Here is a 72,089-nt window from a genome sequence, read left to right as displayed (position 1 = left end):
AACTTAATCTCTCTTCCAACATGCTGGGAGTTCCTTGTCTAGACACATTGAGCTGGATCTCTTCCCTGCCTGCTTACTCCAGGGACACAGAGACATTTGAGTTCTCAGGTTTCATCTTCCTGCTGACAGAGAAACCTGCTTAGGTTTCCATCCATGAGTCATCAATTAGCCTAAACCATCAAATGGAAACATACAACCTTTTCTGCCGCATTTGTTGAGTTAAACCTCCTGCCTGGTGCAAACTTCTTTCCATAGCAGTTTAAGTACAATGCATCCAAACACAGCATTTTATGCATATTAAACTAGTATCATTGACATGCACTACCTCCAGTGTCAGAAACATTTTTGCAGCTGTGAAGAGCGCTGTAGTGCTCAGGTTCTGCTTCTGAGCTTCCTGTAGGCCCTTGGTTGGCCTCTGTGAAAAGAGGATGCTGGACTAGATGGGCCTTTCATCTGATCCAGCAAAGCTCCTCTTCCAATCTTATGTTCAGTATTCCATCTTCAGAAGGCAATATTTCATCTTATCCTGTGCTATTGTATTTGCTACCTGCATCTGCTATGGATCATCATGCCACCATCTCTTGTGACCTTGACAGCCGAACAAAGGATAGGGGAAATCAGCTTGGATGAAAAGTAGGCTAAGTGAAATGAAGGAACTTCTGAATTCTGTTAAATGAAAACTAATGCACCAATTTTCTGAAGTGCTATTTTATAAATTATTCAGTTATTCTGTTTCAGTCAGATTGTTCATTCATTCAGACCCCCTGCCCAATGGATTAACGGGGGTTTAAAACTGTAGGCAATGGGTCTGCAAGGTGGCTTACATATCTAATTTCTCAGAATGAAAACAATAATGCAATGCAATGCATCAAATGAGCCGCAAAGTAATAGCCAAAACTCAAATAAGCTAATGTTGATGCAGCTAATGCTATTCTTGGCTGCATCAACAGGAATATAGTATCCCAATCAAGTGAAGTAATAGTACCACTCTATTCTACCTTGGTCAGGCCATATCTGTAATACTGTGTCCTATTCTGGGCAACACAGTTTTAAAAGGATTTTGACAAGCTGGAATATGTACAGAGGAGGGCAACCAACATGATCAAAGTCTGGAAAGCAAGCCTTATGAGGAATAGTCAAGGGACTTGGGTATTCTTAGTCTAGTAAGCAGGAGATTGAGAGGAGACATGATAGCTGTCTTCAAATATATTAAGGGCTGTCACATGAAAGATGGAGAAAGCTGGTTTTCTCTTGCTCTGGAGGGTAGGACCCAAACCAAGGCTTCAAGTTACAAGAAAGGAGATTCTGACTAAACATCAGGAAGAACCTTCTTTAACAACAACAACACCTTCTGACAGTAAGAGCTGTTCGCCAGTGGAACCAGCTCCCCCAAAAGGAGGTGGACTTTTTAAGCAGAGGTTGGATGGCCGTCTGTCATGGATGCTTTAGTTGAGATTCCTGCATTGCAAGGGGTTGGACCAGGTGACCACTTCAAGTCTACATTTTTATGAGTCTATAAGTTGTCTCCCAAGCAAGTGGAGTCTATGAAGAAGAAGAAGAAGAGTTTGGATTTGATATCCCGCTTTATCACTACCCGAAGGAGTCTCAAAGCGGCTAACATTCTCCTTTCCTTTCCTCCCCCACAACAAACACTCTGTGAGGTGAGCGGGGCTGAGAGACTTCAGAGAAGTGTGACTGGCCCAAGGTCACCCAGCAGCTGCATGTGGAGGAGCGGAGACGCGAACCCGGTTTCCCAGATTACGAGTCCACTGCTCTTAAGCACTACACCACACTGGCTCTGAAAGCACCTTCACAACCTAGTGTTTGGAACCAGGAGCAGAGTGGAAAGAGACAGATATTATAATTATATAATACTACAGTGGTACCTCGGGTTACAAATACCTCAGGTTACAAACACTTCAGGTTACAAACTCCGCTAACCCAGAAGTAGTACCTTGGGTTAAGAACTTTGCCCCAGGATGAGAACAGCGGGAGGCACCATTAGCTAAAGTGGTACCTTAGGTTAAGAACGGTTTCAGGTTAAGAACGGACCTCCAGAACGAATTAAGTTCGTAACCAGAGGTACCGTTGTACATGGTGTCTCTTTTTGGCCAGAGAGCCACATTCCCTTGTTGACAATTTTCACAGGCCCATCCCAGTCAAGGGTAATGTCAGATGCAAAAGGGGATAAAGCAATGTATGGTTCTACTGTTTTGTGGATAGGCTACATTTCAGCCATGCAAAAGCTAGGGAGTTCTTCTAATGATACCACAGTTCAGTGGCACATGCCAGCCATGCAAACAGACTGGAGGAGGATGCAGAGCAGGGCAGCAAAGCGCATGGCCTGGGAAGACAGGTCTTCCAGGGAGGTGGCATGCATAGAGTCCCAAGATCAAAAGGCCTAGAAGGTTGTATTTGGCCCTCAGGCTAGAGTGTCACACCCCCAGATGCTACAATCCCAAAGCAGGTGGAACCAAAATCCTGATGAATGGGGATGGGCTGAGGGGGCTGTGGTAAGGAATCACAGAAAATCATGTATATATATGAGTAGCTCAATGACTTGAGCTAGCAGTCTGCTAGGTTAAGGAAGGTAGGGGAGTAAACATTGGCATGCCGGTATAAAGAGTTACATATTCAAAATGCCACTTTCCTATCTCTCTCTGGAAATTGTTGTAAATAAATGTAGCAATCTGACAGTTGATTGACACGGACAATGGCTTAAACCAAGGTGTTCCGGTATGTCAAAACAGACACAGCAGGTGAGCAACAAAATGATGACTTCCAGTTTGACAACAGTGTATTATTTCAAGTCTCAAGGTGCTTTGGCTATAAAGCAGAACAATTTAACCGTGCAGTTTACCAAATATAGCCAGCCCTTGAAAGCAAAGGGGAATAAGAGATCAGTGAATTGGGATTTTAAGAAAGAAAACAAAATGCATACCTATCCCCGGTCAAAGTAATATTTATGTATTGTGGCACATCTGAGACTGGATTGTCAATGTTACCCCATCCATGTTGCATGGAGAATATGTTTGCTAAATGCATAGAAATATTGGGACACATCTTTTTTATAAAAAAAATATGACAGAGCTCTCATTTTAACTACAACAGAATTCATCCAGTATATATCAAACTTGAAAACCTTTTTCATTTTGAGGGAGCCTTCCCATGTACACCTGAATACAGATAGGTTCCCATGCAATCTAGAACCCTGAGCAATCAAGTTTTCAAATTGTGTGGAAGTCTTCACACTGGCAGTGGGTGCAGTGGCAGAGCCAATCCTATGCTTCCAACACTGTACCCAGACCATACTGACCTCCCTGCTATCTCCCTGCTCTCCCTCTCAGTAACCTGCAGTGATCCTTGCAGTGGGAAGTCAGCAAAACAATGCCAGACCATCCTGCTATGCTGGCCAGTACAATTTCACATGTGCACATGAAAATACCGGGAGGTGGGGTTAGTCAGGGGCATAGCTACTTGGTGTACCCTCACTCCTCACACAAATGTAGGGACAATGCTGGAATAAATAGGGCTTATTTCTGGATCTTAAACACACACACACACACACACACACACACACACACACACACACACACCTGCTTTGCTTAAGGGCCAAGCTGAAAGAATAATTTCCTCTCCCTATGTCTTTCAAAGCACTATCCAGTGTTAGAGTACTCAGTCAGAATAAGCTCACTGAATATGATGAACAGGGTTAACGTAGGCCAATTACTTTCAATAAGTCTACTCTGAGTAGAGCTTCATTGAAAACAACCCCCGTTCATGTCTCTCCCACATAATATCTAATCTCTGAGATCTTTATGAATCAATCATTTTTCAGATGATTTTCACTTGTGTAAAATCTAATAGTCTACAAAGTTTGAAAATGCTATTAAAAATAAGTATATTTTTAAATTATGTTGTGAAGTGGTAGCACTACCATTTATGTCAAAGATCTGATGAACTCTCAAGCCTTTCTTTCACCTGATATGGTAATCACCAGCTGCCACTGCATGCTGGGCATTTAATTAAACGACAAAGTGAAATGGAGTTGAGATAATTTTCGCACAGTGACAGTACTAGGTAGGTCACACATACATGTGTGTACATTTCTCAGTTTCTTATTCACTCAAACCATTATGATATGCAACAGTTGGGAATGACTTTAATGAAAAGCTCAAAAGAACCATAAACTGTGGGTCTAACGGATCCTTGTGTTTTTATGTCTCAAACGCCAGATTTCAGACCTGTATGGCAAACTGTCCATGTGCATTTCAGATATCAATGGTGATAGGCCTGAAATAGCTTACCCATATATGCAAGCCATTCCTTGTTGCTGAGGTTTTCATGTGATAAACATGCATGTATGAGCCAGACCAGAGTTTCACAAGTCGGTCCACTTCAGCTCAAGAACTGGGATGGTATTGTGCCATAGATGACCAACGTTGTATCTACAGAACCTGCATCTCGTAGTCAAAATGATTACTGAGTTAGTAATTGCTGCTGAGTAACGAGTTGACACTGAATTTCACACAATCAAATTAAAATGATATATCTGCACATGAAATAGCATGTGCCTTACTGCCTTGTGCAATATTCATCAACTTTTTAAAAAAATAAATAGATGATCGATAGATGATAGATAGATGACAGATAGATAGATAGATAGATAGATAGATAGATAGATGATAGATAGATAATACTATTGACCATCTGTTTATGATTGGATAAAGTTTCTTTGGCCCTGGGTATAGGGCGGTATACAAATTCAATAAATAATTATTATAATAATAACAACCTACACAATTAGGCTTTGAGTCCACTGGAAAAAGTGGTGTCAAATACCACTGAAACAGAGCTTCAAAGAGTTCTTTTTAAAATTCATTGTGATTAGGTTGTAGCAAAAAGGGATGTTGCATTCTTCTAACCTTTTGTACTCATCGCCCCTCCCATCCCAGTAGGTAAAATATTGTATGTAAATCCTCACGCTATTAGAAATCTGCCGCTCTGTAGGAAAAGTGGCATCCCTCCTCAAATTTGTCTACATTCAGTTTGTGTGTATTGAGGTTTGAATAGTTTTTGAAGATATGTCACATGCGATGTGTTATCTAGGCTGTACGGCTGATAAACATGTCCTACCATTTATAAATGTGACAGTGCAACATATAGGTGTTGTGCTCATAATCAGAGCTTGTTGCGACAAACCTTTGTATAGAATCATAGAATCATAGAGTTGGAAGAGACCACAAGGGCCATCGAGTCCAACCCCCTGCCAAGCAGGAAACACCATCAGAGCACTCCTGACATATGGTTGTCAAGCCTCTGCTTAAAGACCTCCAAAGAAGAAGACTCCACCACACTCCTTGGCAGCAAATTCCACTGTCGAACAGCTCTTACTGTCAGGAAGTTCTTCCTAATGTTTAGGTGGAATCTTCTTTCTTGTAGTTTGGATCCATTGCTTCGTGTCCGCTTCTCTGGAGCAACAGAAAACAACCTTTGTCCCTCCTCTATGTGACATCCTTTTATATATTTGAACATGGTTATCATATCACCCCTTAACCTCCTCTTCTCCAGGCTAAACATGCCCAGCTCCCTTAGCCATTCCTCATAAGGCATCGTTTCCAGGCCTTTGACCATTTTGGTTGCCCTCCTCTGGACACGTTCCAGTTTGTCAGTGTCCTTCTTGAACTGTGGTGCCCAGAACTGGACACAGTACTCCAGGTGAGGTCTGACCAGAGCAGAATACAGTGGCACTATTACTTCCCTTGATCTAGATGCTATACTCCTATTGATGCAGCCCAGAATTGCATTGGCTTTTTTAGCTGCCGCGTCACATTGTTGGCTCATGTCAAGTTTGTGGTCAACCAAGACTCCTAGATCCTTTTCACATGTACTGCTCTCAAGCCAGGTGTCACCCATCTTGTATTTGTGCCTCTCATTTTTTTTGCCCAAGTGCAATACTTTACATTTCTCCCTGTTAAAATTCATCTTGTTTGTTTTTGCCCAGTTGTCTAATCTGTCAAGGTTGTTTTGAAGTGTGATCCTGTCCTCTGGGGTGTTAGCCACCCCTCCCAGTTTGGTGTCATCTGTCCCAGTTTGGTGTCATTTGTAGCTGCATGGTCTTCCTGATCACACTCTGCTTTCTCTCAAGTGTTGGCACTTTTAGTTTGAGTTCCATGTTTCATGACCTTCATGACTACTGAAACATGTTTTCACCAGTGATACTTCGGGATACCCCCACAGATGGCAGAATTTAGATTGACATGAGGTTGTAGATGGAAGTGGCTTACAGAGTTTGTATTCCCACTGGATCAGGCATAGGCAAACTCGGCCCTCCAGATGTTTTGGGACTACAACTCCCATGATCCCTAGCTAACAGGACCAGTGGTCAGGGATGATGGGAATTGTAGTCCCAAAACATCTGGAGGGCTGAGTTTTCCTATGCTTGCACTGCATGGTCACTGCCCCTTTCAAATCTGTTATGTGGGTGTGCTGTGGGTGATGCTGATTAATGCAGATATGCATCTCTCACAAAGGCCACATTCACACAATACATTTAAAGCACTATGATACCACTTTAAGCAGTCATGGTCCATCATGCCCCCCCCCCAAAAAAAATTTATGGCAGCTGTAGTTTGTTAAGGGTGCAGAGAGGTGTTGGGGGACTACTATTTACCTCACAAAGCTGCAATTCCTACAGTCCTAGGAAGAGGGACTAAATGTTAAACCACATTGGAAACTGCAGCACTATGAGAGGAATGGGGTAGCCTATCAGCTCCTAGCTGACATTAAGTGTGGGCTGGAAAAGATGGAGGTCATATCAGACTAGCAATCACCTTGAGGTATCTAGAGGGTGAAGGATGCTCCCCAACCTACCTCTTTTTCCAGGCTGTCTTGAAGGGACGCCTTGTATTCCAATGATCCTACCCCACAAATTGCCAGGCAATGGAGGTGGAGTGCAATTCAAGTCTCCCTCAGCTCACTCTTGGTGGACAGGCAATGCAATAAATGGCTCAGCTATTTGGCTGGTCTGGCCTATTCCTTGAACTACCGTATGTAGTAGCTGGAGGTGACTTTTAACAACAGCTGGCTCTTTGACTTGGGACTGTCCAACCTATTCAGGTATTCTGTTATTTGCTCATTTTGCAAATTTAGATAACAAAGCTTTGGCCCTTTTAACCCAAAGAGGCTTTTTAAAGTTGACTTTAATGATTTTATGATTCATGTTAAACAGTTCTATCTTGATTGTATATTTTTGGCAACCTTATTGTATGCCGCTTAGAAACTATAGTGTTAAGTGCTATATAAATTGCTGAAATAAGTAAACGAACCTCATGTCTTCATTCCAGAGGGGTTGGCAATTGGTTATAGCATCCTTGTACACGGTGCTTCAAGAAGAATGAGAGGACCCTATCGCAAGAGTGGATAACAAGGGCAGAAATTGAGGTAGCCGCATTGAACTCAATGGGACTTACCTCTGAGGAGACAGGCACTGCCAGTGACTGGGTTGAAACAAAGGTCAGCACATAATGATAACTGCATGCAACCTTGCCTCTGAGAAACAAAAGTGAGTTGACCCATTCATACACGCTGTAGCACATAAGTTCTATAAATAAACATGTTACATTCCCAACTGTACACTCATAAAAGAAGCCGCTTGATGGATGGGGGCAGAGCTGCTACATCAGCTTACCAGAAAGAGGAGGGGCAGGGTGGCAGGAAGTCTGACATGGTGCAAACACATTGGCAGGAACCCAAGATTGACTGTATTGACCTCACCACCACCTTGCCCCACTTCCTCTTCCTGCTTTAGTAGAAAACTACATATTTTCAATTTGTTTTATCAGCAAGCTTGGAAATAAATGAAACATACCTAAGTGGTCTTCAGCCAGGAATATATTTCAGAATAAAAAGAACTCTGCTTGTGATGAGAGAGGTGTGAGGCTTGTGGGTGTGCATGGTTTTTTTCTTATGGGGAAAAAACAATGGAGAGAGTGAAATTGCAATCACCAAACTTCAGGGACCCAGAACTAGGAGAAGGACAAGGAAGACAATAATGATTACAGGAACCTCAGAGTGCTTGTACAGAGCAGTATAAAATGCACTTGAAAGAATTATACAGTAGGTAGCACCCTTGTTTGAAGTGCTGTTAGTCCTGGAGAAAGAGGGAGATAAAAGTGGTAAAAGGTGTTGACACTTTTATTGGATCAATATTTGATGTCAAGACCCTGTTTCCTGCATGAAGAATAATAACTCTGTGAAAAGTGAAACCACAGAGCCACAAACATCAACATCCTTCATTTGTCTTAGTTTCTAGGCTGTTCCAGTGCTAGGGTTGGGCTTCTCCAATTCTCATCTAAATAGGCAAGACTGTTTTCTACTACAAGTATTTGGTTAAATTCTCAGCTTCTCTTGTAACTAAACTTGCTCTTTATTGTAGAGCTGCTAGGGAGAAGCACAAAGCCTTAACTTGTGGCCACTTTTTCTCCTGATCCAACATATAGAACATATAGAAATCTAAAGACTGGGTAAGACCTGGCCAGGCAAGTTCTGGGCTGAATTTCAAACGTACCTGGATTAAGCCCTTGGACGTCTCTTGGTCATTTGCTGGGGTACCTGTGACTCTCCAGACATTGTTGGACTACAGGTTCCATAACCTTGGTCCTCAGATCTGAGGATCTTCCTCCTGGGAAGATAGTAAGGAGTGGAAAAGATAAAGTGCAGGACTATATGCCATCCTCTAAAAGCTGCTGGTACCACAGGGTACCACAGGATCCAAGGACAGAGCTAGAGGTGGAGAGCACAAAGGCTGTCACAGGATCCAAGGACAGAGCTAGAGGTGGAGAGCACAAAGGCTGTCACAAGTGCATCCTGCCCTGTCAAAGCAGCATAAGCAACATAAGTTGGGGCAACAGATACAACCCCAACTGTAAAAAATAACTTCCAGGGGAGGTGTACCGGTAACTTGAAGGACCTAAAGGAAATGCAAAGGAAATATGATGTTTACCTGGCCTAGCTTCCTGGACTGTTCATATATAATGAAATAATCCTGTAAATTGTTGAACCTTGCCTCATCCTTCTGCATGAATTATTTGGGAAGCCAAGGTGAAGGTTGTGGAGTACTTCACTATCAAACTGCCCTCTCCAGTCCCACAAGTCTAGAGGAAGGAAGAAAAAGAAGAGGGTTAAAGAAGGGTGAAAAGATGAACTATGAGGAATTGGCTAAATTGACATACAAACTGTGTGATAAGGACAATTGTGACTTTAAGGAAGAATGGGAACTTTTTACAAATTAAGGTACCTAAAAAGACAACAAAATGATCTGGACTCCTTGGCAGGTTTTGAATAAACATCCACCAATTTATTAGTTGAACACATGATAGACAAGGCAAGGATATGTACAATTTTATAACATGCAGAGAACAGTATGTGTAAATAATTGTAACATTTGCACATAAAAGATTGGTCTCATTGTTTCCTTGCCCAGAATCAATGGGCAATAAGAGTTTAGGTGTCTGAAATGCAATCTGAAATGCCTGATGTCTGAAATGCATACCAGCACAGAGTCTTGACACTATTTTGAAGTTAGGGGTGTTGTGATTACTGGCTATGACTGTAGGGAATGCGATCAAATTCTCTTTAACCACAGTACATGCACCATTGATCATAACCCAAAGATGAGATTTTGCAAAGCTTTGTTGGCATGATGATACTTTACCCCCTCTGTTCAATAAGATGCTGAAAAGCAATGGGCACTCGGAAAGGGAAATGCTGCAGATATAGATATAGATATATAGATACAGACACAGATACACACACAGAGAGAGAGAGGGTTTTAGGCCAGCTAGACTATAAGCTTCCAACCCAGAAATCCTCACATTCTATGGCAAAGTTTCCCATTCTTCTTTCATTGCCAAAAAGTCAGTGTTGTCAGTTCTGGGTCTCCTCATAAGGAAGCTATGCCTGGAGGAAGAACTGTGAGGGGAGAGACTCCATCAGGCAAGGCCTCCTTCCAGCTGCCTTGCTCCAGCCTCCAGTCTCTGCTTCTCATTTTGTATTGTATTATGTTGTGCACTGTGGTTTGCTGTTGTTTTATTGATTGGAGTTTAGAAATTACTTATTGTAACTGTTGAGTGGATTTCTGTTTAATTTTGAAATGCTGATATTTAATATTATTCTGCATTGTTTTAATGAATGTTGAATGTTATTTTATTTGCATATTGCATATTGTATTATGTATATTGTCTTATTTATATGATGTTAGCCGCTCTGAGCCTGGCTTTGGCTGGGGAGAGCGGGATACAAATAAAATTTATTTATTTATTTTATTTATTCTTATATTGCTGATCACTGTTGTGGGAATTAAGAAGAGGGTGCCTGAAACCTCCCCTTCTTCCCCAGAAAATCAAGCAATCAGCACTCTTAGACAGCTTGAAACACACATTTCACAGCATGTGGATTTGTTTATGCAACAACCCAAGATCCCTGGGAGACCATTGAACACCCAAGATCAGTGCAGAAGTGTGACTCCTGTGAATAAATAACGTTTGGCGCACACATGCTGACCTTGCAGGATTAGGTAGATAGAAATAGATAGCACCTCCATGTTCAGAAGCAATATTCTTCAATACCAGACCCTTGAGATAGGCAACGAGTAGGACTGCTGCCATCACAATCTGCTTGTGAGGTCCCCAGGTGCATGTGGATGACCCCCATTGAAAACAAGATTAACCTGATTCAACCCTCTTCCCTATTTTTGATTCCTAGTAACTGGTATTGGGAGGAACACTGCCTCCCAATACCAGTGGGGATAGAACATAACTACCATGGCTCACTGAGTGACCTCAGGCCAGTCACTCACTCTGTTTATCCTACTTCACAGGGTTGTAAGGTAAAGGGACCCCTGACCATTAGGTCCAGTCATGGCTGACTCTGGGGTTGCGGTGCTCATTTCGCTTTATTGGCCGAGGGAGCCGACGTACAGCTTCCGGGTCATGTGGCCAACTCTGGCGAACCAGAGCAGCACACGGAAACACCGTTTACCTTTCCGCTGGAGCGGTACCTGTTTATCTACTTGCACTTTGGTGTGCTTTCAGACTGCTAGGTTGGCAGGAGCAGGGACCGAGCAACGGGAGCTCACCCCGTCGCGGGGATTCGAACCGCCAACCTTCTGATCAGCAAGTCCTAGGCTCTGTGGTTTAACCCACAGCGCCACCCACGTCCCTTAACAGGGTTGTAGTTAGGATAAAATAGGGAGAGAGAGAACAACACACACCTCCTTGGAGAAAACTGGATATATAAATGTAATAAATAAATAAATCTTCTATGAATTTGTCTAATCATCTTTTTTCAGTCATGCGTGCCTCTGGCCACAGAGTCAACTTGAAAAAAAGTCAGGGTTTGGTTATGATTCAGCCTGCTTTTCTACTTGTGCCCTCTTCTTATTTTTGAAGATGCACAAGGTATCGATCTGATATCTTGAATCAGTACAATCAGATCCTGGCAAAGTAAGGTCTGTTCATTACTCTTTCCCAAGGTTCGTTTGGTCATTCGTCAAGTGAGCCTAGGCAACAAACAGGTGCTGGAAGCTATTGTGAAGCTATGTGATAGGAAATGCACACCCCTCCAATGTTCAAAAGGAGCTGTGGCGTTAAATAACATTGAGGTGAATGAGCTTACCTCCCCTCCCCTCAGAAAGAAACTGCATTTTATTTTGGGGGGAAGGCATTGGAAACAACTTTGGTTCACTTCAAGATTCTAAAATTAACCCCTCTTCCTGCATGCCATATACCCCATACACTCTCCTCCCTGGGACCCTTTTGTCCAGTGGCAGCAAGAAGAGGTAATGAGGGCCTCTACAGGCTGCATGACATACAGTGGTACCTTGGTTTACAAACTTAATCCGTTCCGGAAGTCTGTTCTTAAACCAAAGCATTCTTAGACCAAGGTGTGCTTTCCCATAGTAGCGGGGACTCGATTTACAAATGGAACACACTCAACAGGAAGTGAAACATGTTCTGCTTCCAAGGCAAAGTTCACAAACCAAAACACCTCCTTCTGGGTTTGCAGTGTTCTTAATCCAAGTTGTTCATAAACTAAGCTGTTCTTAAACCAAGATACCACTGTACAGTTATCTTTAGGACAGGAGTGGGGAATCTCAAGCCTGGGGGGAAATTGTGGCCTTCTAGGTCTCCCTTGGATTTCTTTCCAGGCCACACACCCTCTCTAGTCACACCCTTTCCCCACTTCCCAGGCCACACATCCTTCTGGCCTTGCTTCACACACGCCTGAAGTGTTTTAGACTGGTTGCAATGTGTCAAAGGGATACTGTAACAGTGGTACCTCGGGGTAAGAACTTAATTCGTTCTGGAGGTCCGTTCTTAACCTGAAACTGTTCTTAACCTGATGTACCACTTTAGCTAATGGGGCCTCCCACTGCCACCGCCACACAATTTCTGTTCTCATCCTGAAGCAAAGTTCTTAACCCGAGGTACTATTTCTGAGTTAACAGAGTCTGTAACCTGAAGCGTCTGTAACCCGAGGTACCACTGTACCTTCATTGCTCCACCTGCTTTGGCCTTTGGCCTCACCCACCATTGGGCCTTGGGCTGAAAACAGTTGCCTATGCCTCCCTTAGAACAACTTCATTTGGATCAAACAAGATGGTGGCTAGCACTGCATGTGTGCCTGGCCTCTCGCTCACTTTAATGGAACTAAATGAGCTTAAATCCAAACACTCCAACTCAGTTCTGTCATCCATCTGGTCACCATATGAAATCACAGATTTCAGTCATGGCTCCAATACCCAGTTCTCTCCAGGCCCAATATTTTGAGTGATATAACCAGAAGCCTAAAGCTATGCTGCTCTTAGTTCTCTTGACTATACTGGCTTTATTGTAGTTTTACCTCCTGTAAGAGAAGGCAGGATTTTATCTCCCAAGTAAAACAGAATTGCCAAAAACCAAATTCAAGCCATGCTGTTTCAATGTTTATTAAGAAAACAAATGAATAAGCAGCGGATTAAGGGAGAATACATAGTTCTAGTGGGTAAAAAGCATTTTCTCTATTTAGGAAATGGATTTTTCAGCAAAACTTTAAGAAGCTTTTATCCTTATTTCTCTGCCCCCTCCCTCATATCAGCATTTGCAGCCGTAACACTATGTTGTATTCTTGGTAGCAGCCACGGAAAGCAGGAATTTTAATATTCCCACACCCCTGCTACTAAGATTGGCAACTGCAGAGTTTCATTTACAAAAGGCATTAAAATAACCGCCTAGTAGGAAACACAATTTGCGACTATTCTTAAATGGTTGTGCACTGTTGGAATAATATTAAGCAATGCATACACGCACACACACAAGGTATTTTAAAAGGGTATGCCACAGTGAATAGAACTCACAACGATGCTTAAATCAGACCTACCTAGAAATTAAAAGTCCCAAATACCTGTTCTTAAATATCTGCATAGTGATGAAAACTGGTAAGAGAACCAGCCATTTTTAGTTTCCTACAGAGCCCGGAGGTGACTGTTGTCTTGTTCCAAAGGTGAATTTAAATGGTCGGCAGCTTGCCCTAATCAGCAGGTGCCATCAGGTCACTCCCTGGTCAGGAAACTAAGTGGGGCCACCAACACAGGAAGTGGATCACTGGGGACACACCAACCCTGAAGCAGGCCTGACCATTTAGCAAAGTGGCAACTTACCATGAGGTGCAATTAACTACTTGGAAAGCCAGCTGTGTATCAGGAATTCAATGAATATCCAACATTTTCTTCTCCAGGAGCCAAACCCTTATATTTGCAGCTGTTACTATTGTTTTTTTCAAGGCTAACAAAACTGGATGATGGGCTCTGCGTTGCAGTAGTGCAATGCCTTCTCTACCCAATAAAATATATTCCACACCAAATGCTTCCCCTTCTTCTCTTTCTAAAAAGATTCTACTAAGCACCGTGCTGCACTTTTAAAATATGCAGTTTACCTTTTTCATGGAATATATAGCAATTATAATGTCACTTGAATAGCTGTCTTCTTAAAATATGGTAATCAATTTGCATTTTGCTATCATATTTACTTTTAATTTGACATTGCTTTATTCAAAGTGCTCTTTTAGATTCCCCAGGTGGGCTCTAATTCTTACAAGATTATAAAGCAACTGACATCCCTCTGCTATAAATCAGGGGTGGGGTATCTGTGGCCTTCCAGCTGTGAATTCCAGCTCCCATCAGCCCAAGCCAGGAATGAGGGATGCCCTGGCCCAGCAACATATGGTTTAAAACAGGAATGCTGTTGGTGATGCTAGATGCTTGAACAGGTTGTCAGAGATGGAGCACATGTGTGGATGGCTTTAAAAGTGTATTAGGCAAATTCATGGAGAATAAGACTATCAGTGGTTGTTTTCTGTCTCCATAGTCGGAGGCTGTATGCTTCTGAATACTGTAAGCAACTACAGTGGCATCTCAGGTCATGTTACCCTTGGGTAACGTAAACTTCAGGTTGTGAAAGCAACAAACCCAGAAGTGTTTTGCTGTGTGTGCATGTGCAGAAGCGGTCTACCGCTGTGCGCACATGTGCAGAAGCAGTCAACCACTTCTCCTCGGGTTGTGAAAACCTCAGGATCTGGCTGGACCTCCGGAATGGATCCCATTCGCAACTGGAGGTACCACTGTACTGTGAGGCATGAGTTTGGGTAGGAGGGCAACCCAAAATACGTCCTACCAGGGTCAATGCATCTGAAGCTTGCACCTGAAGCTGGGTTTTTGAAACATGTTAAATGAGTTTGCTGCACTAGGTTGATATTGTACCTGAAGAATGACAACCTAAAATTTGTGTCCACAGTAAGCAATAAAACCTTGACAACAAGTGGTGACGTGGACACATGCTTAACACTTGCACAAATTCCAGGAGAGGATAATAAGCACCTCCCCAGTGCTCCCTGATGTCAGTAACTATACAAGTGCCTCTTGCTTCCCCTTTGCTCGCCAAGAGATTAAGGAAGCCTTCATTAAGTGCTGGATTTCAGCTCCTCCAGGTATGGAAGGTGTCATCAGTTCAGCAGTGGTTGCGATGACTCCTCAGGAGGAAAGAAGAAGAAGAAGAAGAAGAAGAAGAAGAAGAAGAAGAAGAAGAAGAAGAAGACTAAAAGCATTAATTTCCTTTTTAAAACGAACTTGAAAGCACTGCTGTTTCAAGCAGGGATGCCAACTCAGCTGAAAAAACTGCAGCCAGACTCTATTTTAAAAGGAAATAAGAAATCAATTTCTTGTAAATTGTTGTTATTTATAGACATTTAAAGCCTTAGTCCACAATCCTCCTGCCATTTTATTTAAAGAACTAATGGGTAACCCAATCCTCAACTCAGTTAAAGGATTAGGATTTAGTACCCCCTGAGGCATTCCTATTGAAGCCCAGGTACTTGGACTTCAATGAGCTATGGATTTGGTTTTTATTGTTCTGTCTCTTAACCCTCAATAACTTTCCTATGGAAATATTGGGTGTTTGATGAGAGTGTGCACACACCATTTCTATAATTGACTTGCACTTTCTATTTGAAGTTGGGTTGCTATCAACAAGGAAGGGGAAATGAATGGGAATCGAACTGAGAACATTTACTACTCAATCTCCTTTCCCCTAAAGTTCTGCATGGTGAGGTGCTTCACCAGCATGCTTTTAAAAGACAAAGTGATTCTTATGGTATACTAGCACTCTGGCAAAAACAACCTCTTTGAGACTTCACACAGAGTAGTGCTGATACACGGGTAAATGTTTGTACATATAACTTCCGCCCACCCTGCTGCTAAAACACACACACACAAAAACCAGTGGAACCATAATAGAACAGAATTGAGGAAAAACATTTTCTGTATTTTGCACTATATAGCTGCACCATTTCCCAAGCTAAAAAATAGGCAGGCAAAGTTGAAATGTGCTCAGTTGCAAAACATGAGGGGGAGTGAGGCAACTTTTTAAAAGTCGGCAAACCTTCTGCTTACCTCTCTGAGCTAACAGCATGCTCAGGCAAACCAAATATCTATTCTTTCCACCCCCAGACAAATTTCTCCAGTTCTGCCAATCCATACAAGGAGTTGACAAGGACATTGTTTTGATCAGAATACCTTCCACTGTGTCTTTTACTCACCTGTTGTGTGTGTGTGTGTGTGTGTGTGTGTGTGTGCATGCATGTTTTTTAAATGTAACTTTCTTTCCTTTTCTTTCCAGATTGCAAATTTCTCTAATTTTCTCTTTCTTCAGAATGCGTGTATGCTTGTGTGTGTCACTGAATTAAACAACAACCCTATGCATTGTGAATAACAAAACAGCAACGCACTTCAAGGGGCACTATAATTGATTTACACTTAATGTTTTAATTGCTATTTTTCCTTCTAAAGTATAAATCCTACATTACTAGGAATAGAAATTGAAAGTTTCATAACGAAAGACTTCTCTAGCACAGTGTTGTAAATTCATTTAATTTTTGATTCAAAGAAGTGCTCTTATTAAAAGATACAAGGTTTTCCTTTTCATAACCTTTGGCAACTGTTACTTTGCTTTTTCAAAACAAGTGATCCAAGCTGAGGAGATCAAAAGTGCTGCTCCTGATTTTTTAGTGCATAGCCTTGACATTACTATTGAATAGCTTTTCTTATGGTGTCACAAGATCTGTGCGGAGTCTGCTAAGAAATACAGTTTCCATTGCAATAAACATTCTTTGTAAAGCACATGTTAGAAATTCAACTAGTCTGCAAGAGAGCAAAGACTAAATAGAAGTCTCTCTTGAAAGTCAAAAGCAACAAACACACCTAACTGTCAAGTTATTCCATATATTAAATTAAACAAATGGCACAGGGACAGGTGAAGATGCAGCTTCAAGGACCAACCAGGAGCTCCTGATTGTTCTTTGGCAAGCAGGACTTACATTTGGTGCCCTTTGCATTTGGTCTCCAATGAAAACCCCAATCTGCTCCCAAATGCAGTGGATCCCTGCCAAGGCAAGGATCCCTTCTTTGGCAGTAATCTTCCTCTGCAGCCTGGCTTGAGTTGAAGTGGGGCCACAAAGGAAGAAAGGAAAGACTCAGGAGTGCATATGGCATGTGCTCCAAATTCTCTCCTCTCCAGTTTGAGTCCCCCAAGGTCTCATGATTGACAGGTGGGCAGCTCTGCTTACCTCTCAAAGTGACCCACAGGGATTGAGGGAACTCAAGGTCCAGCCCTCCAGCCAGATCCTTTCCCCCAACTCTGCCCTTGCTGATCTACTGCAATTCACGCAGAGATGATGATGATGATGATGACAATTTATTAAATCTCTTCTACCCAAAGATCACAATGCAGTTTACAGGATAGCAAATCATACAAAATACAAATTGTACAGTCAAATCTTGTAGATTGGGGGTGCCTGTGCAAAAACAGCCATCTTTATAAGATGTCTGAAGCAAATAACAGATTATGCTTCACTTATAGCTGCAGGAAGGGACGGGGGTGGCACTGTGGGTTAAACCACAGAGCCTAGGACTTGCTGATCAGAAGGTCGGCGGTTCGAATCCCTGCGACGGGGTGAGCTCCCATTGCTTGGTCCCTGCTCCTGCCAATCTAGCAGTTCAAAAGCACGTCAAAGTGCAAGTAGATAAATAGGTACTGCTCCGGCGGGAAGGTAAACAGCATTTCCATGCGCTGCTCTGGTTCGCCAGAAGTGGCTTAGTCATGCTGGCCACATGACCCGGAAGCTGTACGCCGGTTCCCTTGGCCAGTAAAGCGAGATGAGTGCTGCAACCCCAGAGTCGGTCACGACTGGACCTAGTGGTCAGGGGTCCGGTCCATTTACCTTTACCTATAGCTGCAGGAAGGTCATTCCAAATTGTAGGGGAAACATCAGGAAAATGGCAGTTATCAGGTCACTGCTCTCTAGCATTCTGTAGAATGTGTTTACACATGTGTTAAAGTATGTCATGTAATCAGTGACACGTGTAAGCTTAGTAATGATAGCTCCAGAGAATGGTACCTAATGTCTGAAATAACTGCTCTGGTCATAATGTTTATATGTATATAAAGCCATACACCCAACCATCATCAAAATCTCTTCTGAATATAGATATGTACACAATGCATTTTCATGTTAGCTCCTTCCATTAAAATTATAGGGATCCTCCTACACAAAAGAGACCCAGTGGTGTATCTAAGATCACATGGATGCCTGGTTAGGGGCATATTCATAGATCCATTACAACAAGTTTTCTTCCTACTACTCAAACAGCTGAATATTTCACACCAACAAGATCTTAACTCTCTCCCCCCCCCTAAAAATATATATTTAAAATCTGTGTAAGGGATTAATTCCCAATTTGTAACAACAGCAGCAGCAACTAGCTTTTTAAAAAAAAAAAAAAAAAAGATTGTGTCGCTGCAGGACATTGAGATGACTCACAGTTCTTTATATACTTCTATTAGTCTGTGAAAAATTGCTTTAAAGTAAGATAAAGACGCTATTGACAAATTTGTCAAGTCTGAGGCCTCACACATTTTCTGGGAATGTATATTGTCTCCTGCTGGGTTTTGCCAATTATCCGTCTCCAGCCAGTCTGTTATTTCTTCATTAAGCCTAGAAATTCTCAATCTCACCAAATAATTATTAATTTTTGTAGGTCACAGTATTCATTAGCCTGATAAAACCCAAGATACCCTAGAGGAGTGCTGGTCTGCTCTCTTGCTCTCCCCCCAACGCTTTGTCTGGGGACATCATACTGTAACTCATGGATGTTGCATTTCCCTTCTATTTCAAACTGATTTTTGCCATGATTTCCCAGGCCAATAAATGAACACTTCCCTGTTTCCCCATTGCTATTTCTTTCTACCATCACTTTCCCTTCTACGGTCCTTTTTCATTTTTTTAGTTTGTATTACCTTTTTCGCAGACAAACACACATTTCAGAGCTTCCTGATATGTGCTCATCCAGAATTTTAGAGTTCACAACAGAAAGACTAAGCCATGTTTACATCCAGTTAAAAGTATTCATTTATGAAATGTAAGTACCACCTGTCATTAAAAGAACCCACAATGGTGTACAAAAGTGGAACTAAAACTATTTATACAACATGTTAAAAATACAAATAATTGGAGGTACCCATTGCTATGTGAGCTGAAGAGAGCCTTGAAAATTGATGATTATACCCACTTAGTAATATGCTTGTTTTCACTTAAAGCTAAAGAAAAAAGAAAAAGCCTATTTAATTATCTCCAGATACAGATGCTTTATCCCAGGATTGGGCATTCAACTCATTAAGAGATTAATTAAAAGCTCAACCACAACTATTCCCCCCCCCCTTGTTGCCAGAATCAGGCTAATAGATAAAGGAAGATATCACCACAGATGGCCCAGTAAATCTCACTTATAGCTGTGATTTCGATTGAACAACTGAGCCACTAAGGACAGTCCTTTGCTGTTACAGTTATCAGCTGGAAATCTTCCTTGGGATACGTTGTCTTATGAACATTTTTGCTCTTTAATTCTCTGAATAGTGTATTCTAATTTGCTTCCCTACAATGTCACCAGGGCAGGATCCTGCAGATTTTCGATGTCTTTCACATTTCACAACTTATTTCTTGCCATTTCTGCCCTGACACTGTGCTTGGGTACCACCCAATCATGCACACACTGTCCGTTGTGGAAAACAGTATAAGGCAGCTACTGCATTTTCTTTCAGGCAAGAAGAGGGGGCAGGGGTGAAAATGTTCACTACACTAGCCACACTGCAGTATTTACAAGCTAACAGTAAAGTAGCCCAAAGGTGTTCAGTATTAAATGGCAGGTTTTTGTTGCTTCAATATTTCCTGTCAGGCTAGACCAGTGGAAAGCTGCACTGAAGAGATTGATGAGCTTAAACAGCTCTCTGCCATGCTTGAAGCCACCATTTGTCACTTATCCCAGTGTCAGTCATTTATTTAATACATAACAAGCAAAACTAAAATATTAATGGGAAAAATTATAGAAAATTGATCAGCAGCCAAACAGCAAGCTATAATAAATCGTATCCACAAAGGCAGAAAGGGGGACAGCAACATATCTTGAGCAATGGCTCCTGATTAATAGTCTTGTTTTCCTTTTGAGACACGCAGAAAGACAGAGGGTATACTAGGTGCCCAAGCCTCAAAATGCCATCACAGACCAACAAACTGCACAGGGACTGATTAGTCACTTATTTAAAGCTCTAAGAGCTCTGAAGTTATTAGACCTAGTTTAAATTGAAGGCAATTTGAGTTAATTAAAAAGAGAAGATATAAACCATCAGCCAGCTGGCAAACATCCTCATTATCTGTGAACACCCATAAAATATCTGTCCCTTGGGACTGCATGGTTCTGAGCTCCCACAATGGAAAATAGAACTATCCGTGTCTACATCACCAGCTCAATCCCAGCCGAAGCTAGGACTATCACAAAGGTATAGATCTTCAGGCAACTTTTCCTTTCTTGGTGTTCAAGGCCAGCTGATTCAAATTAGAAGAGTTATAGCAAAAGACGTGAAGCAAGCCTTTCTATTTTTGTTGCACATTTTTCATGCCAGTTGGGAGCCGTTGTTTCCTTGGTCTACTTCTCCATCGGAACCATTTTGTTGTGAACTTGATGGCATCACTGCACTGTTCTGGCCCTCGCTCGTGGGTGCAGTACTCAGATTACCAACTTGTTTTTTGTCCAGTTCTATGTACATACATGACTAGTTGAGGCAGTAGGCATATGTGACTGCACATCCCGTTGAAAGTAACACAGTGGGAATGGATGGCAACTGCATTTGAAAGTGTGCCCATAAACATCTAGATCCAGATGCCACCCATTCACACATTGTTTTCATATTATTATTTTCTAGCCTGTTTTTATATTGTTATACTTATTATATTGCTTTTGGATTTTGAAGAGAATAGGCAGCTAAAAACTAATTGAAATAAATATCTGAGCTTTCTCAGCCTTATTTATGAATGGATATTCAGCAAGAAATGCCTCTATTTTCATAGAAGCTTTGTATTAATTAAGTAGGGAATCCATGCTTATCTGGAACATTCAAATATATGTATATACTGCAGGAGATTGAACCCTTGGAGTCCCTTCCAGCCCTGCATTTCTATGATTCAATTCCCTCTTTCTCTCTCTCTCTCTCTCTCTCTATATATATATATGAATGAATGAATGAGGGGAATTGAGACCCTGTGAGCTGTGTTCCCAGTTCAGAGGACCCCTAACAATGTGTGAATAGATTCCAAAATTAATTTATTTAGCTACTCCTGTGACTGTAATTTATGGAAGTGTATTGCTCAGGATAAATATTGTTTTGATTTGCAATATATATTTTTTCAAATTGCAAATGGGCCTTACACCTGTGATATAATTGGCATTTAATTCTCCCTTGTCCTCTCTGAGATAAATCCTCTTGCTGTTTAGTTGCTTGTTTAATGTTAGTTTTATGTGTCACTTAAGTCGTGGGTACAATACTATGGTTAATTGACTTAATTAAAGTAAATTTAAAAGATCTCTCTGCATATCCGTAATACAAATGTGTTCATTAATATGCCTTTTATCCTCAGATTAGCTCACCTTTATATGGTAACTTGTCAGCTTTAATTCAGACGTCTCCCCGGATGTGCACTGGCTTTATGCACATAATACATTTCCTCCCTTTTGTTTCTCATTTTAGCACAATAGACAAGAAAGTGCATACCTAGGCGCCAGTCACAGGTCTCACTGGACTCTTGATGATATTTCCCAATTGCGGATTGTCACAAACTGTGCAGTAAGATGAGTGCAGGCGGGCAGTGCAGAGAGAAGGCTGGTGCCAGAAGACATCTTGGAAGTGGCCTTATCAGTCTGTGCCTGTTGCAAGGAAGGTGTTTTTAAAAAGACTGAACTGGCAAAGTGAACCTTGTCGGAGGACATGATAAAGGGCCTCAGCTGGCAGGAAAAACTTATATTTTCAATGTAATGGCAAGACTCTGGGTCTGCTCTCAGTAACACTGCTTGCTTTTTCCAGACACTCACCCAGTCCCCTTTTCACCCCACAGCCTTTGCTAACCGGCTACCCTCTATGTGCACTGGCTAGGGCTGATGGGAGTTGGCGTCCAAAACAATTGGAGAGCACCAGGGTGGAAAAGGATGCTTTAAAATGTTCCTTGCAGTGGGATAACTCTTTTCTCTCAGGAATCATAGAGAACATTTTCTGCAGTCCAACTTACAGTGGTACCTCGGGTTACATACGCTTCAGGTTACATACGCTTTAGGTTACATACGCTTTAGGTTACATACGCTTTAGGTTACATACGCTTTAGGTTACAGACTCCGCTAACCCAGAAATAGTACCTCGGGTTAAGAACTTTGCTTCAGGATGAGAACAGAAATCATGCTCTGGCGGTGCGGCGGCAGTTGGAGGCCCCATTAGCTAAAGTGGTGCTTCAGGTTAAGAACAGTTTCAGGTTAAGAACGGACCTCCAAAACGAATTAAGTCCTTAACCTGAGATACCACTGTACTTGTTTGGGAAGGATACAGGGAAGCCTTGCCCTTTAGCATTTATACATAGTCAACTGTGATGTTCACAATAGGGAAGCATGTGCAGCAAACAGTGTGGGAAAAGTAACTCATATGGACAAAAATGACCACTTACCTGGTCCCAGATTGAGTGGCGGTTGAGGCCTATCACAGATGGCCCTCAGTTCCCAGGGTAGAAGGAAGCACCCCCTCATGGGCTGGCCATTGGGGAATTCCCCTGGCCAACCACTAAGGTTGGTGATATAGCCCACCAACCACTATATTCAAATGGCCCCATCATGGGCAAACCGGGAAGCGGAGCTTGGAAGACAGACTGACATTTGGGCTGGCTGCACCCAAGTACTGGACTGATAGACCTTCTTCTTGAAGAGGTCTCAAACCCTTGGCACGACTCTCCTTAACCTTCAGCCCTACACCTGAAGGCTGAAAATGGCTGAGCCAAAGTTTACCTACATCTGTAAATCAATAAAGTTATGGCTAATTTAAAATCTCATAACATTGTCCTGTCCAGTTTGTTTACACTTGTTGTTGCTCTCTTGGGACTTCACCCCCTGGGTGGGGGGGGCACTGCGATTGGGTCTGCAACATCCCAGCAGAGAATTATGGGATAAATTTTACCCCCTAGACTGGTTGACAAAATTGCTTCCACAGGGCTGCATCTGGTGATATCATTCTCAAAGCACACCCATTGAAATGAATAGACTTTAATTCACTGCTGTCAGTTAGTCTGCTCTCTGTAGACTAGCTGGATAGCACCCTTAGTTGTTAGACAGGTACAATAGTAGGCAGGCAACCTGCAGATTGTGTTTTGCTGAGCTCAGCAGGCTTTTCATGCACACCCACTGGAAGGAATTCCAAATAACTGACATCCATAACTCGACATAAATTCAAAAACCCCTAGGCATATTTTAAATTATGCTTTGTCAGCCTCAGCACATTTCTTTTGAGTTATCTGATGACATTAATGCTTAGAGAAAGAGAATGAAAGTGGCTCAGTTCAGATTAGATCTGGCACCATCTATCATCTGATATCCCAGCTGGTAGATTAATATCACAATTGCCACTCTAACATCTGGCCTCAGAAAGTGGAAAAAGATTTTAGGTTACACACGACACTAGCCATTGGAAATGGCATCCTTGACACGAGCCCTCTTCCTGTCGCCAATAATATCTAGGAATACATACCATGACAGTGGAAGCAGGTCCATTCAAGCTAATGGGGCACTGCCCCATTAACCTCAGTCTGTCCTCCTGCCCCTTTGCTTCCTTACAACCTGTCCAGGGAGTGGCACTGGCTGTCAGCTTCCTCCACCTTAATCTCAGCCAGTAGGAGGAGGACAGGGACAAAACTAGAATTAGTTGACTCTCCCTGTCATAAACTCTTGCCCCAACTGTTGTTGGTCTCTTTTCCTTCTGTTCTTTCAGTCCCAGTGGGTACCAGCAACCAATAGTTCTAAGTCTTCAGCAAAGATAGGAGAAGCAAGAGAAATGATAAAATGTTCAAGGTGCCCATGTAGTTCCCAGGGTTCCACTTGTCCTGGGCACCGTTGTATCTAGGGCATCAGGCTCTGTTTTAGGTGTTGCCCAAAGTATTTACCTCTACCTTCAATAAATTTAGAAAAGGGAGAAAATGCTGATAAATCTGAAATGGAGGAAAGTGGATGCATTGATCAGGGTCTGAGACCCATCTAAAGTAGAGCTGGGTGAGGCACAAGCTATACACAAATAAAACTAGTGTCACAATTTTCAGATTCCATCCCATCACTATCAATAACACTCTGTGATTGCTGCAAATGGATTTGCATAGAACTGAGTTATTTGAAATATGATTTGGATGAGGAGGCCAGCACATTTTTTGTCAGGCTATAAAATTAAAGCTTTGTGGGCGAATGGATCCATTGCACCCAATATACCCTCAGATAGTCTTGGTCTCTGGGACCTAACGTAAAGATTACTGTATTGTGGCTGTGTTTATATGGAGAAAAGTGATTACTTGCATTCATCCTGCAAGGCTACATTTGGGAAACAAAACTTCAGGCAGTGCTGAGAGTGTTTCAGCAATGGCTTGTCATGTCTGTGTGAGTCCAAGTATTGAGAGATTTGTATATATCTTTATCACATAATCATTGTTTGTCAGGCAATCTTATTTTGTATATGTGCAACAGAATTGTCCATTGTTTTATTTCCTCATTCGGTTAGAAACTAGGGCACTGCTTCCATTGCTCGAGTTTCTCATCATCTTTTTGTTGTAGTTGTTACGCATGCTGTTTGCATCTAATCCATCTTACTGCAGCTCCATCAGTGATCTATGAGCCAAATGATTTTGCCTGTCAGTTTGCAGAGTTTCAGACCCACTAAAAATGAACTCATCCAAGGCTGAGCTCAAGCGGCTCTTAGACCTGATTGGTTTGTTCTACGTGCCGCACGACTTCTTTGTTCTTAGGGTATGCACTATCATCATGTGACCCAATAAAATGCAGTGCCAAGTTTAAATTTGCTGTTGCTGTGCATTATGCAGTGCTGCAAATAAGGAGCATAAAAGCAAATGCCTCTAACACATATTTTCTCTTTACAGCAATCATACTGTACTCTGCTGCAGAAAGCGAGAAAGTAGGAGTCCAGGTTTCACAGATCTAATCATAACACAGCTGACAGCAGTTTGGGTAGGAATATATAGGTGGCATGATCAGACCAGAGGTCCCTTGGGTGCCAGGCTATTTTAAACAGATATTTATGTGAACTGGAAGAGCAGAATTTGATCTGAACATAGGAAGCTCACTTATGCAGGTCAGGCCATTTGTTCATCCAGCTCACTATTGCCTGGAGATGCAGATAGTGTGATTGCAGGTGAGGCCAACTGTCTGCCTTCTCACTCCTTGCCCATCATGGCTGGCAACTGCCTCAGGTGGCAAATGCCAGGGGCTGCAGCTGTCCCCCTACCATTCTCCCATAATTCACCTAAGCTAACCTGCTCTTTAGCACCTAAGTTAGCAGCTGCCTCCTGTATGGTTGAGGGTCGTGCTCCATCCCCAGTGCCCTAAAGATTCAAATGTCAGTTTGGATGGATTTTCCATACAGAAAAGGGGAAGGGGCACCATTTTGTCCTTCACCTCAAAAAACAAAATGTATCCCTTGCAAATTTGCAGGGGGGAAGAATGTGTTGTTTTCCTTCTAATGAGTCAGCGGGGCCTTTTGAATACAGAGTAATGATCACACACTTATTCTTCTTACTAAATCATGTTTTAGGACCTTGTTCATGCCCACCTGAACAAGGCACTTTCATCTGGCACGGTTTGCCAGGGAATCAGCTAAAAGAATATTCAGCACATGCGTGCACTAAACTGTAACTGGCATCCATAATTTATAAATCTCGAGGGATGCATATTCTAAATATATATTGTTTATGTACAGGAAAATATATTTGGTGGAGAAGCATTGCTGGAAATTATATTTCCAATCATGCAATAACAGCTGAACTAGTTTATTCAGCTGGATAATAAACACAGTGGAAATGCACAATATATTATTGTGCAGCATCAGCTAAATGTCAGCATAAATCTATATATAAGAATGGATCTATTTGCCCAGTCGAAGTCAAGCACAACAAAGAAGCGAAATAATGTCTAACTTTAATGCCTGTAATCTCTAAAAGCATGAATAGGCTATAATACTGCAAGATATCTGAATCAGATGTGGCCTATAGACCCTTGAAGTAATAGTATACAATATTTGCTTCATAGTCCTTGTCTGACTCATCAAGGATGATAGCACTCCCTTTGTGGTGAGGCAGCCAGAATTTGCAGCTATCCATAATGATATTTGGCGATTTCTTAAAAAAGGCGTGTCCTGTGGTGAAAGGCAGGATTAAACAATCCATGCATACTCCATTAATAAAGTGGACCACATGTTGATGATGCATTGAGAAATGGTAGCAGCAGAATAAAATTAAAACAGTCTAAACAAATGATCAAAATGATACAGACAACAGAAATGCTTGAAACAGACAGTGACCATCAGAAAAGGGAACATTTTTATCCATTAGGAACAATGAATGCATTTTACTTAAATTACAGAACCGGATTATAATTGATTTTACTGGGCCTTTGAGAGACCTATCATCATGATAGTTCTTCTTTACATTACATTCTTTACATGCTTGTTGTTTGCACCAAGGCAATGTGTTGACAAATCATTCAATATAAAGCTTTTTAAGATTATAGGAAGAAATTAAATTTAAATGATGCTTGATTTTGCCATTTTCAGGACTGGCCTTTGTGCAGACTGCAAACTGGATGAGATCTCCTCAGAGGAGAAAAACAGGATCCCACCATTTGCCTCAGCTCAGATTCAGCATGAGAGGAATCTGCATCCCTTGAGAGATGGCTTAAGACTGACCACTCAGAATACATCCTTTCCAAAGGGCTGAAGAACCAGGGCCCAATGCCTTCTGAATGGGCATGCACCCCAGCTTCAGACCATTCACCAACCTTGCAAGTTCCTTCTGGCCTGATACAGCCACATTCACCTTTTGCTGACTGTCTAGAGACTGCATACCAGTGGTGGGGGTGGCCACCTCATACCGTTGCATGCATATTGCATAAACACAGGTCCCAAGCATTGACCCAATGCATAACACCTGAGGAGCGGGGTTGTTGCCTCCTCCTTGCTCATCAAAGTATTGGTCTGATGGCCAGGGAAGGACAATTTGCATTCCCATCTTGGTGCTGTGCTGGGTATAGAGGAATAAACCTTTCCACTCATCCCAGCATGGTGTCTACTTCTATTTTTCTTTTCTTTTTGCCACCACTGCCAGAACTAATGTGGTCCGGAAAGGGCAGAAAAAAATTATTGAGGACCAGATGAAGCCCTCATGTCAGAACTTAGCCACCCCTGCCTTTCTCTATCGCTCCCAGTCAGAGAGCTTTAGCAACACACCACCAAGAGCTTTAACCACATTGACTTCCAGACCTGGAGAAACAACATTCATTTGGCAACTGAAGCTATAGATTTCTAAGCCCTATTCAGGAAACAGAGGCAATAACTAATGCACATTCTAGATCTGGGCTCTACTCGTGCTCCAGGAAGGGTTACAGCAGAAATGCCAAATATCAAAACACTCCATTATGGCCTGACATTTACCAGTAAAACATATATTAATGGAGAGTGCCTTAGCCCAGCTCCTTGTTTGATTCTTTGAGAGGACATCTCCTCTGCTTTTTTCTGACCTGTGCTCCTATGAGCTGTTCCTGTTAAATTGGCAGTTTGGACATGTCCCCTGGTTCCATGGGATACGGGTGGAGCTGTGGTCTAAACCACTTGGGCTTGCCAATGGGAAGGTCGGCAGTTCAAATCCACACGATGGGGTGAGCTCCTGTTGCTCTGTCCCAGCTCCTGCCAACCTAGCAGTTCGAAAGCATACCAACACAAGTAGATAATTAGGTAGCACTGCGGCAGGAAGGTAAACGGAGTTTCCATGCTCCCTGGCTTCCATCACAATGTTCCATTGCACCAGAAGCAGTTTCGTCACATACCTGGAAAGCTGTCTGCAGACAACGCCGAGTCCCTTGGCCTGAAAAGCGAGATGAGAGCCACAACCCCATAGTCACCTTTGACTGTACTTCACCTTCAAGGGTCCTTTACCCTTACTTTTACCAGGTTTTCCTGTGTAATGGAAACTTGAGTCAAACTGTTCTGGGCTACTGGAAATGTGATGGTGGTGTGTTGTAGAGTGGCTCCTACAGTGAACATCAATGAAACTGCCCTCAGGCCAATCAGCAGGTAAGGTAAGTACAGTTGGGGTGCTAAAGCCATCCTCTGCTTCCCTTCCCCAAAAAGCTGGTATATGTAAGTGCAGCTTTTTCTTCTTGACAGTGCATGCAACCCAAGATGTTGGGTCAGGCTTGAGAACTGGGTGCAGAACTTCCACCCACACATATAATTCTCCATGAAATGAATGATATATTCGGAAGCCTGTTTCCAATCACAGATGGCCTCTAGCTGCATCAGGGTTTTTCTGAACTGAAATTCATTAAAAGGCATATTTTAGTAATTCATAAATTCTTGTCAATCTGTGGTCTTTGTACATTTACTTGTCGCAATTTAATTAATTTTTGGATAAAAACCCTTAAGGAACAATTACTATGGTGATTCTTGTATGGATAATCTAATGTACTGTGAATGCCCCTTAATGGAAAGTATCTTAATAGATAGGACATGCATGCTTTAATCATCTTCACACCAGTGACATTTTCTAGACAGGCACCAAATGAATTCTTAGGTGGACACATACAATTGCTGTAATCCTAGCACATTCACACATTTCCTCAAACCACTTCAGTTGAGGCCAATGCCTGCAGCTTCCAAAACAGGTTAATAGACCTGCTTTCCAAGTATGACTGGAGACTCAGTTTAATTAAACAAGTAAGTAGGGAGGATATTTAATATACTTTTAAAAGTTATATGTTTGATTATATTTCTTCCACTAAATTTCACAAAGTTTGTGCAGGGCAAGAAGCCTTTCTGTTTTTGTGCTCCACACAGACTATAGTGGGGAACACATCTTTGGCCAAATGAAGCTTTTGATTGCCATAAAACTAATGGATATTACCTTTCTTAAAGAAATGAGGCAGTCCTAGGAGACCAAGAATCTAGTCTTAATAGGGCTAAAATCTAAAGCAAACTTATTTAGAAGTTAATTGTTATGAAATAATCTGTATTAGTTGGAACTAGACTTAATTGTGTTTAGAGTAGACCCATTGGAATAGAATGTTGCAATCAATCATTAACCACGGTCAACTTAAATCGCATTGATTTGAATTGGTCAACTCTAAGCATGATTCAGTTTGCTTCCTTATATGATTAATAAATGTGATCCAACCTCATATTTTTCATATATATATATATGTGTGTGTGTGTGTGTGTGTGTGTGTAAATTTTATAGAAATATATGGACTTACTTTGGAAGTTTGTGGATTTAAGAATGAGTTATAAACCCATTGGGGTGGGGGGAGCTGAAAAACAACCGCAACAGATGTCACTTAACATTCATAATGCAGTTGCACCAGAATTTGGCAGTAAAATCACTGTGTGGTTCACCAGAATCACTTTGGAAGCATATTTATCATTATGACTAATTTGATTGTAAGACATTAATATGTGAAACAGCATTTGTGCTCTGCAGCCTATCAAGAGAATTCAAGAAATTAAACTAGATATTTGGGGGGGAAATGGCATGCCTGTATTGAAATTGGCAGGATTGCCTAGCAAACCCCACCCTTTCTAAATGCCATCTGATTTGACTAATAATTCTCTTCTGCTCCTTGGCAAAGACCAAAGGAGTTCATTTGACACAGAGAATGGGTGAAAGATACAAATGACAAAAATGGGCAAATATTCATGGTAGATACTGGTGACCAGTTGCACAGAGAGCAATACACTTCTATCACGAAACAAGTGGTTATATGGTAAGAAAACAGTGTGGCACCATACCACTTGATATCATTTAACCTGAACATCTTGGATGCTCGACCAGCAAAGCTACTGACATGAGGACTGGGATACCAATACCAGTGAGCACTGGAGGTCTATTATGACAAATGGGTCACTGCCCCCACCTGTTGGTCTTGATTTCTCTAAGCCCACCTGCCTTCTTATTTGCAACCAGTCCAGAGGTGGCCCTGGTTGCCTACTTCCCTCATCCTTAATCTCAGTTTTTCCCTTGTAGAACTCAGCAGGGAGGAGAATTTGAACAAGAATAGAATTAGTTGGCTCCACCTCTCACTGGCTCTGACTCCACCTACCAGTTCCTACCAGACTTCTGCCCTACCAGTCCCAATGGGCTCCAGCCACCACTGGCAGTGAGTTCTAGGCACTGTGATGTTCCAGCATACATTGTTCCTTATCTGCAGCATGGTATAAATTAGTGTCATATAATAAATCTCTCTCTAGTAAGCCATTTATTTTCTCTTTGATGGAAAATGTGAACAATTCCTAAGAAGCCAATAGTCCAAAATAAGGCTATACGATTTCTAATTTCTGTAATGTTTCATGCTTGTGTGACCAAAACAAAGGGCTCCTGAGCAGCTGGGAAAACAATGTTTGCATTGACCTACTTGCTCACATATTTCTCAGTAGGGCTGAAACAGGTAACGTTCATTTTTTCGATGATTACTGGAATACCAAGAAAGCATTTGATTATTTTCAATGGGAAATCACTCAACAATAATGGAGGTTTTCTGGAGTGTGCATATGGGGATATATCTGCCCAGGAGTCAGTAATCATCTCCACTATTCTGAAAAGCTGTTTCTTATATTCTTTTATGTGCTTTGACTTACCTATCTCTGCACTATTTTGAGCTGCATAGAGAATGGCAATTTGCCCTTTAGCTCTGCCTGCTTTCCTGAGCCTTCACAATTTATTTTCACACCTAGACATAGTTTGCTATGTGTATGTCAAAATTGAAGACATTTATGAAAATCCCAGCTTTCAAAATTGCATTGTGTGAGCTGTTCAAATGACTGAAAACTCAAAATCTTTAAGTGTCAATCGGTATAACTGATTTTACCCCACTCCTATTAAAGATTTAGTTCTGAAGGCAGGGCGAAAGCTAGGATTGAATAATAATAATAAAGAATAACTGAAAAGAGATGTTTGACCATGCCTTAAAGCATAGTATTTCTTTTTTAAAAAATTGCAGGGAAGATTTTATTTTTTGTGTTTACAGGCTAATATGTAAGCAACACACTCACATATAAAGTCCCGTCAGTAATCATTCATGACCTTGAATTACATCACATAGGTGGGCTTTTTCTTTGGTGGAACCAGTGCTGTGGAATGACACCCCTGCAGAAATATGAGAGGGCCCATCAGTATTGGCATTCCATCAGCTCTTGAAGAACTCTTCTTTGGATAAGTATAAGGCTAAGAACTCTATGCCTAGAATTTCCGTAAGTGACCCATGAGTCCTATAATATAGTTACTCTGGGTTATGATTGCAAGGAGGAAAAATAAGGTTATAAAATATTCCATCAGCAGGCTTTCTGGTTTGCTATAATGAGATGAAGTGCAAGTGTGTAGGCTGGGGGGGGGGGCAATGTCTAAACTCCTCTGAAACTAAAAATACACACCAAAATATTGAGAAAGGAGGTTTTATGGAGTGTCACAACCACGTTCTGAAACTCAAAGAAAAGTCCCTGCACTAAAAAGATGGAAAAAGCATTTGCAGATACCTCTCTTGGCTCTGATTAGCAGGTACTGCTTTGAATGGTGCAAAAGAGAAGCAAAAAAGGATCTGCAATCTGCGATTGAGATAAGTAATCCCATGGCAGGTGTAATTTCAGACCTTTATTCATTTGTCCTGGGCTCCAGATAGTCAGGCTTAGCAAGCCCAAGATCCAAGGGTCTCACACTGTGCCGAGGTAGTCTTTGAGAACGGTGTGGAAGGTTGGGAAGAACAACAGCCTTAAGATGTCCCAACACACCACAAGGCTGAAGCATGGACTTGTAGCTGATCCAAAAGTGCTGGCATGCTGACCAATGAGAAGAGGGAACAAAGGTGGGATTGGGTAAAGTTCAGGTAGGATGTGTTTGGGTACAGAGGAGGGGGTTTGGTGAAGGTGCAATGGGGGCTCACAAGAAGTGGAAATGTTTGTTTGCCAATGTGAGGGGACACCCATCAAGAAAGCTAATCTCTCAGATGGCCCTTCTGAATAAGTTACCTGTTGAGAACAATCATAATGACATAAGTGTGAGTATAAAAGATAATTGGCACATCACTCTCTAACAACACACACACAGGGGGGAGGATAATGTTCGCTGAGAAAAGAGAATATCCTACTTCCACAAGGAAAATAAGAAAATTGCTGAAACAAATTTAAAAAACAAATTTATACATTTTCTAGAAAAGTAAAATAAGCAAAAAAGAAAGTGCAAGGCTGAACTTTAGAACTGTGCAATCGAATAGTTTACAAAGAGGCTCCACTTCTCAATAAATTTAATATTTCTAGTAAATGTTACCCACGCACTGCAAAACATGTTTGGATCATGGGCTAGCGATGAAGCTTCCTCCACAATTACTTGAACCCAACTTAGAGATGATCAATAGAACTTTGACAACTGAAAATTTGATGTAATTTGTAGCACAGAAAAGTATTCTTTCCTACATGTAGCATGGTTGTATTTAATGAATCCTTATTTAGAAGCCACAAGAGGGGATGCTGACAATATGTAGTAGCCAGAAGAATCTGTGGGATTCGTTTCTATATTTAAAAAAGCTCATGTTATCTTCCACCATGGATAAAGATGCTGAATAGCAAGAAGCAAAGAAGTAGCTGCGTCTACTGGGATACTGGGTGGAAAATTGTTTATTTGTGTGTAAACGGCTAGGGCTGGGGATTTGTGATGGCTGAGCTGTTCAGGTAAGACACAGCTTTGGGCCCAAGAGAAAGCTAATGAAAATTAAATTAGACATTCAAGCCAAGTGCTTATCTAGGTCAGTTTAGTTTGCCCAAAGCAACCCAAAATACATTTTATACATAACCAGCCAAGAAAGATTTTGCAGGTGCTTTGTAAGGAGCCCATGGTATTTAAAATATTAAATCATAAAATGCTGGTTTGTTCTACGGCTTTTCTGCAGGATAAAAATAGAAGAGAAATTAAGGCTTTCAGCCTCTTAATCTTTTTTCCCATTTGTGTGTATGCACATGTGTGGCCTGTAAGAATATTCCATTGTGTACAGCCAGCCACAGATCATTTCTACAGCATAATCCAGAGAACTGTTTGCATCAGATGCAAGAAATACTAATTAGATCCTGCAATCACTTGTCCTCATTGGCTACAGAAGACCTTTGGACTTGCCAACAGTTAAGTTTACCAGTTTTTCTGCAAAGCACAAAATACAAAGCCAAAAACCAAGGAAACAAACAAAAGCCCAGTGCATAAATAAACCTTAAAATGTCTAGTGCAATTTATTAATTAAATGCAGTTTTATCTGTGATAATGCCAACATACTACCTAAGTTTTGGTGCTCTGCAAAGCTTATGGTAATTTGAAACAAACCATGTAGAGCATTAGTACATTAATTAGAATTAACTGATATTACTGATATAAATCTTTTGTATCTTTATTTTTATGTGGAAATTGTTCAGTTTGGTTATGTAGTTTTTAATGTGTTTTGTTTATTTTTATGACTACTTTGCTATGTTTGTAATTATGTTAATAATAATAATAATAATAATAATAATAATTTATTTGTACCCCGCCCATCTGGCTGGGTTTCCCCAGCCACTCTGGGCGGCTTCCAACAAAGATGAAAAATACATTAAAATGTCACACATTTAAAACTTATTTATACAGAGCTGCCTTCAGATGGCTCCTGAATATCATATAGCTGTTTATCTCCTTGACATCTGATGGGAGGGCGTTCCACAGGGTGGAAATCTTTTCATATTGTAAGCCGCCTTGAGCATTGTTTTAACTGTGGAAAGGAGGCATACAAATAAAAAATGATGATGACGACGACGATTTGGGGTGCCTTTTCTCCTCCCTAAACCAAAGCCTGATGTCAGTAATACACATACACTGAATCAAATTAGGGAACCCACAAAACCCCATGTTCCTCTGTTGTTCTGCCTTTTCTATATTGTATGCCTTTATAGTCATGCTTCTCTAAGTCCCTGTGCAAGTGAGGCTGTGCAAATTATTGCCTGCAAAACACTGAAGAGATCGGGATTTGCTGACATTGTTAAAGCAGAGCAGCCGATTCCGGTTTTGTTTTTTTCAAAAACAAGTTGAAAAGCTTGAGGATGTTCCAACCAGGGAAGGCAGGACTCACTCAAGGTTGCTCAGGAACACCTGCCATGCCCACCAATCAGCATTCCAAGTCGATGACTGGAGAAGAGCTGCAGAAGGCAAAGCTTGATGTGGACAAACTGGACAGACACCATCTTTCGGTGAATGGTGGTTCTCAAACAATTTTTAGAACAATGGAGATTATGAGCACTACTCAGGCCAGCCAGACCTTGATGACTCATCTCTAACATGTGACCATTCTATGAAGACCTCTAGCAAGGAAGGGCCCACCAACTAAATAACCTGGTTCCTTTGTCAAAATCTGTTCTTACTGTTAAGATGCTTTCCCTAATGTTAAGTCAGGATCTGGCTTCTTGCAACTAAAGCCATTAGATTTATTTCTGCCCTCTGGCTGAGCAGGGAACAAATTTTTCCCTCTTTGATATTTCAAGATATCATGCTCCCACCATTCTTTTCCAGAATAAATATCAAGTTCTCCCTTTCAAGCTTTGTGCTTTTCATCACCCTTCCTTACAAATGCTTTAGCATGACACCCTGGAAGTCCAAAATCAAAAGCTTCTCCCCCCCCCCCAAACAAATAAAAACCTTACCTTTCCCCTCCAATTGCATTTGACCATTCTCAAAAAAGAGGACATATCCAGATGGCAGATGGCTTAATTATGGTTAGATATTTTTTGTCATTATCTGGCCCAGAGCTTTGTTATATCTTAATTAGAGTGTGATTACATCACATTAACAGTTTCCCCACAGTCTTTTCCAGGCTAAATATTCAACTCTTGTGGGATTTATTTTTGCATACCTGTCCATCTTCATTGCACTCCTCTGAACCCATCCCAATTTGTCTACATCCTTTTTACAATGTGGTGCTCAGAACTGAGTACAGTATTCCAGGAGACGTTGCCTAATGTAGAATAAAGTGGGATTGTTACTTCTCATACTTGAGGGCAAAAAGATACTGTACAAGTAATCCACAATAGGCAGACACCTGAGTTATGTCAGTGTGAAACCTTTCACAGTGATACAGAAGCACTTCCATCATGAGTTCCAGCTGCTCAGCCCCACCTTGCCTCACAGAGATCTCCCCAAAGCTTTCTGCCTCGTGGGTGGTGGTCAAAGGAAGGTACCAGGAAAGATCATGACTGAGGGCAGGAAATGCTCACTGACTAATCTCGGCATCAAATAGCCACCATATTATTTCTGTTCCATGCATGTGATTGTATTGTGCAAATCTCTCATTGAGAACCTCCCAGAGCTATAATATGGTATGTAAGCATTACCAGTGCCAGATTTATGTATAAGCTAAACAAGCTATAGCTGAGGGCCCCGCCCTCATGGAGCCCCCCAAAAAATTTAAAGGAAAAAACAAACTGGATGTACATTTCCAAAATATAAGATAAAAAACAAATAAAATAAAACCTACATACACCAACAATGTTTTGTGTTGTGTTGGCTCCTATGATGTAAGTAATGGGCCCTGCCTGCTAGCCTGCTCCCTAAAATATCACTGGTTTGCTCATTTCTATAGGAACTTTTGTTATTGCCAAATGCCAATGTGTTTGCATTATTAAGTTTGTTATGAATAAAAAATCATTTTAAGTTAGAGCTTAATAATTATTTCACTATTAATATACAGTGGTACCTCGATTTAAGAACAGTCCTGTTTACAAACGATTTGGTTTACGAACTCCACAAAACTGGAAATAGTGTTCCGGTTTGCAAACTTTACCTCAGTCTAAGAATGGAATCCGAATGGTGGAAGGGCACCGACAGGGGGAGGCCTCATTAGGGAAAGTGCACCTTGGTTTAAGAATGGTTTTGGTTTAAGAACAGACTTCCGGAATGGATTAAGTTTGTAAACCAAAGTACCACTGTACTTCTTCTTAATTGTTTTTCACTATTAATATACTTCTTCTTAAATGTATTTCAATTCAACAATTACTTTGATAAAATACATATTTTGTTATGTGCAAATGGCTTTAGATACCTATTAGTTCCATATATTACCATATAGCATATATTCAACACAAAAACAGCGGCAATTTGTTGTTGACAAAGGACAGCTGGACATATAAAGGGCCCCATTACCTTCAGTAGCTCAGGGCCTCATCAAACCTATAGCCAGCCCTGAGTATTACAATTCAATAAATGTACCTTAAATGGTGACGGTCTTTCCATGATAATTCCAATGACATATGAATGGCTTTGTGGTGCTGACCATAGGCGCTTTCAAGACAACATTTGGCCACACTTGCCCTGCTATGCTGTTACTAGATAGATTCCTCAGGGAGGAAATGTTCCATTATGCATTCTGAATAAATTGTGGGAAGTGTTATGCAATGCAATCGCCCTCTAACCAAGATATAGCAAAAACCCTGGGCCAGGTAATGATAAGCATTTTCATTCATTCATAGGTCTAGCAGTTGAGAATTGGGGGTAATTTAACCATCTGCCAGCCAAGTGCGTACTCCTTTGGTAATGATCAAATAAGATTGGAAGGAAAGGGTAGCTTTTGTGAAGATTCTTTTTTCCAACAGCACTTGACTTCAGGCTCCCAACATGTCATGCTAAAGCATTTGTAAGGAAAGATGAAAAGGAACACATAACTAGAAAGGGCCAACTATGCTCTTTAAAGACTCAGTTTAGCCTGTTAGCACTTAAATGGTTTTCTCCCAAAGAATCCAAAGCAAGAAGAAAGATGTGTGAGGCAGCCATTAGTGAGAGCCATTAGGAAAGAGCAAGCAGACTTGATAATGATTTCAGGAAAGGATGAACAGAAGCCTTTGCAAGATGTGCATCCTCAGTCAAATAAAGGGTCTAAGACAGTGGGGACGGTGTTTTGAATAGGTCGAGATCCTGTAATTTCACTATATTTCTTTGTCAATATCCATCCCATTTCAGTATCTACACAGCAGGCAGGCAGAAGCCCTGAGGAGCAATTTCTGACATCAAACAGAATAAGACTACTTTTGCCGGCATAAAACAAGGACAGATGCTGACAGGAACAAGGTAGGCACCCAGTTAAACCCTATCCAAGATGGCTAAAAGTTCACCCAACAACTGCTCATGAAGTTGTAGCAAAGAACTGATCAGGAGAGTTTTAGCATTCTTCAAAGGATTCACATAAAGGGCTCCAGCTGTTAGATCAAGGAAGGGAAAGAGATATGCAGGATCTGTTTTGTCCATATAGGGAGCCACACAGAACTTGGTCCCATGCATTTGGCTTCCTAGGGAGATGTGTGGTGGTGCTGGACACCTCGACTCTCTTTTCTCAAGACAAAGACACTTCCTTCAGTTCCTCTCTATTGTACTCCTAACAAACAAACAAAAAAGTGTTTAGCAAACTATATCCCTTAAACCAGTGATGGCCAAACTCGGCCCTCCAGCTGTTTTGGGACTACAATTCCCATCATCCCTGGCCTGTTAGCTAGGGATGATGGGAGTTGTAGTCCCAAAACAGCTGGAGGGCCAAGTTTGGCCATCACTGCCTTAAAGCAAGGGTGGGCAATTTTTCAGGGCTGTATTTGTTCAATAATAATCTGTTGTGAGCTGCATGCCAGCCAGTGCTCTTTTTTTTCCTTTAAAAAAATGTTTAGGGGTACTCTCATTTTGACTCAAGAAAATCACTATTTTATAGTTCAAATCGGGGGAAAGAAATACAGTAAACAGACAAAAGTACAAAAATGTTTAGGGGTATGCGTACCCCTGTGTCCCCGCAAAAACCCCACTGATGCCAACAATGGGTGGAGCTAGAGCCAATTATGGGTGAAGTCAAAGTAGCAAAGGGCTCATCCATTCTTCCACTTGTCCTGTGCCTAGAAAGCATGGGCCTGAGCAGTTTTCCACATGTCCCACACTTTCTAGAATCCTAGAATGCGAAGGGACCCCAAGGGTCATCTAGTCCAACCGCCTGCAATGCGGGGAAACTCAGCTAAAGCATCCATGACAGATGGCCACTGCTTAAAAACCTCTAAGGAAGGAGAGGACACCACTTCCCAAGAGAGACCGCTCCACTGTCAAACAGCTCTTACTGTTGGAAACTTTTCCCTGAAGTTTAGTTGGAATCTCATTTCTTGTAATTTGAAGCCATTGATTCAAGTCCTCCCCTCCAGAGCAGGAGAAAACAAGCTTGCTCCCTCTTCTGTGAGAAAGAGAGGAAAGGTAACATCTGGATGGTGGGTCATAGTTGAGGAAGCATCATGTTCTACTGACTGTACCTGAATACAACAAGCTGACACCTTGGTTTATTTGGGTGTGCTTTTCATGAATTCTTCCCTAAAGCTTTTGTGTTAGTTTCATTCAAAAATAAAAGCGTCCAGAGTAATCTCATCTGAGAATGCTTTGGAGTAGGAGTTCCCAAATTATTTATTTTTTAACTGTTTCCCAATCACCACTGGTCCCCAAGAGCCACAATGTTTTCCTCAAATCTCAGAGGGAAGTCCAACAGATTGACTCAGTGCTGTTGTCTCACCCCACTGGTTGAGCATCGTCATTTTGGAAGATTAAAAGAAATTAGGTCTGGTTTACACACAGTTAAACCACGCTGTGCATAGCTCATTTACCTGTGCTTTTCATTAGCAATATTTTATGATCTATTAACATCTCATTATCTTTATCTGAACTTTAACTCACGTTGACCCTGGCACTAGCAGGTTTAAGATAGCCATTATGTTCCATCCATGATGTTGCAAAAGGAAAGAAGATCCACAATCTCAAAGCAAAGCAGAGACTACAGAAGCTTAAATGGCTTTTTAAAAAGCACACTGTTAGATTTACTATGCTTTACTAATTAACTTAGTATGGAACAGAGGAAAAAATAAGCAGTATTTTTATTTTTAAGATTTGGGTTTATCTTCAAGATTTGGTGTTAGTCTAGGATAAATGCACCAGTATAGTATAATGAATGATATTTTGCTGTTATTAAAAGAGGCAGTAAAATGCAACTTAGCTCTGTTTTGTTTTGGGCTGCAATTTGCCTGTCTTTCCATAATATTCTTGGTAGGAATCCATATGTTGTCACTGATGTCTATGACATGCCATCCTCAGAGTCAACATGAGCTAACCTTTAGAGATGTATAATGAAATGTGAACAAGTGTTAATGGGTTGTAAAATATGTTGTGAACAGCAAGGGAAACGGATGCAATCAGAAGATCAGGATGAATAGTACTGTCCATTGCCACTACCTACAGATACCCTCAATAAATATTGCTCCATGCTTCTATATGTGATATAAAGTTTCAAGGAACTATGCTAGCTGCTTTGGCAGTGGGACCTATGGCATTTTTGTAATATTTGGCTTATTTAGAATAATGCAAGTAGGGCAAAAGAGGAGGCAGGTAGTAGTGTAGACATGGCAGAAGATCCACTACCACACATCAGATCACCAAAGAGATACATGCACCCACAAATTGCTTAGGTTCATAAATCGGATGTGGAGAACTTTTGACCTTCCTGGTGTTGCTGAATATAATTTCAAGAGCTTTCTTGGTAGTGACACTCGGCCTGTGGAATGCCCTCCCATCAGATGTCAGTGAGATAAACAGCTATATGACATTCAGGAGCCATCTGAAGGCAGATTTGTATAAAGAAGTTTTAAATGTTTGATGTGATACTCTGTTGAGCAACATCTGGAGAGCCCAAGGTTCCATATGCCTGACCTAAATGGTATGAGGCATGCAGTTCTCTGTATGTTTCTTCCTCTCACCCCAGACATTCAGTGGAGTCCTGTCTTCCCCCTTTATAGAAAGGAAGTTCAAGTTAAGTAAGAATAAATCACATCCTGAAGTCATGACAGTGCAATAGGAACCAACGAGGTTGTTCTCTTATCCCCTTACACAGTGCTCCACAGCAACTCATAAATAGTGAGTCTCCTGTAATGAATCTTAGCTGGTGCAACATTTACAGTTGGCAGGGGTGTTTAATAGGTGTAATTGCTTTAGTATTTCAATTTCTACTGGATATTTAGAAACATGATACAACTTATGCATGCCCAGAAATGCCTTTTTACTTGTTCATCATTCCACAACATCATAAATATAGCTATATACCTAATTAAAATAGGCTTTACATCTGATTGACTAACAGGAATGCTGGCAGAAAAGCAGCATAATTGCATTCCTCAACATTTTCTAGCTAACTATGGTGCATCCAGATGTTGGGATTGTAGCATTAGTTTTCCTGGTTGTAATGCTAGCACTTCTGTCCTGGTTTTGTACTATATTCTTTATTGTTGGCATCCATCCCTCTGTCTCAAGAGATAATGCAGTGTGCCTCTGGGGGTGAAGCCAAACCGCTGCATTAACAGCGCAAAAGCGATCTCTCTGGGAAGCAAGCCTAGGCAATGTGTACGGAAGTACTGGGCTGCCCAAACAACAAGACCCCGCTCTTGGCCTCGCTGATGTGGTCCAAAGGAAAGCAGAGCAAAACGTTTGGCACCAGCTTGGCTGTAGGAGTTGCCAGAAGGAAGACTACAAGGTGCCACCCAACCATCTTCGTGACTCCACTCTGGATTTGCGTAGGGTTTACTCCTTAGTTTTTCTTCTCCCAAAGATATCCTGCAAGGCAGTGGGGGATTAGCATTGGAATTTTCCTTCTCCTAGATGGGCTACCTTCCCAAGCTGACCAGCCCCAGCTGCAAAAACCACCTTCTTGACCACTGGACCTGCTATTGGTCCTGTCCCCTCAGCACACCAGAGCTTGTCTTCACATTCAGGGAAAGTCCCCAACTCACTGAGAGTTTGAAACCCATTGAGTACTCTCAACTGGTTTAGCTGGCCATTCGAAGCCGTTCCTGGGGTGTGGCCGCCGTTGCATGCTGACATTATATAGGAGCCTCAGGTAAAAGCTGAGTGCAGGGTGGGGACCAAAGTGGACAAACTATCCCAGAAGGAGCACAGCATGATGCCCACCAGAATTACGACCACTCCCCTATCACCCTATAAATAATAATACAGTGGTACCTCAGTTTAAGAACAGCCCTGTTTACAAACTATTTGGTATACGAACTCCACAAAACCGGAAGTAGTATTCTGGTTAGCGAACTTTACCTTGGTCTACGAACAGAAGCCGAACAGTGGAAGGGCACCGGCAGCGGGAGGCCTCATTAGGGAAAGCACACCTCAGTTTAAGAACAGCTTTGCTTTAAGAACGGACTTCCAGAACAGATTAAGTTTGTAAAGCGAGGTACCACTGTAATAACAATAAGCAATTATATCCCACCTTTTTCTCTGAGGAGCTCAAGGTGGCACACCTGACTCTTCCTGTCCTCATTTAATGCCTGCAACAACACTGGAATGTCCATTAAACTGAGAGGCAGTGGCTAGTCCAAGGTCACCAAGTCAGCCTCATGGCCAAGTGAAAATTAGTACACCTGGCATTAGCAGACCCAGAGTGCGATCAATGAGCCTTACTCTGGGGAAGCTACCTTCATTACCTGTTGCATCATGGCACTGTGGCTTTCAGATCAATATACTGCCATGTTTTGCTAAATTTCATTCCCAGCAGCGGCTGCTACCATCCGTGTTGTGGCCATCAACACCCATTTCTGTGCCTACATGCTTCTGTTCTCTCATGAAGATGGTGAGAAAGAACAGAGTGCAGGTATACTGCCCCAAATTTCGTGACGTGAGCAGCAATGACAACTGAAGGGAGTTTACTCAATTTTTACTGTCAACAGGGTTGCAAACAGATTTTGTTTTCTGTTTCAGGAAATGCAAATTAGGTTAGGTACATATTAAACCAAGCCAAATTTCTTCCCCATCCCTACTTTTGAGCAAGCCTGGATAGGCTCTCATTGTCCTTTACCTAAATGGTGAAAGGAAATGAGATACAGCAACATTACTTCTCTCGGAGAAAAAAGCACAGTCTACCAAACCTTGACAAGGAAGTTAAGGTTTCCGCATTAGTTTGCAGATTTTATGATTGATGATGACTACTTTCCTCATTAAAAGCCCTCTTCTTTCATGTTGTCAGTTGAATTATCAGACAGCTGCAGCTCAACAATTTTGTGTCTGATGTCAGAAATCCATCTTTTAAATGGATTTGTGTCACTACTGCTGCCAAATTCTTTAGCAGAAGATATTTTCAAAAGACATCTCTTGGGAACTTCTTCCTAAATTTACCAGAGTTAACTGAGTGAGGAGAAGGAGGCATTTTATTATAATGAATATAAGATGCGGTTTGTATTTGTCGCCTTTTGCTTGATTGCAGCTAACTACATCGTTCGTCCCCACTTACAGACTCCCTTTATAGAGCTGACTTCTGTTTCTAGAGCACCAGTGGAGGGAAATTGTGTTCTTCCCTATGATTCTTTTCTTTTTTAAAAAAAAAATGCAGACAGTTGCCAAAATCCAGCAGCTTGAATATACATGAAGAGCAGGGCTGGATTAAGACCTTTATAGGCCCCTAAACACTTAAAAGATTTTGGTTCCCCCAAATACAGCTAATTCAAAATATAAACAATAGTAAAACGTATATCATTAATCTCAATCACTACTTTTTATTATTACTTATTATTATTATTATTATTATTATTATTATTATTCATTGTGGGGGCCTTTTTCATGGAACCTGGCTCAGTTGCACCATATGGTCCATGGAAAATCTGGCAATGGAAAATTTCTGTGCTGCCCCGCTTCCCTTGATGCCTTAAACCCATGCTTATTTTGCTTAATTGTTAATCCACTCCTGATGAAGAGCTTCTTATGTTCAAATGGATATTGTGGACAATAAAGAGTGTTGTATTCATGTCAAGATCACAGAATGCTCTAAGAAGGTGCTTTACGCCAGGCCATACTGTATGTTTATCTCTAGCCCAATATTGTCTACTCTGATTGGCAATGAATCTCCAATGGAGAGCTTTTCCACAAAGGCAGATTTAGGGGAGTGTGACCAGTTTACCCTGCACTGGACGCTGAGCTTAGCTTACTGTTACAGTGACCCCTGAAGCAACAATGACAAACAACAGAAGGCAAGAGGTGGGGGAGCACCGAATTTTGGTGTCGCACAGGGTGCCACCAAGATGTTAAAGCCCAAAGTCTACCACTATTTCCCATCAGCTGAACACCTATCAAAGACTCAAAAATGTCCTCCAACTTCCTCAGCTTCATCCACTGGGTGCAAAAGTAGAAGGGTTCAAATGCTCAGTGCCTAGACAAAATAAACCACCATGATAATCAAATAACAGGTGTTTCTTCTTAATTCCTGGAGATCCAACAGTATTTTGGTTGTAGGGAACCAGGTTAGTAAAGACTTTTATTTTATTGAATTATGCAGGATAAATTGGTGAGCTTGAAACCCAAGAAAGAAGAGGACTTTGATTTTAAAAGGGGGACAAATGTTTAACGCATATCTTTTAAGCTCTGTGTATAGATTTTTACATTAGGATAACTTTAAAAGTCACCTGTAACAAGATGAAAAAGGTTAAAAATTGAAATATTAAAAGTATAAGGTTTTAAGGACAAGTATTAAACAATGAAACCAAGAAGGGGAGGGGAAGGAAGTCAGCCAAAATTATGGTTTAAAAATTTATTGATGATGCTTTAGTTGTTACTTTTGGAAAATTTAATAAAATGTTATCCAAAAAAAATTTTTATTTGACTGTCTCAGGACTGTCTCAGGACACCCTCCCAGGAACCACAGGATTCCAGGCTTACGGCACAGTGCTATACATTTCTACTCAGGTGTAAGCCCCATAGAGTTCAATGAGATTAACTTCCAGCTTTAAAGCTAGTTTTGTTCCTTAGGTATTCTACAAAGTACAGTGTTTGATTGCTTGTATTTGATTATATGTTGTTCTTATATTCAACTAATAAAATATTCAAAAAAGAAGTACAGTGTATTTATTTGAAGTGTTCTCTCATTAAGAGACCACTGGTGTGGGTTTGGTTGTTTTGTTCTATAGAAAAGTAATTTAATTCAGTCAACTGAAAATTTTAATAAATAAAAAAGTCTTTTTCTGAAGGAAATAGAGTCTCTCAGTTTTTCAACTGCATTTCCACAGGAAAAATACTATTATCTTCTCCCTCCCTCTAGTTAATTGCATATTCAATTTAGGCCTTCTCAATTTAGATAACTTCTCTGGTAGATTACCCCTCAGCTATTTCTTTTCTTTGACACCTGCTACAAGGCCTCATAACACAAGCCCACATATTCAAGACAAGTGCTATGCAGTATATTATTCACATCTGTAAGAAATAAATTATGCAATCCATTGTAAATAAGGACTTGTTTTCACAAGCAGCAGATGAGGTGATAAACCTCTGCCTCAACTGTATCACTTCAGCATCATGGGATGGCATGCTCTTCCACACACTCTCATAAACACACATTTCATTCTGCATAGGAAACAAGCCTGTCAGTGACAAGGCTAGGTTAAAACCCTTCTCTGTGACATCTTTATTTCTATGTGCATGGGTTCTTGTTTGTTTGTTTGTTTTACTATAGAGAATCATTCAGACATGCAGTCTCAAGTTATACTGCTCAGAATCGAGTTTCAGAAAAAGAAGTAGAAATTTGGTTTAAAAGTGTGTGAAAGAAAGTAATAGAAGTGGAAAGAAATTGCAATTGAGTAGATTGGAAGTCTAACACAAGGGTGGGGCAAGGAGTGAGGGATGGTGGTGGGAAAAGGAAGTATGTGTGGGATTGAGTGTGGGTATGTATGAATATTTTTAAGGATTGTATGAAATGTATGTTTGTCTGTATATTTGTAATACGTATGTATTAATGTTGAATTACTTTAATAAAAAAATTTAAATGTTTTTTTTAAAAGAATCGAGTGTCATACCCTCCAACAGCCTGTTGATCTAAATCAGAATGCTCTTTTTTTGGTCCCAAGCTTTCATGGGATCCAGCTGACCCTTGAGAGAGTGTGAGACCAAAAAATTGGTCCAGTGATCTGGCACGAGCCAGCTGACTTGCGCCAGAGTGTTGGATCAAAACATGGGACATTCTGGGATCCAATCGGAAGCAGCGATGGCTTCTGTAATTCTGGGGTGTCCCACTTAAATCAGGATGTTTGAGTGGTATGAAGTTTGGTACTTCATCAGAGGCATTATAGCTAGAGGTGAATTAAACACACAAGGCAGGGAGGCAGTAGATGCTCCCCATGCATTTTAGAACCCTGAAAATTCAGCCATCGTGACAACAGGCGCTTCCTACCTCAGAGAGCCTCTCCCAGCCATTGGGAATGGAGTGCAAGCTACTTTGACAACAAAACATACGGGAAAAGAAAGAAGAGCCTGACTGCAAGGAAATGGTGGAGCATTTTCCTTCCATCTGGGGAAATCTGATGAATCATTGCTCCTCCCACCAAAAAAAGAAATTTATCAGCCCACATAGAGGGTGGAGAATTTCAAAACACCATTTGCACACAATTCTACTTGGAATAGTGATAGGAAGATGCAGGCTGGCAGACTAAAGGCACTTCCAGACTGTTACTATTTTGGGGTGGGATCCCATCAGATTCTGGCCGATTGGGGTTGCACAATTATAGGTGGTTGGGAGGTTGCGCAAGGAACCCGCCTCCCCTGGAAAGTGTGGGATAACACTTGCTTTGCCACAACACCGTCTAGCTTATCCACAAAGAAATCAAAATTAAAGCTCAATGAACAGGTTGTCTTGAAGTGCCCGTATTCCCCATTCTCTTGGTTTTCTGTTCCTGTATATATCTCCTTATGCTACCTCTCTTCCCTCCCACCCCCAATAAACATAAAGAGGCAAGAAGAGAAGCAAGTGTTGCCACTTAGAGGGCCACCTGGCTCTGTTCACTATGTATGGATTTGGTCCAGAATTTGGAAATAGAAAAATGTCACAGGGTCCAGTTGCATGATACGTTTAAAGCAGTATCATCTCACTTAAACCAAAGAACTCTGGAAAATGTACAGTGGTACCTCAGGTTACATATGCTTCAGGTTACATACACTTCAGGTTACAGACTCCGCTAACCCAGAAATAGTGCTTCAGGTTAAGAACTTCGCTTCAGGATGAGAACAGAAATTGTGCTCTGGCGGCGCGGCAGCAGCAGGAGGCCCCATTAGCTAAAGTGGTGTTTCAGGTTAAGAACAGTTTCAGGTTAAGAACGGACCTCCAGAACGAATTAAGTATTTAACCTGAGGTACCACTGTACTTTGTTTAGGATGCTGACCTCAAAGACCTACAATTCCCAATTGGTACCTCTTCCCAGGAACTCTGGGAATTGTAGCTCTGTAAGGAGAATAGAACTGTCCTAGCAACTCTCAGCACCCTAAACAAATTACATCTCTCAGGATTCTCCAGTGGCAGCCATTACTGCTTAAAGTGATATGATACTGCTTTATGTGTACAGTGCAGATTCAGCCATAATCAAGTAAAAGACTGCGTCTTGTAGAAATCCCTTTGCATCACACAGTAACATTCTGATTTACCATGTTCCCTGAAGTCCTTTCACAACTTATGAATTCTTGTGGCATATTTAATGTAAGACTTACAATTCTAGGGAAGATAAGCCATTTCATTACCATCAATTGATCCTTGAGGTTGGGGGTGATTTGTTCTTCTGTATGAATTGTAGTATTTTGCAAGATACAGGATATAATGCCAACAGGTTTTTCCCCCTCACTTTGCTTTATTAAATGGAGTATCGATTATATCTTTCTTTTATCTCTCTCTCTCTTATTCTGTAAATCTTTCAAACACTGAATTTCAAAGTGAATTATATTGAAACAACACTTCCAAGGGCTATTTAGGACTTTGTGATTTCAGAGAAATTCTGAGTTGTGTTTCTATCACTTTCTTCAAGTTTTATTGCTTAGTTAATAATGAGAAACAGTTATAACTCTTCAAGCTGACCAGGCATGATGTTGCCAAAGTGATTGGTGTACAGGTAGATTTGTACACGATATAAAACACTGTACCTCCCTGACCAAATGGCTTCTTCTAATCAAACAGTAACTGACACAGTGGTACCTCGGGTTGCAGACGCTTCAGGTTACAGACTCCGCTAACCCAGAAATAGTACCTCAGGTTAAGAACTTTGCTTCAGGATGAGAATAGAAATCATGCGGTGGCAGCACGGCAGCAGCAGGAAGCCCCATTAGCTAAAGTGGTACCTCAGGTTAAGAACAGTTTCAGGTTAAAAACAGACCTCCAAAACAAATTAAGTTCTTAACCCAAGGTACCACTGTATAGATCTTCCCTTCCATGTTAGGAAGAGTTCTATGTTAACATCCCCAATGAACATGGGAATTATCCCCAATGCTATGGATGAGAAGTCCTTCCCAGTAGGTCTTGCCCGAATGAAGCAGTTGCAAAGACTGACGGTCCCCCTGCTGTCTAAGACTCCTTCCCCTAGTTCTTTCCGCAGCAGCTTAAGGTTTCGTCATCCTGTCTCTCATTGGTCTGCCCTCTTCATTTCTCTGCATGTTTTGGGAGACCAGGCAGGAGGGGAGTTGGTCACAGCAGGAGGGGGAGACTCCCTGGCTTCTTCAGCAGCTTGCCTGATCTCTGCCTCTAGGTCCCCCTCCTCTCCAGTTTCTCCTTCTGCCTCTAATTCTGGGCTACTCTGTCACAGACTCTTCCTGCTCACTAAACTCTGTTGCATCTTCAGTCTCCTCCTCCTCCCAGTCTACCCTCTCTGTTCCCACTGACCACTCATCATTGTCCCACCACCAATCCCCTAGCTCTGAACTTTCTTCCCCTGGGGGTTCCCCACTCCTCTGTTTCCAGCCAGTCCATGACATCTAGGGCCCCTCCCTATTGAACTTCCAGTGCACACTGAAGACTTTTTTATTCCTGCAAGCATTTAATTGATGTCTGATTTTATAGTTTAAATGGAATTTTATTTTTATATTCTATCTTAGCAAACCACTTAGAGACTATCACAGTTAAGTGGTATATAGATTTTTAATAAGATTTTAATAGATTTTAAGTAAGACCCATTGGGTTATGACTTATTGCAGCTTTAGTTGGTTGAACTTTGTTCTGACTGAAATTAGTAGGACTGAAGTCATGACTAACTTGTCCCACGGATTCCAATGTGAACAAAGTTCAAAAAACTTAGTGTGGATCCAACCCATTAAGTTTTCTCTCGACCTAATTAATTAGAACTGATGCCTGCCTCATGCTCCAAAATGAGTTTTACCCTTTGTAGTTCAAATCGTTTGAGCAGCTATTAGGTAATTGCACACATTTTTCATGGTTCTGCTGTCCTGCACCAATTGGCAAAATCCATGATAATTGCATTTTCAGTTCATTTTCTGAAAGATAATAGATCCCTGAAATAAGAATGATTGTTACTAGCATTTAGAGGGGAGGAGGATGAGTCTCCAGATGTGAGTAGTCCTGAAGGCATGATAAAGTGTGGCGTGGTAGACAGGAGATAATGAAAGATGTGTGAAAGATCTTCCTTTAAAGACATTGCCATTCTAAATGATCTGCAACTTCTCCCAGCACTGTAGAGCTCAGCTGTGACTTCTGCATAGTTCCAGCCCTTACCAGCTTTGTTTTAAAATTTAACCATACAAAAAAAGATTTAGTTGTTTTTAAAGGACCCGTTCTGTGGAATATCTGCCTGTCCAGTACGTTCCCTCTGTGCAACACCTCTGCTGAGAACCTCCTCTGCGCAGAAACCTCTGTGGAAAACCTCTTCAGGCAGTAGCAGAGCTGAGCAGCGGTTGCCTCTGTGTGAGAAGAAGGAAAGGAAAGTCCACAAACTGTTCTTGCTCTCTAACAGCGTTTATTTACAAGCCAAATTTCCACCCGAACTCAGACACATCCTGCTCTCTCTCGCTCTCGGCGGAAAGTGAAACTACGGTAACTTCACACAGAGAAAGAAACTGCAGCTTCCGTGTGAAGCTCCTCCCCAGATACAGGACACTCAGGAGGTTTAACCTTTAACCACCACACTCCACACGTTCTTCAAAAGCAGAATTTGTAAAGGTTTGAAATTCTGAACACTGAGCGCAAAGTGTTTACCAGTTTTCATTTCTGCTGTACAGTGGTGCCTCGCAAGACGAAATTAATTCGTTCCGCAAGTTTTTTCTTCTTGCGAGTTTTTCGTCTTGCGATGCACGGTTTCCCATAGGAATGCATTGAAAATCAATTAATGCGTTCCTAGGGAAACCGCCTTCAGACCAGGTCCGGGGACAGTCTGTCCCCCGACCTCTTCTGAAGGCTGGGGGGGGGGAAACAAGGGCTTTTCTTCCCACCCCCAGCATTTTAAAAAACCCCGGGACAGCGGAGGACTTCTCCGCTGTCCGGGGCGATCTTAAAATGCTGGCGGGCGGCATTTTAAAATCGCCCGGGACAGCGGAGGACTTCTCCGCTGTCCGGGGCGATGTAAAAGCCCCTGGGAAGGCAGGCAGGGGGGACAAAGACTTTTGCCCCCCGCCCGCCTTCAGAAGAGGTCCTGGACCTCTTCTGAAGGCGGGCGGGGGGCGAAAGTCTTTGCCCCCACGCCTGCCTTCAAAAGCCGTCCGGAACAGCGGAGAAAGGCGCTGCCTTTCTCCGCTCTCCCGGGAAGGCAGGCAGGGGGGAGCAAAGACTTTCGCCCCCCGCCCGCCTTCAGAAGAGGTCCTGGACCTCTTCTGAAGGCGGGCGGGGGGCAAAAGTCTTTGCCCCCCCGCCTGCCTTCAAAAGCCGTTCGGGAAGGCAGGCAGGGGGGAACAAAGACTTTCGCCCCCCGCCCGCCTTCAGAAGAGGTCCTGGACCTCTTCTGAAGGCGGGCGGGGGGCAAAAGTCTTTGCCCCCCGTCTGCCTTCAAAAGCTCTCCCGGGAAGGCAGGCAGGGGGGAGCAAAGACTTTCGCCCCCCGCCCGCCATCAGAAGAGGTCCTGGACCTCTTCTGAAGGCGGGCGGGGGGCAAAAGTCTTTGCCCCCCGTCTGCCTTCAAAAGCTCTCCCGGGAAGGCAGGCAGGGGGGAGCAAAGACTTTCGCCCCCCGCCCGCCATCAGAAGAGGTCCTGGACCTCTTCTGAAGGCGGGCGGGGGGCGAAAGTCTTTGCCCACCCCCGCCTGTCTTCAAAAGCCGTCCGGGACAGCGGAGAAATAACAGGCATAAACTGTCTGGAAGACTTGTTAATCTTTCCCCACTCTGGTTTAAGGAAAATAAAACCAGTATTTTATCCAATTTTCCCTGTACCTCACCCCCAGAAGAATGATTATTTCCTATGACTTTGGATGTCTGCCACTGACATTGTCTATAGTCTTGGAGGAATCACTTAAAGAACTTTGACCTTTTAAGCCTGACCAGTTTCAATGAGTTAAGCATATGGCTAAATTCCACCCACCCAAAAAATTATTGGGACCACCACCAATTGCTCACCTTTGGCTAAGAAATGCCCTCTGTGCCTTTGGCACTAGATCATGGAAATCAGCTACAATTCCTACCTCACAGGGGTTCATGAGAGTTAATTAGTTAAATGTTTGCACGGCACTTTGAAAATGTGAAGGTCTAGATTAGTGCCAAGTTTTATTATTATGAAACCCATTAAAACACAATGCATTGATCAATTAGCTCAAATCAAAGAACATGTAGCTATAAAGGATCTAATTAAAATTTGAAAAATAGAATTATTGAAAGCAACTGAAATTCTGCGCCACCTCTCACTTCAAATTAGCAGAGATCTATTACTCGGTGCCTTGCCCTATATTTCTCATGTCACAGGCCAAGCAGCTCGAGGTTTGCAGAAAGCCAATATTTCCCTTTATTTGTTTAAGAGCTCATTAAGCTGACTGAAAAGCCCTGTTCTGCAAAATCAAATGGCTTTTATATAAAGTGCCATGCGATTGCAGCCCAGCGTAAAATGGATGGATGGGCATGATACGCTTTTGTTGTTCGTTAAAATGTATTGTAATTGATATTTTAACTCAACAGAAGGCTACATTGTTTCTACAAAGCGTCAAGAAATTCAGGTGCAATGGTGTGCATGCTGAAGACCATACTGCTCAAGAAGAAGTAGAAAAAAATGTCAAGAGTACTGTGTGGCAAAACTAGTAGGACCTGCAACAAAATGTTACAGTATATCCCCACCCTCATCCCTGTTTCTGACTCCAGGAGTGCTGCTTTGGCACAGAAGGGAGCAGAGAAGAAAAAGGACCTCACACATTGCCTCTGCTTTTTATATCAGCAGTAAAGGGCTTGCAGGCCCCCAACCCGAAGATTATCTACTCTTGAATTTATTAGTCACAAACTATCCTTAACACACTCCAGTGGTTATGAAGTTCTGTAGCGGTAATATGAACAGCAGTTTTGTAGAATCACTGAAAGTAGGGCACATCTGTTGAGTCACATCTATACCACAAACAAACAGGTTTGTCAGGGCTTCCCCCAAAGTATTCTGGCCACTGTTGGGTGCTGGGGATGCTGGAAATTCAGTTACTAACCTGTGAATATTATTTCCCGAGCTTTGCTCACAGGAATACAGTTTGCAGAATTTCCGGTTGATAGGAAATGGGGGAAAGAGTTTAAGCATTAAATTTCTTTTGAAGAACTTATAACAATGAAACCTGACATTATTTTGCTTGCTGTTACTTGCTTGTTTATCCTTCACATATTGCTCTGAGTTGTATTTTATGTAATACTCAACGTGACAACCAAGGAAGCAACAGGCTCTTCTTTTATTTACACTGCGGTTCTCCAGTAATATTCAGTATATCATATTTACCTATCTTTGTACAACAACATATTAGACTGAAAGCATTATGCATTTTTCAGCAATAACTCCCTGATGCTAAGCATCCTGAAGCCTATTTCTATTTAAGAGATTTTTCCACCCATTGCCTGTTCAGTGTAAGATGTGCTAGTGTACTTATATCCTATTTGTGATACGTTTGTCATTTGTTTGCCTTGACATTTAAGCTATTTTAAATGTACTACAAACATTTCTGTTCATGTCTACATAAAACAAAGGCCTTTACATTTCTTACCAGCAGAAATGAATGGACCGTGTTCATTCTATTTGTCACTGTAGCCATAAATATCCTTCTATATGTACATCAATCTCTGCATTTTAAGATATATTCAACCATGAAAGCTGTAGTCAATATATATCCCACACAACTTGTACCCTAACTCCAAGTTGTATTGTACCCTAAGACAGTTTTAGCCTAGCGTTTGTCTACTTGTTAGTAGCCAAGATAACTACCTGTCTGTCTTTGAGATGCAGTGATTGTATGATGCAAAACTCCATCCTCCCTCTGTCTCAGAAACATAAAACATCTAACAGTCTGGGACCAGTGAAGAAATGGAAAAGGTTTCCATGTACCCTTATCAAGATTCCAGGAATTTAATAAAGAGAAGTGGTACCAAATCATAATTCCACTGTAACTGGAGCCAACCAAATTAGGAGACTGATTGTAAAACTCCTATTTCTTATGTGATTGGTTAGTTGCAAACAGTGGGGGAAGGCCAAGGGGATGGTGGCACCCCTTTTACAATTAGATTGAGGATGATTCTATAAATAAGTATTTGGAGTTTGACTCAGAGTAGATCCATTAAACCAATTTCAGTGGCTCTACTCTGAATAACACTTAGAAAAATGCAAAGTTGAAAACTGGTTGGCATTCAACTAACAATTGCCACGATTTTCTTATTCTGTGTCCCCTCCCCCTCCTTTCATCAGTTTGGGTCTCTTCCCACTCAATCTTCCTTTCTTTCTTTGTGTGTATTCTCTTCCAAAAACAGCTGCATGGAAATCATCTTGGCACAGAATATTCTCGAATGCCAGGCTGTATAATCTGCCTTGGCAAAACTGGGAAGTTATTCCAGGACAGACTCGACATAACCTCCTGTGGGTATAGAAAAGGTCTAAAATCTCTGGGAACAGGCATCTGACCTTGCAGGACAATGTATTCAGAAGCTTTGTTGTGTGCTCTCTATAAAACAAATGCCCTACTGGAACAATTACATGTGGAGGTGAATTGGATGGCGACTTCGACTAGAAATTTTGAACAGGCAGTGGGAATCTTTGAACAGACAGTGGGAAAATATGTGGAGCCCACTCAGGAATTAAATCAGGAGTGTGTCTTGACAGAACAGGCCCAACAGGAATATGATTTGACAAATGAGCTTGGAAAAAGCCAGATTTGGAAAGAAAAAGTTTGGCTTGGTTTGGAAATGGGGGGCTGGATTGACCCCCCTATGCTGGGATGTTTGGACTTTTCAAATATGGCAATGGGCCGTGAGATGTTTGGAACTGTGGGGGCTCTTAATTTTGGAGGGTCTTTGAAACATGCTTTTAAATACTACATGGAATTCAGTGTTGAACATGGAAAAGGGGCTGATCTGTCGAGAAGGGTTAAAAACATTGTCAAGCTGGAGTTACTACGAGCAGGAGACAAGGGAAAATACAGTTACAAATATGAAGAAGAGCCACGGAAGGGACATGGAAGAGACTTGAGGGCCTCGGATATAAGGTTGCCAGGTTAATGGGCTAGATCGACGGGAATAAGGACTGACAAAACCCGGAACCAGGAGGAAGGGACGTTGGATGAAGATTGGATTTGTTTGTATCTCTTTTCTCTACCATTAGAACTGTTTTATAAAATTGATGAATGTTAGAAAAATGTTGAAATGAAATTACTTGACTTTAGCAAAGATGTTTAAAGAACTATGAAAGAATACTATGGTTATGAGAAGTTGGTAAGGATAAGATTTAAGCTTTAAGCTTTAAGGTTTATTTTATTATAGAAAGATAAGATCAAAACAGATTAGGGTAATGTAATGACAGAATATTATGAAACATGGAAAGGATTTGCTGAGATAATTAATAACTAGGATACAAAGAAAGGGAGGAAGAGGAGGTCTAAGAAAGAAGGCAATGACAGTTAAGGATCTGAAAATAATGAATTGGTTTTTAAATGTTTTTAAAGGTTTGTGATGTATTTTTGTACTTTTCTTTTTTTTCTGTCACTTTTTCTTATTTTGAATTTTTACTCATATGTTGGGAAGGGGTTTGTTTTTTTTTCTTTTTCTATTTTGTCAACTACTTTTATTTTGTACTTTCTTCTGCTTCTATTTTTTTATTTTTTGTAACATTTTGAAAATTTCAATAAATATCTTTTTTTTAAAAAAAAAAAAAGAAGGTCTAAAATCTCTTTTAAAAAATAATTCCTGGGACTTGAGGTGTTCTTTAAAGGACTAGAAGAAAATAAAAGACTATGCCAAATGTCTGTACAGTGTGGCAAGCAATGATAAAGAAGAGGTAATACAATTAGCAGCTTTTCTATTAGAGAAAAAGAAAATAACAGTTTGGAGGTTTTTACTTTGAAGCCACTGTTCTTATTTCTTTTAAAAAAAACCATCCACCTCAACCATTTGATGCAAAATATACAAAACAGTATGCCATAAAACAAGACTGGACTTTTTAAATACCGGTAAATAAAAACAGTGATTCCAAAAATCTTATGCCTACAAATTACATATTGATTTCTTGAGGACTTTACTAGACAAGTATCACATTATGAGATCTCTGGTTTAGCTAAATGAGAATCATCACCACTGATATCAAATACTCTATTGCACAATACAATGCAAGAGTTTCAGAGACAATATGTTTATTTGGAATAATGAAATTCCATTAGCAAGCAATTACACCACCAAGTAAAGCAGTTATTGATAGCACTTACCAAATAAATTTATAGTTTTTGTTTATCTTATTCTCTTGCACATAAGGCTGCAACCCTAATCCCATTTACCCGGAAGTAAGCCCCACTGAATTCAGTAGGACCTATTTCTTAATAGCAATGGTTAGGATTGTACCTTAAAATGCTTAGATTTCAATCATGCTAAAATGAATGATTTCAGTTTCACCAAAATATTGTAAAATACAAATAGCTATCACTCCAGGGTCTATTAAAGTATTCCATTTTTATTGAAATATTATGGAAATGATTGTGTTGCTCTATCAGCACCTGATTGTTGTCTTGCCTAGTGTATATTACCTTTTTTACCTTTATTGTTTATAAATGTATAACAAGAACACCATTGTGTGGTAACCAGAGAATAGTTATAGCGTTTGTGTATTGTCTAATACTATAGTATGTGTTAAATAAAGATTTTTTTAATTAAAAAACCACTGTATCATCTTTATAAAATATTTAGAACAGCTATATGTTGTTAACCCATACTAGAAATAAATTATGTCTACAATTTGATCTTGAACTTGAATATTAATAATGTACTTTAGAGAGCATTTTATTAAAGATATTAAGATTTGCATCAGCAAAATTGGTAGATGTGTTTACAGATCAAATGCAATGTTGTTACAAATCACATATAATTACAGCATTACATCCTCTGCTATAATATCCATTGATGGGAAATGGAATTATAAATTTTAATTCCACCTCATAGGGGGTGTCAAAAAGCTATAACTATAATTATGCTTACCAGTCAGTAGATGCTACTAAACTTTAGCCAGTCAGTTAGTAGCACTGGGGTGTAAACTTCATATCTGCTATTCATAAAACTAGGAAAATCCTTCTTCGAGACTGCATGCTTGTTAACCAAATGAAATTAATTTCATGAGTTAATTTGCAAATCCATTTACAAGTTCTTATCCATGCATAGCTGAATTCACAGACTTTGCTCAGGAACTGTGACTAGCAGGAATCTATGGCCTTGTTCCCTCATTAACATTTTATTTCAAAAATTCTTACCAACTCACTCTTGGAAAAGTGGGCAGGAATTGGTATGTATGCAGTTAAAGGAAAATGTTATAGAGTTTCATGGAAACATTTCACCCAGATTTAAAGCAAAACATAGAGCATATTTTGAGAGTCTAATTTCAGGCTTGCTCCCATTATTTCCAAAATCCAGAGGATAGTACAGACCCTTGTATAGCAAACAGTACCATCCACACATAAAGATGGGGGAGAAAATTGCTTTAGTCCTCATTTGAATGTGAACCTATTAAATTTGTATTTTCCACAACAATATGTGAACCAAAACACAGATATCCTTTGAAATTCACACTTATCTGAATTTTGTGATGCAGTTCTCTAGGCAATGTGCTTATTAGGAGAAATTAGTACTAAAATGCTGGTGAATTTTGATGAAGTGTTTGGTTTTAAATTGCAATTTGCTGCATAAATGTGGAATACTGAATTGGAGAGTTTAGAAATGAACAACATAGAGAATGAACATTAACAAGTCCTTCCATCCTTATCCACACACAAGAGGCAAATTTGCAGAATCTCGACATTTACAGAAGTACAAAAACCTATATGAAATTTTGGTTTACTATTGGGGAAGAAGGGGTGGAAAACATGGTGGAATTGGGTGTTCTAGAGCTTTCTGGCTGTCTGGAAGACAGAACAGGAATATTCCGCACTGCAATATTTCATCCCCATTTGTAGCAAGTAATCCAATTTCATCATGACTTTCTTTGTTTACCTGTCCGCCACTGATACTGATTAAATATTACACCAACCTGTTGCTTTCCAGATGTTAATATATTTGAGTTCCCATCTGCCCCATTCAGCATGGTCAATGAACAAGGAAGTCCAGCAACATTTGGAGAACAGGAGGTTGAGAAGGCCGTGTAACGTGCTCAACATGACCCGGATAAATATTTCACTAATTCCCTCTGCCAATATGTCATCACTTCCATTTGCAGTTAGAAGTATATATTGAATCAGTCAGAATCACAAGCCATGCTTCAGATTGCATAATGTTCACAAACGCTTCAACTGCAAGATATAACAGTATACTGGGGAAAATCCCAGCCTATATGAGGATAAGGGGAGACAAATGCTCTGGTTAAAGAGGAGGTAATCTGTAATGGAAACAGATTTCCATACTTCGATCTCCTTAGGGGTCTTCACATAGGATATCTGTTGAGTGTACAATATGGGTTCCTGTGTACAAAAATAACTGACTTGTACACTTGTAAAATTCACCAAGTGTATATTCTGTGTACACAATAGTTGTGCTTGACAAATAAACAAATGTGCAATCTTTCACACAAACTATTGCACATGTGCAGAGTCCTCTTGTACTGTGTTCAGTGTAATGTGTGAATAAGCCCAGCTGGCAGGCTAGAAACTGTGTAAACAAGGTATTGCCTGGAGAAGGCATCCCTATGGCTGGATCAGCACTATCCTGTTGATAAATCCACATGCCAATCCTAGTTGCCTTTAATAATAAGTTTTATTATTACTTCTGAGTAAATGTATGTACTCATTTAGTTTGATATTTTAACAGTCTTTCCACTGTTGCTTTAACTGCTCCTTCCACTAGCCCTTCTTCTTAGTCCCCAGACAACATTTAACAGTGGCAGCATCTATTTAAACTGATTTTACAAATACAGTGGACGCTCGCCTTGCGAACGTGATCCGTGCGGGAGGCATGTTCCCAATCAGCAGCTTTTGCAACCCACAGCAATGCGTCTGCGCACGCGCAGGTTGTGATTCAGCGCATGCGCCAAGCGTGATTTAGCGCTTCTGCGCTTGCGCAAGCGCCGAAACCCGGAAGTAACCCGATCCAGTACTTCCAGGTTCGGCGCAGTGTGCAACCCGAAAACACGCAACCTGAAGCGTCTATAACCCGAGGTAAGACTGTAATTAATTAAGAACTTGGTCTTAGCTACCTCTAGTAACTTCAAACTCCATCATCCCGTGGGAGAGAAAAGTATATAATTGGAAAGATGTGCTCCACTCATTTGTGTCACTCAATACCCGTGCATGCTTTCCAAATATTTCAAAATGTGACAGTTAATACTCTGTGTTCCAGGCCTTAGCACTTTAATGTATTGCAGCTATGGACATGAACCTTCCTCTCATCAGATCACAGACTTGGGCCACAATTGATGGTGCCGTTCTATCGCACAGTTGTGAATAGTTGATGGACCTCTACGCATAATCCATTTGTCAACATTGTTTGCCATTAAACTCAAAGATGGCTGCATTTTCAAAGAAGCTTTCTAAAAGAATCTCTACTGTGTTTTCTCCCCCTTCCTATTGCTGTGCTGTTATGAGCAAAATGTTCAGCATTTAAGAATAATTTGTTTGAAAAATAGGTAAGAGCAAAATGCACAGCATGTCTACTCTAAAGACTGTTCCAATTGTCCCTTACACACACACACACACACACACACACACCCCACTGGTGTGATTTAGCATTGCTATAAAATTAAAATGTGAAAATTGCTCCAAGGCAGAATGCTATCACTTTAGATGTAAAGCTATCAGCTCTCACCATTAATAGGCATTGAATTTTCAATCAAAATAATTCAATCAACAATCAAAACAAAACCATGGACAATTGAAAAATACAGTCTAACAGCCTTGCAACTAGCCATTATTTCCCCCCTCCCTTCATTGATTTTAACTCTTACAATCCCAATGCAATGCTATGCAAGCTGAGAATATTGCAAGTGACCTTCAAGCCTGATATTTAGGAGCACAAGTTCTAAATAGTTTAACTGGAATATTAACCAGTTGAAGCTTTTGCAGCCCCATGTCCCTGGTCAGAGGCCACCAGGGAGGGGGGCAGGTGAAGTCAAAGCAGCAAAAAATAACATGACACCATCTTGAGATTGAAATGGCCACAATTTTATTGATCACAGATGTGAACAGACTTTGGCAAAGGTGTTGGGTATGTATCCTGACTCAGCCAACCCAGTTACTGGCTGATACTACATCAGGGTAAATTCTGGGCTTCAATACCCTCCCATGACACAGAACTGTGAGGTCAACCCACCAGGACACCATTTGGACACCATTCTATGGCCCAATGGTCCCTGTCTGGGATTTCGGGCAGAACCCAACCTCTGCACCCCATTACTGGGGTATCCTGAATTTGATCCTGGATCCAGGGAAGGGGCACCCAACTCCCCACAGCTTAGACTAAGGATCTAACCCAATCCCTTCTTTCTGCCAAAAGCTATAGCAGTTGCTATGAGATAGGTAAAACCATCAGACAGGCCCAATTCATCAGCAACCAATTAATTCCACAGCAAGGTCATACAGATACACTCCCTGCTTACCTCTGAGCAGAGCCAATGAATACAGTGGATTGGCACTGGGTGTTTGGCGAGCTAAAATTTCCTTAGTGATATGAAAGCCCCTACCTGTATTAGTGTCAACGAGCCCCATCCTGTATATTTATTTGCTAACACAGCAACTCTTAGAATGAGGCTGTTAGTCTTTCTCTTACCTTTAAGATATTAATAAAGACACATTAAATTATAGCTGTGTGAGAGTGTGGATGATAAAATGGCAGGAGCACCCATTTATATGCACATTTAATTATGCGTAAATATAACGTTACCCCAGACTTAATAGTCTGTAAAAATTCATCAAGCTACAGTTTACAACCTTTGCCTAGCAATTTGCTTCATGTTTTGAAACCTGTCTGCTTTGTTACTCCTTCACTGGCCATGCAGTAACTTTTCCTAAATCTGTTAGGAAAGGTAAATACTACATCATCTAGACAGGATTCTGCACGATTAGACCTAGTGAAGCAGCACACTGTCTGGAGGATAATTAAGCCATAAACATGTCTACATAATTTTACTCATTGCAGTCCCAGGACGAATGGTTGATTTGCAGATGAGCAAAGAAAATAATGCACAGAGGCTTTAAGAGCCTTAGGACATAGCTGAAAAGTAAATTTAAACTAGATGCTGGGGAGGGTTGCAAATGGACCCTGGCACCCATTAGCCCCAGCCAGCATGCCCAGAGTTGATGGGAGCTGTAGTCCAAAAACACAGAGACACAGACTGGTCCCAGTGTAGCAAGATGCATTGTATTTCTATTTAAATTACAGGCAAATTACGTAATATATTTGAATATATACATATGAATTGGCATATGCAAATGTTATGCAAATCCATGTCCTCTAATGCCTCATTTTTTTCCTTTTTTAGGTGACTTTGGCTACTTGGCACCCCTTCTATTTGTCCACCAAACTCAATATTACCTACTCAGGCTGTCAGTGACTCACAAGGATGAAGCCTGAAGTCTTTCTCAATCCTGCTAATTGGAGATGCCAGAGATCTGGGACCTTCTGCATGCAAAGGCTGGTCCTTCTCCAAATTTCCAGATAGCTTATCAGAAATTTCCAATAACATGCACAGCCTATTTACCACCCCTGAAATCTGTGAGCAGGCTTTCCACGTAGATGACCAAATATGCCAATTTTGCTTCCTCTCAGTTTCTTATTTTTCCAGTCTTAAGTTCAGATCTCCACATTTACACATCAGTTGAATTAAAAATAAAAAGTTCCCATGACAATTTGTCAGCATTTTTGCATGAAGCTCTCCAACTATATGTGTGTTATATGCATCCTCCCATATAATATATTTTGTATGTTATTTTCACTCATATAGGCATTTAAATGCAAACTTCACTGCATGCCCTTTTGTTCACGCTACTTGGGCTTGAGAGCTGCATTGCAAAATTCAGCGGTGTGAATTTCTGTGTTTGGGTTTACAAATTTCCCCCCCAAAAGTGTGAATTAGGTATATTTGCCTTTAAACGCAAACTGAATTGAATTTATCCCTCATCCTTACCTATGAGAGAGCTGCGTATCTTCCACCCTCAACACTGGCATAGGGGGAGGTGAAAGTATTCAAGATGCACACCCCTCAGCTAAATAAATCTGCCTTCGAGTTTCATGACTACCTTCCCCCTTCCCTGGGAGACAAAGATTGCATTGATCCTTCATCACTTTTCACAACACCGACCCCCAGTTTCCACTCTTCACTACCTTCTCCTTGCTTGTACCTTCTGTTTCGTTTATATAGCAGTCACTGCAACTTGGTATATCACTCATTCCTAGTTGCCACCTCCCATATCCACAATGCTGGTGAAACAAGATCAGGGCCAAGCCCTGCAGGGTCTCCAGCCTTCCACATTTGCTCACAGTTGACCTGCATCCCACTGCAAATTCCATATCAAATCCTACTAGAAATAAAGATCTGAAGGTTATAGCAACATTCTACTTGTATTTTATGGAAATATTAGATGAATATTAGGATGAATTTGTCACCTATCTTCCCTTCCCAAGGCACCTTGCAATTTACTCCTTCCCAATTATTACCAAAAGCAGAAGGTGGCAGGTGAATGTAAAGATTAATCCATTAGGGTGAACATACTTCCATTTCAAAGTTTGTTAATTTTCTTTCTACTTTGTCAGTTCTAATTTATCATCCAACTTGAAATGTAATAATTGTGCTGGTGCTTGAGTTCTATAATGTAGCGAAGGCTGTATTAGAATTATGAAACTGCTTATAGATTCTAGCGACATTCGTTAATATATTACAAGGTAACACATGTTGAGATCAGGCTCCCGACATGTCAAATTAAATCAAAAGAAAAATTAGTGAAGACATAGCTCAGCTGATGTTCAAGCAATTATACCGAAACAGAAAACAGGATTTCAGAGGATTTAAAAAATGGATACTGTATTTCCATTGGAAAGCTTTTTTAAAAAAAGTTTTTTTAAAAAAACCCCTAAAGCTATAACAATACTTCAGTTTTGTGTTTTATAAAGTACCATCGGTTTTGAATTATTGCAATGGATCCGTCTGTCATTAATATTCTTTGCTCTATTAAAATGACCAAAGTTATTCAAACAAGTTTTCTCCTTTGTCTTAGCAATTTTCCCCATTATTCATAAAAGGGTACAAAACCCTCCACTCACAATCAACAACTCACAACCATTAAAACAAATAGGACTATTTAAAACAAAGCCTTAACATTCTCTGGAAAGAAAAGTATACTAGCATCTCTTCCTAAGAGGTTATTAGAGGAAAACGAGATTATTTCCAGTGCATCATCAAAATAAGCACTTGCTGTAAACACAAATACGTCAAAACCTTTATACGTGTAAAAAAATATGAAACTCTAAACTTTAGTCCTCAAACACCATTTATGAAGTACCTGTTGTTATAGATCACAGCTACAGATCAGAATTTGGGTGTCTGTGTATCGTGAATATGTCTCTGTGTGCGCAGGGCTTCCCCCCCCCCCCAAACAAAGAGGAGCCCTCAGAGCCAAGGAAGGCGACCCAGAAAGAAACCCCTTTCTTGCAGTGCCCCTGTGCATTTGCAACAGAAGCGACGCAGTGCAAGTGCATGTGTGTAGCATTTTTATATTTATTGTTCTGCATCATATACAATTAAAACACTCTATAGTTTGGAGAAGGTCTAAAGCAGGTTGATGCAGGTTAAAGCAGGACTAAAGAAGGTCGACATCAATTTTATTTCTTCTTTGCTGGTTCTAATTTATCGGCCAACCTGAAATGTAATAACCGTGCTGGTCACTGAGTTATATAACGGAGCCAAAGTTGTATTAGAGTTACGAAACTACTTGTGGATTCTGGCGATATTCATGAATATATTACAAGGCAACGCATGTTGAGATCAGGCTCCCAGTCTCAAGTGTTATGGCTGTGAGTTGTAAGCATTAATGTCACTGAACGATAATGATATCTGCAGATTGTTTATTTCCAGTTGTGCTTCTATAGACTTTTTCTCCTAATGAAGTATCAGCGAGACATAATCTGCAGACATAATTGTGTTTTTGCCATTTGCCATGGTTCCATTCATTGGAAGCAATGATAATTCATTCTCTCCGGGTCTCCCCTGTATTCTGTGAAAGTGTGATAAAGCAACACAGTAATTTACAGATTTAGTGAAGACAGATTTATTCATGTAATCCCATTTTCCCTCCTCAGCCCCTTATTTTGGAAGGAACTGTGGGACTTGGGTTCAAATATAAGTGAGGAAAATGGAGGTGAAAATGTCAGAGCCCCAGACAGTGCAGTGCGCCTCCAGGCCATCGTCTCCTAACAAGTCCTGAAAGGAGGAAACAGAAACATCCAATAGGCAATTGAATAGGACAGGATAGCAAAAAAAGGACAAGGATTCATCTAAGAAAAAAGGGGAAGAGGGGAAGAAAGCAAGAGGTATAACTCATCTGGCTATGCTATTTAAAGCAAATCTCTAAACAACAGGAAGGATAGAAACTTAGAACCAGTGACCAATTAGCTGCTTTGGCCAATCCCCAACTGCACTTCTGGACTGAGATGTAGCAAAGATGGCCATGTGTCTTACTTTACAGAAGACAGTCCTCTGTTTCAAGGCATCCTCAGCCGATTCGAGTTTGCTTAAAAGAAAAAGAATGATAAATATGGAGAACAGGGGCCTTGAAGTTCACCATCAACCGAGAACACTTGGAGAAGAGACTCGCCTGATCGCGATCTCTCTCCCAGAGCTCTGAAATATATTGTTTTTCTATTTAAATTATAGTAATTACTTCTAAGTTTGCATATACAAATAAATTAGTCTATGTACATTTTATGCAGACCTATCTTTTTGGGGAAGGATGTGTTTTCTCTTTATTGACAGTGAGTGGGTTTGGATTGCAGCCATGGTCTGTGTACAGTGGTGCCCCGCAAGACGAATGCCTCGCAAGACGGAAAACTCGCTAGATGAAAGGGTTTTCCGTTTTTTGAGCTGCTTCGCAAGACGAATTTCCCTATGGGCTTGCTTCGCAAGACGAAAAACGAAAACGTCTTGCAAGTTTGTTTCCTTTTTCTTAACACCGTTAATACAGTTGCGACTTGACTTTGAGGAGCAACTCATAGAACGCGGTGTGGTAGTTAAACTTTAAAAAAATGGGGGGGGTTGGATTTGGGGTTGGGGTGTTTGGAATTCAAGGACTTGGTGTTGGGGAGGGGTTTGCCAGAATCTGGAAGCTTGTTTTTTTTCCCCCCTGCATTTTTATAATTTTCTGTGACCATTGGGCCACTCTGCTGTTTTTTAAAAAAAATTCTGGATTTGAATTTCTGTGTGGTGGGTGGCTGGGGGAACAGTTGAGGAGGGGTTTGCAAGAATCTGGAAGCTTGTGTGGTTTTTTTCTGCATTTTTATGATTTTCTGTGACCATTGGGCCACTCTGCTGTTTTTTAAAAAAATTTCTGGATTTGAATTTCTGTGTGGTGGGTGGCTGGGGGAACAGTTAAGGAGGGGGTTCTTCAGCAAGAAGCAAAGAGTGGAAGAGGAACCTTCTTCGAGTTGTCCCCCAGAGTCTTAGAAAATGTACTGTTCACTTTGTTGATTTTTAAATGTTTTTCTGTCATGTTTAGAAACTTAATTTATTGTTCCTTCAATTTTTGAAATGCTCTTTACAGTATGTGTGACTTTAAAGAGCACTTAATAAACTCTTGTTGTACCAAATTTGGCTTTGTTTGGACTTTTTTTGACCATAGGAACGCATTAATTGAATTTCAGTGCATTCCTATGGGATTTCATGCTTCGAAAGACGAAAAATTCGCTAGACGAAAAAACTCGCGGAACGAATTAATTTCGTCTTGCGAGGCACCACTGTATATGTTTAGTCAAAAGTACACACATGACAAACATGACAGCATGATATCATTATTTACTAAAAGGCCTGCTTGCCGGGGGGGCAGGGCACCACAGATCAAACTGTGCCTTGTTATGCAGAATGCGAGAGCAATAAAAGGGGGAACCTTTCTTCAACAAATCCACATTGTGATGGAATTTGACAACATTCTACATCCCTAACACAGAACTCTTCATTTATATTCTGTATCAAGCCCTGGACATGTGTGTTTTGAAGAAGTCACATAATTTTTAATATGAGAAGCATTGTGCCGCAATTCTAATTTAACCATCCTTATGCACTTACCAAGTGCAAGAATTTTTTAATTAAGTCCTTGATCCAAGAATTTCATCCTAATTTGCAGTTAGGGGTGTACTGGCCATAACAAAGGTGGTTGCTCATTCCTTTTCATTTTCAGCTGTGGATTGGAGAAGGCTCACAAGCAGACATTTGTCCTGCAGTGAACATGTGCTATTGCAACTCTCCCATATTAACAGCTTGCATGGATTAATTGGAAGGAACACTTCATTCTTGTAGGGGTTTTCAATCCTCAAGAAATGTTTTAAAGCGTGAAATGTAGCTAATAGCCTGGCAAATTGCAAAGCAGAGCCCACCACTATATGGGCGATGAGCAAATATTCATTCTTTATAGGAGTCTCTGAGAAAAAGCAAAGAGATTTTGCCTGCTGCAGGCTTCAGACGAGATCCAAAGAGCTAATTTAGGTACTCCCCAAGTGGTTAGGCACACCCAGAGGGTTTGGAGGAAGAAAAGAACAGATCTCCTGTTCAAAAGCAGTAGCTATTTGAATCTCCCCAGAGTTTCTACAGCAGTTTTCCATTTAAAATGGCAGATGCTGTTTAGCAAGCCACAAAGCCAAAGCCCCACTGGAACTCATGGAAATGTGCTTGTTTATTGATAAAATGCACTAACCACTAGGGGCGGATGAATCTGTTGGTTTCAGTTACTTATCTCTCCATTCTTAAGTTCATTTAATCACATTTCTACATCTCTTTGCATTTTTTAAAGTCTTGAAAACTATCAGCGTTTTAATGCTCAATATTCTCACACATGTTTTTGAATGCAATTTTGCCTAATATACACATTTTTTTTCAAGATTCACACACACACACCAAATGTATTTTTGGTATGACATTTTCACAGACATTTTAATGCATGCATGCCTTTAGTACATTACTTTGGCTCGAGGACTGCATCACAAAAGTGCAGGTTTTGAAGGATAGCTGTGTTTGGGCTTGTGTATTGTTTTGGGAAGTATGATTCAGGTGGCTCCACATTTTAATTTTCCCCACATCTTTACTAACCATCCAAGGAAGAGTTAGGCAGCCACCTCAGGCAACAGATTCTGAAGTGGGTGGGGAGCGGACTGAGCTGTGTGCCCTGTGGCCAACCCTGTGCCCTCTAAGCTAGCCGACTGCCTTAATGTGCAGTAGAGGATGTTTTCCTGTTGCCAATGTTGAAGTAAGATTTGACTGCCAGTCCACTTGACTTCTTCTTCTTTTTTAAAATATTTTATTAAGGATTTTCTTGTTTTACAGAAGTGTAATGCCTCGTATTTTTTTTTTCCATGTAACATTTTTACAAATCCGTTTCATTTGTTGAGGCATTAGGGGGAGAAGAAAAAAAGGAAAAAAGAAGGGGGGTGGAGAGAGGGAAGATGGATGGGGGTGGGGTGGGGTGGCGGTGTTTCTATTATGTTTAATGTATGTAGAGTTTGGTGTCAGCGTTGCTTGTGTTGTTCACTTGTGTTCCTTTGGTGGTGAGAGAAGTTGGGGTTGGCCTAGGGTGTGATTGGAATGGGAAGGTGCTATCTTATCCTTTGCCTCTGGCAGCAAAATGTCTTGTATCAGCCTTGCCCCTTCTCTATTAAAAACACTCATGGTATGGCTTTGCACAAATAATAACATCAATCTAACAACACACACAGTGTCAAAGTAGAGCCACACAGTAAGTACCCAAATGAGCCATGTTTAAAAGCGTTTGGATAATAAAAAAAGTCTTCACCTAGGTGGAATCTTTGAAAAATACATTGAATTTGGCATACCTCACTCTCGCCATCTAGTGTCACATTTGTATATTGCACTTTACAACACATTTAAAACGTTTTGTTTGCAGCTGTATAGCTGAGTCCTAGTGTCCAAAGCTAAGCAGTGATGCTGCCTCTGAGTCTCTTTTACCATGAACTTCTTTAGATCTTAGGCATTATCTTACACTTGATTACAGGTATGTTGTGCATGCTGAAGTCACTTAAATTGGTGAGTTGCCAGGTTAAAAAATGGGAAATTTACCTGGAAAATTTAGGGCTTCTTATTCAAGTAATACTCTATAACTCTTCTGTGCCTGTCACTAGATATGGTCGTGTGTACTGGGTAGTATTTTGATGGTTCTGCAGTCATCAGTACTAACCATATAAGGACATGCTATGGACCAAGAGCAATCCAAATCTCTGATTTGCATGGGCTGTGGGAGTCAATGAGTGAATATGATCCCCAAAGTAATTACCATATGGATAGGTTGAGAGAATAAAGTCAAACAGGTAGTTCCAGACATGCCCTTCAAGAAACAGAGGCACTCTTTTGATTTGTGGACTTGCCTGCAATACACCACTTCCTCTATCTGGCTGAATTATAAATGCTAAGGAATTCGAACAAGAATATAACCAATAACTTAGAGCTAATTTACTTCTTCAGTTTCTGGCATGTTATACAGTGCTCCTTATAACATTTGTTTGTTTTGTTTTTAAAAATGTGCGTGCCAAACATGGCAGCTAGCTAAATGTTGGAAAAGAACAATAAAAACAATATAAAAACAAGTTTCTATTTATATCACATTAAAAAATATGCACCAGTGTGAAACATATAAACTTATCCAGGAGACCAAAATAGAAAAATAACTATCAACGAAAATAGCGTGATTCCCTAAAGGCTTGCGGGAATAAGAGTGTATTTAGCCTTCTAAAGTTAAATACCGAGCTTGCTTTGTGGGTTTTTTTCAAGGTGTGAGTTCCTTAATGGGGATGCCACTAAAGAAAAAATCCTGGTCCTATTGGAAGGAAGGAAGGAAGGAAGGAAGGAAGGAAGGAAGGAAGGAAGGAAAGTTTTACAAAGTATGAGAAGACAGGTATGAGAAGACTCAGAGGTTTTGAAAGCCACATAAGGCATATAACAGAGGAAATGACAAGGATGGCAGAGAAATTCAATTCAGTTCACATTTAAAGGTGAATCTACCCAATTCACACTTTCTTAAACAATACATGAGCTGAAACACAGCATTCCTTCAAAACCCACACATCTCTGAATTTTGCAGTGTAGTTCTCCAGGCTAGTAATGTGTACAAAAATGTACATACTAGGGTAAAATGTGCATCTAAAGACAGATATTAGTGAAAGTAGCATACAAATGCATTATATTATGGGGAAATGCTTGCAAAAAATGCATATATTTCTCAAAACTTCATAGAAAAATGTACTTATTAGTAGAAATTCTCACTAAAATAATGGTGCAAAATTTCATGAGGCTTTTTTAAAAATACAAATATAGAGAAATGTGGAGTGCTGAATTTAAGAGTGGAATAATGAGGAACTGAGAGATTAAAAAATACAATCTAACAGCCTTGCAACTAACCATTATTTTCCCCCTCCCTTCATTGATTTTAAATCACATGAAGATGAGAGATGAGGCAATGCATGGACTTACAGGGTTCTGGAGGCAAGGATGAAGAATCTGCACACAATCTAGGTGTTGACCAGAATCTGGTGTAAAGATTTAAAGGTGCATATTGCATAGCCAGAATTTTGAGATAGTCTCACAGTATAGGAGGGGCTCATATAGAAGAAGAAGAGAGCATTCCATATCAGCTTTCTCTTACCCAGGGAAACTTCGCATGTTGAAGGAAAGTATTTTGACTTGTCTTGCTGTGCAGCCTTTTTATGCACAGGGAAATTTACATGCCGGGGTGCTAATCCCCAAGCTGCATTACTCTGCCCAGACCTTCTGCGCTGCTACACATTTAAATTGGCTCTTATATAGCAGTTCATAGCTGCAAAATTCAAATAACTTGTCAAGGCATTCAGAAAAAAAACAGCTGATTGTTTGGGAAGCATCCCTTTAAATCTAATGGGAGAATGAATTACACAAAGATTGTTTTTCTCTGTGACATACGTTTCTTGCAATGCTACATATATTGGCAATCTGTGTATAGCAAAAGAAATGAAAGCAAGCCTTTGAGTGCCAACAAACTGGGATTTAAAAGAAAAAAATACTGGATACCTTTTTGAGAAGTGATAAAAGTTTCCTCTGTGGATTAACTTTCCAGGTCAGAGTAAGATGTCCTGAAATCTCTTGATATTAGTCTGCCTTGCATTAGTGGGAAAGACATATTCAGCACTCTCAAGGCAGTCCTTAAAACACACACACACACACAAATTTTTTCACAAAAGCAATTCAGTCTTAAAGCTTGTATAAAGTAGTAATATAATATAAAGGGGAAAGATAACCATGCTTAGAAGTCCAGACCACAGAGAAGCTTGCTCATAAACCTCTCAACATTGAAATGAACACCTTTTGTCACGTTGGCTGGATCATGCCCACAGGATCAAAGTTCACTGATAACTGGAGTTAATGTTACTGTTGGAAATCCTACAGTCAGGCTGATGTTGGCCAGGACTCCTGCACTATGTTAACCCAACCATTCTCTGAAAAGGACAGGTGTTACACTATTCCTCTTCAATTTCCTCCTTCGTAGTGAGTCACCATTCAGCTTCTTTGATTTCCTGCCTCTCTCTACAATTTCAGTCCATGTACTGAGCTCCACAGTGCTGGGAAGATACTCCTAATCTCCTGTACAGTTTCCCTAATGTCATGCAAATATTGCAATTCCACCAGAGGTGGAAGAGATGAGGTGTTACCCCTCCTTTCCCTGGATGGCAAAAATATTCTAGCGCATGTATTGGTGTGTGCCTCTGCATGGCCACACTGCAGAAAACAAAAGGAGCAATCTCAGAGGTGCTATAAAGATATCTTTAATGAAATTGTTCGATTATGTCACACATTTCAAACCTATATCATTCTCTACCAGGGAATTCTAGATACTGTTGCAAGGAGATATATTCCCTTCTCCAGCTCTTTCCTCATTCTTGAAATGCATCGCCTTGTGAATGATTTCATTAAAGATGGGGGTTTTTTAGTACCTTTGGACTGATCCCCGATGTTTTCTGTACTGAAGTTCTATTAACACATTCTGCACATCAGGCTATAAATTAGCTAAAAACCAACAACTTCAACTTAACCAGCTGTGAGACCATTATTCACTGATCGGCAAGGGCACTATGATCAGCTGGTGGGAAATGGAGAGTTTTGCCATAGCCTGATAATTATCGGCTACTGATAACCTGGAGGCAGGCTTTCTCACCAGGGGCACCAATGCTGCGGAAAGCAATCCCTGCTGAAATACCAGAGGCATTTCACTGTCTTCCAAAGACTCACATGTTTAGACAAGCATTCCCTTGAACATAATTTCTGGTGTTATTGCATTAACTATTGCTTTAAAGAGGGGGGGGGGACCATTTTCAACTGTGGTGCTTTTTAATTGATTGCTTAATTGAATATTTTAATCAAGAATGTTTATTTCTCCAATGGAACTGTTTTCATGTATTTTAATTGTGTGTTGATTTCGTAAGTTGAAAACTGCTCAGAAGCCATATAAATTAAATAAATAAATGAGATTCAATTTATGAATGGATAAAAAAGAGAAACAGTTAATGAAGGGCAAGAGTGGAGGAAACTGCACTACTTTCAGATACTGTCCCCTTGGAAGACGAAGAAGAAGAAGATGAAGAAGAAGAGGAGGAGGAGGAGGAGTTTGGATTTGATATCCTGCCTTATCACTACCCTAAGGAGTCTCAAAGCAGCTAACATTCTCCTTTCCCTTCCTCCCCCACAACAAACACTCTGTGAGGTGAGTGGGGCTGATAGACTTCAAAGAAGTGTGACCGGCCCAAGGTCACCCAGCAGCTGCATGTGGAGGAGCGGAGACGTGAACCTGGTCCCCCAGATTACGAGACTACCGCTCTTAACCACTACACCACATGTCTGCCCCTCCACCCTCTCCTTGAGACTATAGCTTCTCTCATATATTACTGAGATCAGTCAAAATCAAGTTACTCCGTTTCATGACATGGAAGCAGTTCCAGAATGCATAGGTTAGTCTTGGCAGCAAGCATCATTGCACATTGTGTGTGGCAGTTGTGAAGAAAACTCATGGGAAGGGTTAGAGATGGGAATCACCATGATGTGTGGAGGCAATTCATGAGAAGCAACCTGTCATGAAAAGTTACCCATCATCACTCAGTTCAGATATAAATGGCTATCCAGACTTGATTTTGGCACATTACATGTGCATTCCCTGTGCAAAATACTAGTAAAGTAATTTAATACTCTCTCTCTCTCTCTCTCATTGTGATAAGCTGTACAAACTTTTATATTAAAATGTGCATAGTAAAGTGTTTGGGGGTTGGTACTGTTTCTTGTTTTGCATTGCCTATAAATGAGTTTACAAATGAAACTAGCAGTAGGAACATAATAAAGTTGGCATTCACTTATTTAATGCTACAGCTCTAGAAGCAGCTGAACTGTATGTAATGCTTATCTTTAAATATGTGTCAATCTTATACCAGATAGTGGGCTTTAAAAGATCGTAAGTTACATACAAATTAAGGTAATGGTTTATTTCCCCCGGGGCTCACTACAGTCTGTTCAGGGACCAAGCAATTTGAGAAACAGAACATGTGGAACGTTAAACAGTCCAAGAAGCAGTGACTATACTGATTGGTTTTAACAGCCCAAACTAATTTAAAGCATGCCATTTGATGCAAGTAATCTTGGACTGGTTTTTTGATTATGCAACTGTATTGGCAGCAGCGCTGGCACAGAGCTATTTGTTCACAGTACAGAAGAGAACCTTTTGCTGTACCTGCTCCATTTAGGTGCAGAGAAGGAAATTGTTAGGGGGAAAAGCAGATTGCAATCCTTCTATTAAACAGTTAACAAAACATTATAATATTCCTGAATGCATTACTAGAAGTTGATTGGGAGGTTGAGGGCATATTGTAGATTGGCGTAATGTTAAAGGAGAGCGAATATCATTCCCAAAAAGTCACTGCATCCATTAGAAAAACTAACGGACTGAACATAGTGTCACTTCAGTGTAAGTTGGTGACAAGAAAAGCCGTTGCCTCTGTTGTGGAACCAGGTCACTTGTGGTTTCCAGGTCATTTGCATCCACAAGCATTTGCAGAAACAATGGAACGAATTACAGTATCATATATTTGTAAAACCCATAGGCTAGATTCAATGTCATCATTCAGATATCACAACAGATCATTGTTACCATATTGGCCCGAATATAAGCCGCACTTTTCTCCGG

Source organism: Podarcis pityusensis (assembly GCF_964106645.2).
Source record: "Podarcis pityusensis genome assembly, chromosome: 7".
NCBI classification, from domain to species: Eukaryota; Metazoa; Chordata; class Lepidosauria; order Squamata; family Lacertidae; genus Podarcis; species Podarcis pityusensis.
The sequence above is the reverse complement of the archived record's forward strand: the minus strand, read 5'-3'. Positions refer to the sequence as shown.